Genomic DNA, 72,089 nt, shown 5'->3' on the forward strand with positions numbered 1-72,089 from the left:
TTTCATGTTCTGCATTATAATTACTTCTGTTTTATTACTTCTTCTGTTTTGAGGTTTTGCTTCTTTCTTTCTCTAGGACCTTGAGGTGTATCATTAACATTAGTTTGTTTAGTTAATGATTCTCCTACTTTATTTTTATCTTGCCTATCTTTTTAGTTGTTACTTGAGAATTTCATAATATATAACTTTTGTTTAATCAAATTCAATCCTCATTCCCCAATTTCTAAACACACTTCTATTCAACTTATAATACCCTTCCCATGAACCTCAAGTCCTATCTTTGTTTAGAGCTACTGAGTCTACTTAGAAGTTCGGTATGTGGATGAATGTGGAACCAGGTACTGGATCATCGGTAGATGTCCATGGCAACATGACTGAAGAATACTGACTCTCCTTCTCTAGCAGTTACTGGCCATTAATAGCTTGTTCCTTGGGGTGAAACTCCATGAGCCTATCCCCCATCTATGTGGTAATTTTGGATGGCTTGATTGTATACATCTTGTGCATGTGTCACAGCCAATTATCCATTCAATCGCTAATGGACTGTTATTCTGTTTCCATGTCCTAGTTATTGCAACCAGTGTAGCAATGAACACGGATAATCAAGTCTCTTTGTAGTAAGGATATAGTGTCCTTTGAGAATCTGCCCTGAAGTGGTATAGCTGGATCATAAGGTTGGTCTATTTTTACTTTTCTGAGTAACACCCACATAGTTCCCATAGTGGCGACACTAGTTTACACTACCAAGAGTGATTAAGAATCCCCCTGTCTCCACATCATCATCTGTCATTTTTCTCTTTGCCATTCTGACTGGAATAAAACTAAACCTTAAAATAGTTTTAATTTAAATAGCATCCTGAGTGAGGTAACCCAGTACAAAAGAGCACACATGGTACGCACTCACTGATAAGTGGATTATTAGCCCAAAAGCTTGGAACACCTAAGAAAAAATTACACAGATCATATGAAGCTCAAGAAGATGGAAGGCCAAAATGTGGATACTTCAGTCCTTCTTAGAACAGAGAGCAAAATACTCACAGGAGGAAATACAGGGACAAAGAGTGGAGTAGGGACTGAAGAAAAGGTCATCCAGAGACTGCCCCACCTGGGGATACATCCCATATGCAGCCACCAAACTAAGTCACTATTGCTGATGCCAAGAAGTATTTGCTGACAAGAGCCTGATATGGATGTCTCCTGAGAGACTCTGCCAGAGCCTTACTGAAACAGATGAGGATGCTTGCAGCTAACCACTGGACAGAGAATGGGGACCCCAGTGGAGGAGTTAGAGAAAATACTAAAGGAGCTGAAAGGGTTTGCAACCCCATAGGAAGAACAACAATATAAACCAACTAGACCCCACCAGAGCTCCCAGGGACTAAACCCCAATGAATGAGTTCACATAGAAAGACCCATGGCTCCAGCCACATATGTAGCAGAGAATGGCATTGTCCAGCATCAATAGGGGGAAAAGCCCTTGGTTCTGTGAAGTCTTGTTTCCCCAATTTAGGGGAATGCCAGGGTGTTGAGGTTGAAGTGGGTGGGTCAGAGTGGGAACATCCTCATAGAAGCAGGGGGAGGAGGAGGAAGTATGGGAGGGGGAGGGAAGGAGATAACATTTGAAATGTAAATACATAAAATATCCAAGAAAAAAAAACAAAAAAATTAGCTTTAATTTTCTTTTCCCTGGTGGGTAATGATTTTGATATATAAAAAAATTTATATTTGTATTTCTTCCTTTAAAAACTATCTTTATTTCAAATCCCATTTTTATTAGGTTGTTTCTGTCTTGCTATTTCGTACTTGTCTTCAGCAGTGTGCATCTGAGAAAGGTGTTTCCATTCCCTAGGCTGCCTCTTCACTCACATGATGGTCTTCTGTGCGGTATAGAAGGTTCCAGTTTCACAGAGTCCTGATCATTGATTGACAGTCTTGGTGCCTGTGCCACTGGAGCCCTGTTTAGAAAGTGCCTTTAAGTTGAAGCAAATTCCCTACTTTCCCTTCTAATAGTTCAGGATGTCAGGTCTTATGCTGAGGCTCTTGATACACTTGGAATTGAGCTTTGTTCAGAGTGACACATAAGGATCTAATTATAGTTTGTAGGAGAAAGCCTGTCTATCACGGTTGATGTGTTCTTTTTTGAAGAGTTCTTAAGTTTGATTTGAAAGTCCTTTATTGAGAGTTTTTGCTTGTATGTGCATTATGAAAATTTGTCAAATTTTTTTCTTTTTGTTAACTTTTTGTACTGGACTTGGTATCAGGGTAATACTGCATTCATTAAAAGAATTTAGAAATATCCCTTTCTTGTGGATTTATGGAATAATTTGAGGAATACAGTGTCAGTTCTCTGAAGGTCTAATAGAACTCTGTGCTGAATTCATCTGGCCTTTGTCTTTTTCTAGATGGAGAAAGGATTTTGTTTGTTTGGTTTAGTTTTTGTTGTGTTTTGTTTTGACAAAGTCTTTCTGTGTTGTAGCACTCACTGTCCTGGAACATGCTATGTAGACAAGGCTGGCTTGTAACTCAGAGTTATTCAACTGTCTCTGCCTTCCTACTGCTAGGATTAACAGCATGTGTCTTTTCCCTTCCTGGATAGGGGATTTTAATTACAGCTTTCATCTTGTAGATTGTAAAATGTCTTGTTCAATGTTTTTACTTCATTTTGATTTAACTTTGGTAAGTCTTAGGAAATTGATCTGTTCTCTTTAGATTTTCTAAAAAGACTTAAACATAAATGTTTGTAGTACATTCTTCTGATTTTATGAATTTCTTTTGTGTCTGTTATAGTGTATTCTTTTCATCTATAACTTTATTAATGTTGACTTTATCACTTTCTTTTGATTAATTTTGACTTTATCACTTTCTTTGGGTTAATTTGGGTAAAAGCATAATAGTCTTTTTAAAGACCAAGCCTGGGTTTAATAAATAAATTACATTTCTTGCTTTTAATTAAATTCATCCCTGATTTGATTATTTCTTTCTATTTATTATTTTAGGAGTGTCATTTCTAAGAACTTTCTAAGGCTTTTCAGTATATACTTAGCTACAAACTGGATATTTCTCAATTTGTTTTGATGTAGGTCCATCTCCTTTGCTGGGTGTGGTAAGCATGCCTTCAACCCCAGCACCCAGGAGGTAGTGGCAGGTGGATGTTTGTGACTTTGAGGCCAACCTGATGAGAACTCACAACTACATAGTGAATTCCAGGACAACCAGGATTAGAAATAGAGAGACTGTCTCAAAATAGAACAAATAAATAAACTTCCTTCTTATAAATGCCTCAGTGTGCCCCATAGATATTGTTATGTTGTGTTTTCATTTTCTTTGAATTCTAGGGGTTTAAAATTTCCCATCTTGGCTCCATTGCCAGTCACTAGTGTGGTATTTAGTCTCCATGGCTTGTGCTCTTGCTGCAGTTTCCACTGCTTTTATCAGCCATCTTTATTGCACTGCTATGAGATATAATACAAGATTTTATTACAATGTCCTACATTTGTTGAGACTTGCTTTCTGTCATAATACACGGTCAATCTGTAAACATTTTCATGGGACATTGAGATGTATGCATATTCTCCAGTGCTTGGGTTCAATATTCTATGTGATCTATTCTATTGGTAAGAATTTTCACCAAAGTCTCATTTCATTGATGGTTTAATTTTCTGCAACATTTCAGTTTGGTTTTCTTCAGCAATTGTATTATGTTGTTAAACTGTGTTTTCATGACTTGGATAACTCCCTTATTTCATTCATTTCTTTCATTTGTTTGCTTTGTTTTGGATTTGTTTTGTTTTGTTTTTACTGTATTTGTGTCTGTGTTCAGTTGTTTAAGCACACTTATAATCACTCTTTTGAATTCTTTGTCTGGAATTTCTTCCAGGCAATGTGTATGGGATTAGTGATGTGTGGAGTAGACCTATATCTTGGTTTTACACTTGTTTATGTATTGGAATTTCACATCTAGAGTACATTGTTGGTTATGGTTCTTCCTTCTTCTTTTCCTTCCTTTACTACTCCCCCATCCCATGATCCTGTTCAATCTGCCTTTCTTCTTAGTAGAGGCACGTTTAATGTACAGGAAAAGATTAAGTGTGAGTAATTTTCCTACATGGGTCTGGCATAGGATGTTCCAGAATAGTATGTGTTATCCTGAGCTGGAGCAGTCAGGTAGCCTACTTGTTACTGTGTGTGGCCTGGGCTCCTGGAACGAAGTTCCTCGACGTTTTAGATGGATCTAGTGCAGCAGGCTGGCCAGGGACTGGAGGATAATTTCTACGATGTGTACAGCTAAGCAGGGGAAACAAATCCTTTTCTGGAGGAAGCCCATGGATTGTGTTTCTTGTTTACTAAGTTTCTGGGTGAGGTAGGCACCTAAGCATAGGAATCCATGTTTCTTTCTTGTTGTAGGAAGCTGAGTATGATAAATTTCTGGAGCAAAATTTAAGGGATTCCTGGAAGCTGTTGGTGGGTCTGGTTCATGTGCCCATGGACAATCATGAAGCTTAGTTCCCAGGTGGTATAAGTGGGTCTCACCAGAAGAGGTTTTCTCTACTATTCTAATGAAAGGTTTATAATTATAAACCTTTCTTTTAAAACTTAAATCTTCTGTAAACCTTTTAACCTAAAAGTTATATTGAGAGAGAGAGAGAGGAAGAGAGAGAGAGAATGAACTTGGTGGTTAACATTTGATGGATAAAATATGCACATGTCTTTGGAAGGTAACTATGCTCACCATCACACCATCAGAGCCCCATTCATCTTTACATAGAACATGCTAACTAATAATGAGGAAAGAAATATCAGAATTAAAAGACAACATGGATCTAACAGACATCCACAGAACACTTCACCTAAAGCTGCAGAGTACACGTTCCTCCCAATAGCACATGGAACATTTTCTAAAACAGATCACACTACTGGCAATAATTTAATCCTTAACAAATACAAAAGAATTAAAACGAATGCTTGTTTCTCATAAGATTGTTGTGTAATAGTATCAAAAGTCAGTAGCAAGAAAAACTGAACAATTACATGGAGATGGGAAAAGAGTCAATGATTCATTGAAAACAAACAGGGAAAAACTTCAAAATTCTTAGAGTAAAATGAAAAATAAATCACAAAATATGGAAACATTTTAGGTACTTTAAAAGCAGTTATATAGACAGGAATATGGTTTACTGTGTAAACTGTCTGCCTTTCTCTTCCCTCCTCCTCCTCCTCCTCCTCCTCCTCCTCCTCCTCCTCTTCCTCCTCTTCCTCCTCCTCCTCCTCCTCCTTCTTCTCTCTCTCTCTCTCTCTCTCTGTCTCTTCTCTCTCTCTCTTTGTGTTTTCGAGGGTCAGTTGCTCAAAAGCATTGCATTCACTTTATGGGTGTCCATTTTCTGTGTACTTGTCTTGTTTGATTGCTATCAGTGTTAAAATCTTTTCACTGTGTAGGTTATCACTGGTTCCAGAAATTCCATATTTGTACATCTTGGGGTGGCTAGTGTCTGAACAGGCATTGTATCCTGGTTGGGCTGGCAGGAGAGCAGTGAGATCCATTAATGGAGTATCTGTCTCAATGTCTTCTAATTCTACTTAGCATTAACTATTCTGTATGATCATGAAGCTGTCAGGAATGTCTCAGAAATATTTATTCTAAGATCATAGAAATATATTAAACTGTGTGCTATAGGTAGATAACATTCAATCAGTTCTCAGCTCTGCATTCTATAACTATAAGACAAATTTTGAATAAAATCAAAAATTAAATGAAGAAAAGTAATATCATAAAGGGGACTGGAGCAGCTGGTGCAGCAGAAAGGAGCTATCCACAAGGGGGCAGAGCATCTCCGTGACTGCAAACTCACAAAGAGACTCTCTGCTTGCCTGTCCTAAGAGCAGCCTGCAATCAGCAGCCCTCTGCACAGACAGATGAAGAAGCCTCAATGCTTTGACACAGAGCTGATCACAGAAGCATCCTGTCTGACTGAAGGCCACAGTCCAGAGGGAGAGCAATGAAGACACTGACTGGATCTTTGTTCCTGTGCTTCTGGCTGCAGCTGAACTGTGAGTGAGAGCTTTGGGGGAAAAAGGTGTTTGTCAGTGTTCGTTATCAGTCTGTGGAGCAGACTGGCCTTTTCCAGATTTTCTGAAATCACTGGAGGAAGGAAAGCAATGTCTGGAGAATGACAGCCTCATGGTCTCCTGCTCTTTCCTTTTGCACAGGTGTGAGCAGAGGAGAGCAGGTGGAGCAGCGCCCGTCTCACCTGAGTGTCCGGGAGGGAGACAGTGCCGCTATCGTCTGCACCTACACAGACAGCTTTTCCTCTTATTTCTACTGGTACAAGCACGAGCCCGGAGCAGGTCTCCAGTTGCTTATGGAGATTTTCTCAAGTACAGAAGTAAAAGAAGGACAAGGATTCATTGTCCTACTGAACAAGAAAGACAAACAGCTCTCGCTGAACATCACAGCTGCACATCTTGGGGACTCTGCCACATACTTCTGTGCAGTCAGAGCACAGTGCTCCTCAGGCACGTCCTGTCTGTACATAAACCTGGGACCAGGTCCAGAGACAGATGCATTTTCCTCTGCTGAGACCAGGAGTTTCCTGTATTTTATGCTTAGGAAACAGATGTTCTAAAACATCTTAAAACCCTGTTTCTAAAACATACAATGAGTGCTAGAGCATCGTGAATGATGTCTTAGTGAGAATAACTAATTAGATGTCAAGACTCTAGAGTTGATTGACAGGTGTCATTTAGATTGCCCCCACTCTAAAGACATCTCAGTGCAACTGGTGGAGAATACTCATTATACAAAGGTTCTTATCTTTTAATAATGGTACTTAGTATGTTCACTAGGATATTAATGGACACTATAGAAAATCATTAAAATAGAAAGCAATTTTTTCAAGTATCAGAACTTGATATGTGTGTGATATGTATTTCATTTACATATAGCATATATTATTTTAGACAAACATTACATATGATGCCCTATGTTGGCTCCTTCTCCTCCTCCTCCTAGGTGTATCCTCTCCTACTGAGGCCAGACAAGACAGACAAGTTTTGGGAACAGGATCCACAGTAGGCATCAAATTCAGGGAGAGCTGCCACTCCAGTTGTTGACAGACCTGCATGATGATGCACTTCTGCTACCTATGTGCAGGGGGCCTAGGGCCAACCATGTGTGCCCTTTGATTGGTGCCTCAGTCTCTGAGAGCCCGCAAGGGTTCAGGTTAGTTGACTCTGTTTTTCTGTTGTTGTTTTGTTTTGTTTTGTTTTGTATTGTATTTTTTTTTGGAGAGACCTTGTGTTTTCTGGGTCTACCAGTCTGTCCCCTAACTTTTCCACATGACTCCATGAGTTCCATCTGATGTTTGGCTGTGGGTCTCTGTATTTGTTTGTGATAGTTGGAGCCTCTCAGAGGACAGTATACTAGGATCCTGTCAGCAGGCATAACAGAGCATCATTAGTAGTGTCAGAGATTGGTTCTTATCCATGGGATGGGTCTCAATTTGGGGGCAAGTCACTGTTTGGTTCCTCCCTTTGTCTCTATTCTATCTTTGTCCCTGAACATCTTGTAGGCAGGACAATTTTGGGTCAAAGTTTTTGTGGGTGGGTTACTGTCTTTATCCCCCATTAGTAGTCCTGCCTGGGCACAAGAAGTGGCCATTTTAGGATCCATACGCCCACTACTAGGAGTCTCAACTAGAGTTGCACATACAGACCCCTTGCTCCCCTCCCCCGTGCAGGTCTCTGGCACATCCTAGAAAAACCCCCTGACCACTCTCCACTCACCACCTCTGCCCAACACTGATTTCCGTTCTCTTTTTCCACACATGATTTCCCATTTCCTGCTCTTTTCCCTCCGTTCCTTCTTTTCATTCACCTTCAATATATATTTTATTTCCTCTTCTGAGAAAGACTCAATCAGCCTCCCTTGGATCCTCCTTGTTATTTGGACTCCTTGGGTCTGTGGATTATGATATGGTTTCCCTGAAATTTATGGCTACTCTCCATGTAAAATGAGTACATACCATGCATTTCCAAAAATGGTCTGCGTAACCTCACACAGCAAGATATTTTTTAGTTCCATCCATTTGCCTCCAAATTTTTTGATGTCCTTGGTTTTAATAGCTGAGTAGTATTCTACTGTTTAAACGAACCACATTTTCTTTATGTATTCCTCAGTTGAGGGAAATCTAGGTCGTTTCCAGCTTCTGGATATTACAAATAAATCTGCTTGAACATAGTTGAGCAAGTGTCCTTGTAGGATGGTAATGAATCTTTTGGGTTTATGCCCAGGAGTTGTACAGCTGGATCTTGAGATAGAACTATTTCCAGTTTTCTGAGAAACTGTTAAATTGATTTACAGAGTGGTGTGACAAGTTTCCACTCCCAGCAGCACTGGAGGAGTGTTCCCCTTGTTCCACATCCTCAGTGATCTTAGCCATTCTGATGGGTGAAGGTGGGATGTCAAGGTCACTTTGATTTGTAGGAGATTTCTCTGTTCTGTTTAGCTCTGTGCCTTATTTTTAAATTGGGTCATTTGTGTTGGGGTCTACCTTCTTGAGTTCCTTATATACTTTAGATATTAATCCTTTGTCAGATGCTGGGGAGGTGAAGATATTTTCCCAATATGTAGAGTGTCATTTTGTTCTATTGAAGAAGTCCTTTGACTTACTGAAGATTTTCAGATTTATGAGGTCCCAGTTTTTAGTTGTTGATCTTAGTGCCTGAGTTATTGGTGATGTGTTCAGGAAGTTGTCTCTTTACCAAAAAGTTTAAGGCTACTCTCTACTTTCTGTTCTATTAGATTTAGTTTATCTGGTTTTATGTTGTGGTCTTTGATCAACTGGGATTTGAGATTTGTGCAGGGTGATAAATAGGAATTATTTGCACTCTTCTACATGAGGACATCCAGTTAGATCAGCACTATTTGTTGAAGATGCTCTAGCTTTCCACTGCATGAATCTGGCTTCTTTTTCAAAAAATCAAGTGTTCATATGTGTGTGGGTATGTTTTTGCGTGTTCTATTTGACTCCACTGATCAGCCTGTCTGTTTACAAACCCAAACCAAGCAGTTTGTATTACTATTGCTGTGCAGTAGAGCTGGAAGCCAGGGATAGTGATATCTCCAGAAGTTTGTGCTTTTTTCATTTTGCAGGTAAGTTTAAGCTATCCTGTTTCTTTTTTCTACATGAGGTTGAGAATTGGGGAACAAATTTCGATGTTCCTGTGTGAAAAAGTATGATGACACCTCTATTTAAGTATGATGACACCTCTATTTTATTCAATACATAAAATCTAAGTCTGAATGGATCCTAGATTAAAAACAAAATAGCAAAGCTATAAACCATATGTTAACAAAAATGTTGTAGATTCTTGTGAATGGTCTAGGCAAGTCTTAAGTATTTTACTGGAATGGGAAGGAAAAATGAGAACAGATAAAATGATCTTTATGGTTCAAAGTACATTAATGATAACATGAAAATGGCCCCACAATGGGAACAAAGTACTTACAATTCCTTTGTCTGATAGCACACTTCAAACCACAATTCATAAGCCTCTCCTTACCTTAGTAATACACAGAGAAGTAACTTAGTTTTAAAAATGAGCAAAAAGATAAATAGATGGTCTACTAATTATTTTATGGAAATGCTTGATAAACACACAGAAGAACGTTGAACAATGCATTTTTAGAGAAGGACAAAATTACAAAGTATACTGTACAGGTGGTGGTTTGAATAGGTACACCCATCCACATAGATTCCTGTGTTTGAATATGGAGTGGCACTATTAGTAGGTATAGCTTTATATGAGGAAGTGTTGTCTTGTTAGTGGTAGTATGGCACTGTGGAGGTAGGGCTCTGAGGTCCTAAGTGCATCCAGCCTGTTTTCGTTGCCTGAGGATCAAGAGGCAGAACTTTCAGCTCCTTCACCACCATGACTGAGCATTACCAGGCTTCCCACCATGATGATAATGGGCTATACCTGTCTATTATCTGTAATGTCCATTAACTGTAAGCTAGCCCCAATTAAATGTTTTTATTGAAACAGTTGTCTTGTTCATACTGCCTTTTCACAGCAATAAAACCATAAGACAATACCACTCCCAGTAAAACTGAAAATATAAAATAGAGACAATATAACAAGTTTTGTCTAAAGTCTGGAGAATTTAAGTAAGCATGCATTGTTCATGGGAAGGAAAAATATTGAAGCTGCTTTGGAAAATAGTAATTAATTTCCTAGTAATGTACTAAAGAGAAGTGAGAGTGTGTATTACATAAGAAGTAGTATACAAGTGCTCATATCTGTGTACCCATAACTTCACAAAGTGGGAATAACCCAGTGGCTGCCAGTAGATGACTGGAAAATATGTAGCCAACCCATGGAAAGCAATGTCACACCGATGGGAAAAAATGACATATTGACCTCTGCTAAGAAATGAAGTGTGAAATACAAAAAAGCACATGATAGTAACCAACTGCAACAGACCACATATGTAATAGCTATTAACCTATTAACAAGATTTTATCAGTGGGAGAATTAGAGGGAAAAAGCCAGGAGTAACTATTCCTAGGTATAAAGTTGATTTTTGTGGTGAGGAACTTTGTTAAAATTTATTTGATGATGTTGAGATAGTTCTGTGTGTAAAACAATAATCATAGACTACACTTGAATGGCTGAATAATACAGTGTATGAATGCTCATTCAATAGAATATTCACAATACAAAGCTATAACAAACCGAAAAACATTAAGAGTAGACAGCTTGAAAGTGAAATCAAAGCTCTCCCCTCCAAGCCTCTTAAGACCCTGTTCATTTTGATCCTGTCATCTGGACTGGGACACTCACCACCTCCTGCCTGGGGCTCTCACAGCCTGCTCACTACACCAAAGCTTCTGTCCTTCTTGGAAGTCTGTCTTTAAACAGTGAGGTTTACATACTGTCCTAGTTTTCTTTCTATTGCTGAAATAAAATCCGACCAAAACCATATTGGAGAGTGAAGTGTTAATTTGGCTCACAGGTTACAGACCATCATCATCGGAAGCCAAGGCAGGAAGTCAAGGAAGAACCCACAGTCAGGAACTGAAATAGAACCATGGAGGGAAGCTGCTAACTGAGTTGATCCTCGTTGGTCCTCATGTTTCAGGAGAATTCTTATTTTGAAACAACACAGAACTACAAGAATGGGAGTCCCATTACCCACAGTGAGGTTGGTACTTTCACTTTGATCATTAACCAAGGAAATGCTCCATAGATTCGCTTACATGCCAGTGGAAATGCATTTTATCCAGTATCGGTTCCTTCTTTCTAGATGACTATTGCTTGTGTCGAGTTGACAAAAACTAGTACAAGTTTATCCCTTTACTTCTCACCACATAAACACCAGTAGTAAATCCATAACCTTCCATTTCTTGTTTGTTCCCAAAGATGTAATGCTAATACTGCAATTAAAATATAGTATAACTTTAAAAGTTCAACCTTATTTAAAATGTCTCTTTCAATATCCAATTTTCAATTGTGTGCTCCTATAAAAATTATATGTGTGTGTTTATATATATGTATACATTACATATTATAATTTAAACACATTATATTATGTATAACAATGTAGTAATATTATATAATGTTATTTTATATCATATATTATAATATTATAAGTAATGACATTATAATGTAAATATATCACATTATATAATAACATTATATATGTAATAAATGATAAAATTTTTATACAAGACAACAATTAAAAACTGCACTTTTGAATCAATCAACCAATCAGACACCACAGAGCTCACAGGGAATAAACCACCAACAAAAGTGTACGCATGGAGGTACCCATGGCTCCAGCTGCATATGTAGTAGAGGGTGGCCTTGTTGGGTATCAATGAGAGGAGAGGACCTTGTTCCTGTGACTACTGGATGCCCCAGTGTAGGGGAATACCAGGGCGGGGAGGAGGGAGAGAGTAGATAGGGAACACTGTCAAAGAAGCAGGGGGAGGGTGGATGGGGTAGGTGGTTGCCAGAGGATAACCTGGGAAAGGGAATAACATTTGATATGGAAATAAAAAGAATAATGAATAAAATAAATTAAATAACATAATATTAAAATACAAAAAACTGTACTTTTAAAGAGACACTGGATATTATAAATAGGCATCAAACTTTTAAAGTTAAAATGATATATAATGGGCTGGAGAGGTGGCTCAGAGGTTAAGAGCACTGTCTGCTCATCCAGAGGTCCTGAGTTCAATTCCCAGCAACCACATAGTGGCTCACAACCATCTATAATGAGATCTGGTGCCCTCTTCTGGCCTGCACGTGTACATGCAGGTGCAATGCTGTATACATAATAAATAAATCTTTAAAAAAATGATATATAATATATATTTATCACATAGATTGTTTCTGTGTGCTTGTGGCACTGTGTGTGTGGGTGTCTATGTTGTGTGTGATATGTATGTTAATATTTGTGTGTGCATGTGATGTGTTTCTGTCTATGTGATGTTTGTGATGAGTATGTATGTGTATGGCATATATTCAATAAGTGTCAGTACTGTGTATGGTGTGTGTGTAGTTGTGTGTGTGAGATGTTTGAGTGTAGTGTTTATGTATGCTCATCTCTGTAACTGAGGCATTCATGTGCCTTGGTGCATGTATGTTGGTCAGAGGACAACCCGAGGATATCATATATTACAATATTATAAATTTTAAAAAATGTAATATATTTACATATTTTCACATTCTACCTTGTTTGAGACAGGGTCTCGTCTTCAGCACTCTAGGTTACCTGCTCCCAAGTGCTTCCTGGGAGTATATTCTGTCTTTACCTCCCATCTTGCTTTGGATCAGTGGTTCTCAATTTTCCCAATGTTACCACACTTTAATACAGTTCCTATGTGTGATGACCCTCAACCATAAAATCATTTTCATTGTTACTGTATAACTGCAGTTTTGCTGCTGTTCTTAATTGTGACGTAAATATCTGAAACTTCTGATAATCTTAGGGGACTCCTGTGAAAGAGCCCTTTGATCCATCCACCTAATGGTCTTGACCCACAGATTTAGAAGTGCTGCTCTAGAAGAAACGGGTTTGTGGACATATGCTGCCATGCCCAGTCATACACGAGCTCTGGAAATCTGACCTCAGGGCTTCCTATTTGTGTGCTTTTAAGCACTGAGACATCTCCTAGCTGACGTATTAACATTCTTAAACAAGAATATGAGGTTAGTAATTCAAGTGATTTTTCTGATGTTCTTCAACTATGGGAGTTGAATTCTGTCAATGTAGACAAGTAAAGAATCCTGCTGTATTATATCACTGACAAGGAAGCCGGGTTGCTCTAGGCAATATGGCGTCCTTGGATTTTACACATGCTGGGCTCTGTAAATTGCCACAGTAAACTGAAAACCAGCATGAGTTGCTGGTCTCTTTGTGTTGTGTCTCTTTCTTTCTGACCAGACTTCTGGAAGTATTTGTCTATCTGACTTCCTAGATGATTGTCTTTGTTGTAACACTTGTGGATTTGAGTTTATTCTTTTTTCTACTGTTGCTCTTAAAGTTATGGGGAAATTTGAAAGAAACACACACACACACACACACACACACACACACACACACACACACACACACACACACACACAGAGCTTCCACAGCCTCATTCATAGGCTAAACATTCACACATTGCTGGCATGTTGCTGGCATAGGTAACTCTTCCCTGGGAGACAATCCCCACAGGGAGGAACAGATGAGAGCAGACCCTCTTCCTTCTTGTTCCTGGAAGGAAAGAGGCTGCTGTGACTCAGTCAATGTGCTCCACTGGCCCAGAAAAAGCTCAGGTTTTAATCACAAGTTTCTTTCCTGGGGACAGTCTTTCAACAGCCATGGAGGTCTCTAGGTTGTAATTCCGCTAACTCTAGCAAGAAAACCTTCTCATCTGGAGTCCCAGCTTGTCATAGAAAGCAGAGGCAATCTAACTTCGTAAAATACCTGTGCCATAATGCATTGTCACCATGGCTGTGGTCGTCATTCACACTCAGACTGAAAAAACTGCACACAAAATCTGAGGTACACTTCATAATCTGGTTTCATAGGGAATATTAACAACCCATTCATTTTCACCAAATACTAGAACTAATATCTTAAATTAGAAAAGACACAATGTACTTTGTGAGAGTTTTGCTTTGTCTATGAAATAGGAACATAGCAGGAGGCAGCAGGCTGTGGACTCTCAAGACACTTGGTTCCTCATGTGGCCGCCAGAGAGCGCTGCTGCACTCACTACTGTTCCTTCTTCCTTTGTAGATCTCCACCTGCTCACCTCATCCTTCTTGCAGCTGGCTGAGAATTTAGCAAAGGAAAGTGACAAGAATCGGGTATTCGAAACTTGTTTCAGGTTCCTGTTTGCAGCATCGGTTTTTATCTGTGTGGGAGACTTCTCCAGCAGACTCTTCCTGCTTTCAAGCTCTTGTTTCCTCTGGTACTTTCCAGTTGGTCTGTTTCAGAGTTCCTCCACAACAGAGCCGCAGCCTTCCCAAGGCTCAGCCATGCTCGTGGCGCTCCTCCCAGTGCTGGGGATAAACTTTCTCCTGAGTGAGTACAGCATCCTTGTGGTCTCTGTATCCCTGCATTCTGACTGTCCTCAATAAAGTCTGCACTGCACTTACTGACCTAATATTCCCTTCCAGGAGTTGCCCAAGCTCAGTCAGTGACTCAACCTGACGCTCATGTCACTGTCTCTGAAGAAGCCTCTCTGCAGCTGAGATGCAAGTATTCCACACCTGGGGCACCTTCCCTGTTCTGGTATGTCCAGTACCCACAGCAGGGGCTGCTGCTGCTCCTCAAGTACTATTCAGGAAACCCCATGGTTCAAGGATTGAATGACTTTAAGGCTGAATTCAACAAGAGTGACTCTTCCTTCCACCTGCGGAAAGCCTCTGTGCACTGGAGCGACTCGGCTGTGTACTTCTGTGCTCTGAGCACACAGTGTCTGAGTCTGTAGGGGGAGCTGAACACAAACACCCATGGCTGTGGGTGCTCAGACACAAGGTCTCTCCTTGTGCTCTCTGAAGCATCTTTTTGGACTTGGAGAGGAGAATAGGGGTGTCGCGCAGTCCCAGCTGCCTTTGCACGGCTCATTTCCAGTTAAAATATCCACTGTCTGACTTCGTCTAAGAAGCTCTTTGCATATTTTCAAAATTATATAATGCTCAATCATAATTCTTTAGAATGGAGGCTACTGTCATTTTTCCATGAGAACCATTTCCTGAGTGGCCATTGCTTGGACAATGACTGCGCTAAGCATCTGGTTGTGCTCGTGAGGAAAGACCGAAGCTTTCATTTGTCATTTTGTGTTTGTCTACACAGGAAGTGGAAGGTGTGGTCTTCAGCTTCTGTCCTGAAGGCTACCTTCACTCCTACCTTTTATGTCAATTTTCCTATAAATTCTTCTTTTGGTGCTATATACACCGATCAGAATTTGTCACGATATTTAAGTACTCCCATTTAGGAAAGAATTTGATGCATTTTAGTTGATATAGAAATTTATCAAAAACAGAAAGGCTTAGAGATCTGTCATTATTTTGTCAGTTCTAGCAACCATTAAAAATAAAACAGGAGAATAAGGAATTGGAGCTCATTGGTATTTTTTCAAAGAATTCTTCGCAGTTATAAATGTACTATTATAATGTACTATTCTATTTTTGTTGCCATCTTAAATTCTTCAAATCTAGTTTGAGAATTTGTAGTATGAGTCCTTCTGCATCTTTTGTTAGTATGCATTGTTTCCTCCCTACCTTCCATGATTTTACTACAGCAATACTAAACATAGATTATCTTATCCTAATATCGCCATGTCCTGCAAGACAACAGAGGCAAGAGTCATAGTGGACATTAGTGCTCACTGGCTCCAATATGAAATTTTAATTTCTTCTTCCTCTATTTGAAACAATGGTAGAAGATGACATTTTATTGCTGTGCATACAGGAGAGGAGGATGAACACTCAGGATAAAAGGAAAAGGAAGGGAGAATTTTCTAGCTGCTGCTGGCTCTGAAAAGGAAGTAGGTAGGCACCATGGAGTCATGAGCACTTGAGCATGATTTCTAGCATGCTCAAAAACGCAGGGCATGGTGGCTGTGCAGGGAGGTGAGGACAGACAGATAGATCTCTATAGCCTGCTATCCAGCCAGCCTAAGCTAACCATGAGCTCCAGGTATCAGTGAGAGGGCCTGTCTCCAATAAACAAGGCAGATAGCTTCATACTAAGGACATCAAAGATTGACTTCTGGCATCCACATATGTGCACATAAACACGCACACACACAGAGAGGGGGGAGAGAGAGAGAGAAAGAGAGAGAGAGAATCTCTTCAGAACATGAGGAAGAACATCCAAGGGTTTTCTCTAGTTTCTATGTATACCCATAGGCATGCACATGCATATACATGGGCTAGTACATGTCACCACGCACTTGTACCCACACACCATGAGCACATTCACATACACATGCACACATATATAATTTAGCATTGAACAGAAACATGCTCTCAGCTATATCTCCCAGGATTTCTCTACACCTGACCCCCTCACCCCCAGAAATCAGTGTGGGGGCATCTCTAGTGGGTGCCAGAGACATGATTTAAAGAAGGGTGCAGGGAGGCTATGAGATGACTCAAGCTGAGACTCCTAGTAGTGGGGAATATGGATCCTGAAGTGGCCACCTCCTGTAGCCATGCCATGTATCCCAGTGGAGAGATAAGGACACCAACACACTCAGAAATCTTTCAACCCCAAATTTGTCCTGCCTACAAGAAGTGCAGGGACAAAGATGGAGCAGAGACTGAGAGAGTGACCAACAAGTGGCCCAACTTGAGACCCATCCCATGGGCAGGAGCCAATCCCTGACACTGTGAATGACTCTGCTATGCTTGCAGGCATGACACCAGCATAACTGTCTTCTGAAAGGTTTTATACTGCAGCTGACCAAAACATGTGCAGAAACCCACAGCTAAATATTAGATAGAGCTCTGTAAATCTTGTATAAGAGTTGGGGGAAGGATTGAGGAACCTAGAGGGATAGATACTCCACAAGAAGACGAACAGAATCAATTAACCTGGACCTCAGAGACTGAACCACCAACCAGAGAGGATAAATGGGCTGGGCTGGACCTAGGTCCCCTGCATGTACATAGCAGATACATAGCTTGGTCTTCGTGCAACTCCTCCAAGAACTGGAGCTTGGGCTTACCCTGACTCTTGCCTGTCTGTGGATCCTGTTTTCTTAGCTGGGCTGCCATGTCTGTCCTCAATGGGAGAGAATATACCTAGTCCTACAGTGACTTGAGGTGCCAGGGTAGGTTGGTACCCAGGGAGGGGATCTCCCCCTTCTCAGAGAAGGGTTGGGGAGTGGGGGGCGCTGTGTGAGGAAAGGAATGGAAGGCAGGCTGCGATTGGAATGTAAAGTGAATAAATAATGAACAAAAAGCAAACAGAAGCACAATTTATCTGAAGATCTTATACCAAGTGACCTTATGTATTACTCTGGGTATCTCTTAGGTTTTTGTTTTTTTGTTTTTTGTTTTTTGTTTTTTGTTTTTTGTTTTAATGAAATGAGAAGACCATGGTATTTGTCCTATCTCTGATAATCTCTTAGTTTTGACTTTCTTTATAATGAATGAGAAGGCAGGGACAGTGTAAGCAATCATAAGACACAGAGCCTACACCAGGAATGCTCATGTCTGCCTTTCCAGTCCACTCACCTGCTGCAGGCCATAGGTTTCCCCATTCTTGCCACTGTGCAGTGGCTGAGAACTTCAGGCCTGGGGAGTTACATGACAGGGCTTTCTCTGTTTCTCATTCTGCTCACCCACATAGATAGATCCACATGTTCTTCTGTGCACTGGTGGCGGCAGCCGCCATCACCACCACCACCACCACCACCACCATCACCATCATCACCATCATCCATCACTGTCATTGCAGTACAGTACCTCATAGCCAAATGTACTGCACTCTGTTCCACTGTGTCTCACACTGGCTAGACAAGGAATTGTTAGGGATTAAATATTTGGTTGTTAGTGGGTCGAGGTACAGGAGATGAGATCAGTACCCGCTTTTTCAGAGATTTCTTTCTGTGGCCACAGATGGGTGCTGCCTTCCTTAAATCCTCACAGGGTCCTTCTCAGAGAATGTGCAGGTCCGTGGTCATCACCCACGAGGTATGCCATGTTTATTTGGAAAATTTATGTCTCTAATGTACTTTAGTCAAATCACAAAGAAGGGGATAGGGAGGCAAAGTTTAGAGCAGAGACTGAAGGAACAGCCATTCAGAGCCTGCCCCACACTTAGCCCATGTGTATATACAGCCACCAAAACTAAATAAGATGGATGAAGCTAAGAAGTGCATGCTGACAGGAACCGGATATAGATCTCTCCTGAGAGACACAGCCAGAACATGTCAAATACAGAGGTGAATGCTAGCAGCAAAACACTGAACTGAGGATGGGACCCCTGTTGGAGGAATTACAAGAAGGACTGAAAGAGCTGAAGGGACTTGCAACCCCATAAGAACAACAATGCCAACCAACCAGAGCTTCCAGGGACTAAACCACTACCCAAAGACTATACATGGACTGACCCTGGACTCCAACTCCATATGTAACAAAGGATGGCCTTGTTGGAGCACCAATGGAAGGAGAAGCCCTTGGTCCTGCCAAGGTTGGACCCTCAGTGTAGGAGAGTTTTGGGGGGCCATTATAGGGGATGAATGGAAAGGGAAAAACCTTATAGAAGGGGAGTAGGAAGGGTTAGGGGGCTGATGGACAGGAAACTGGGAACGGGAATAGCATTTGAAATGTAAATAAGAAATGCTCAATTTTTAAAAAATGGAAAAAATAAATAAATTAAAACAACAACAAATAACCAAAACTATCTATCCATGTGGGACAGTGGACCTTGACGGAAATCCCGGTAAAGGCTTAAATGGATTGGAAGCCCTGGAACCCAAAGGGACAGTAGGAGCTTCACCTGCCACATAGCCACAGTCCCCCATAGAGAGGACTGTGACCATCAGAGCCCCTAATTCTCTCGACATGCTTATGAGGCATCCCTAACATCTCAAAACAGGTCAATAGGAAACATATGCTGTCAGACCCCACCTCCCTCAAAACTGTATATAATCCTAACCAGACAGAATAAAGGTATGTGAGAATGATAATAATAAAAGAACCATCATTAAAAAAGATCTTTTAAAAATCATCTTTTTCTGTTTGGTCATACTATGTAATAAGCCAATGCTCTGCTAATGAAATGTGATGTATGCTATCCCGTGAGATGAGATGAGACTTTTGTAGTCACATTGTTGCAGTAGGATTTCAGTTTCCTCTGCTATGGTCTTCATGTAATATGGTAGCTGGCAACCCCCGGAGGGTACACTCCTACACATACATAGTTATACATGTGCACCATTTCTTTTGGTAGTTGATATGTGCACATGCTACTAAACAATGTTAGCAATGGTCCCTGCAAACTATCAAGGTCCACGCCATGCTACTTTGCCCTTTTCTATAGTTATCCTAAGCAAACTTAAGATATAGGGATGGATGCTTGGTTCAAGTGCTGAACCCAAAAACACTTAAAGCCTTTGCTAGGAAACTACAGTAGGATTTCATTCCTTTGTCACCAGCATTGGGTGCACTGTACAAAAGAGGCAGACTCCACTCTTCCCAGCACCTTGACAAAAGTAAGATCATCAGACCTTTAAGTATGATTCTCAAGAATGTTCTGTCAAGAATGGGTAACTTCATTGTAGGGGACAGCTGCTCTAAAAGAAAGGATGAAGGGAGAATGATTGAAGGTTGGGTATTTTCATCTCTACAGTTATGCCTTCCAATGGACTCATTTTCTCATTTCACAACACAGCACAAGGTGTGGCTGAGACAACACGAAGTTCTTTTCTTGAAGCCTTAGAGGTAGAAGTCCTGTATGGAGGTGTGATCTGGACCTACTTTTCCAGAGATCTCTTTCTGTGGCCACAGATGACTGCTGCCTTCCGTGAGTCCTCACAGGGTCCTTCTCAGAGCATGTGCAGGTCTATGGTCATCATTAATCTGATGGTCCAGGCCTCCTGTGCTATTTTATTTATTTTAGTTTGGTTACCATTTAATGTCCTATCTTCAAGTGTCACTGAAGTCCTTAGTGTGAGGGCTCCACCATAATTATTTTGGGAGAGACACAGTTCAGTCCTTAACAGCCTTATAAGATTATTCTTCACATATAAAGATTGTTGGGTTCTCCTTATTCTAATATTTATTAGTTTCTGCTGTGCATATGAACATGCACATGTGCACACATGCACATACGTACACACACACACACACACACACACACACACACACACACACACACACACCAGAAAGAATCTTACACTATATGGTGAAATTTCATTGTAGATTTTTCTAGAGTGGGTAGCAAGATTTAAGATGATTCAGCAAAACTGTTGCTTTTTATGTGATTTTATTAAATGTGAGTGTATAAATGTACATATGTGTTTAGTGTGTGTATGTGTGTGAGTGTGTATGTGTATGTGAGTGTGTATGCATTTAAGTATGAGTGAATGTGCGTGTGCATGTACAAAACTGAGTCCACTGGGAATCAGGTGAATTTTGATGACTGCCTTTTCTTACCATTGTCTGCATGTTTCCAGAAAGAATAAAAACAAACTTATAATTGATGAAGAAGCTAATTATGAAAGACTGTAAGTACAAGGACCTGTGGTAATAACTGAATCTGAAGGAATATTGGCTGAGTAGCAATCCAACCACCATTTCAGAATATGAAAACTTTAGATTTAGCTTCCTTCTTTTCTGCTTCATTTATTCTCGGTGTTTCCCTCAGCCTAATTCCCATCCCCCATTCTGTCTAAATATTAATTCAACCTTTACTTGAACCTCCTCCTGTTATCTGAGCTGATTCACATGACAGGCTGGCCACTCTCCTCACACACTCCCCCCTCTCTGGCCGCTGGCACAATGGACATGCTTTAGGGAAGGCTGTGCTGCTTACGAGGGGTTAGTGGGTTAGAGAGCAGATTTCAATCTGTTCAGCACTGTCAAGAGGACACAGCCTGCCCTACAGTGTCTCCTCAGCATTCTTGGTTTGGGTTACATTTTTCCAAAGAAGTATGTGCCAAGAATTAAAGTTCTGACTCACCCAGAAGATTGCCTTTTATAGACAATTTGCTAATTTCTATATCTGGGTAGTTTTAATATTTTCGTGTTTTTGGAAATCTTGATTTTTTTCCTCCTTCTGTTGTTTTGATTAAGCTTTCATTGTTCTCTATAACAACACGTACTGGAACATCAGCCTACGGAACTGTGTTTCAGTTCTCATGGTGAGTTCCACGATGCCTCAATGACATGGCTGCCTAGAGAAGACCTAAACAAGATGGCACTAATCGACAGCCACTACACATGTGAATGTTGAAGGGGAAAATCCCGCAGAGCCCCAACTGTACACAAACACTGTGGTCAGCTAAGAAATGCTGAGAACAGTCTTATCCAAGGAAGAACCTCCCAATTTATTATTGAATACCATGTGGTCTACCCTGAGATCATATACATACAAGTTACATTCTATACTCTGAGCAGGTGTTATCTCTATATCCCAGACTCTATATGTAACAACAATTAAAGAAATAGCAGCAAGACAACATGAATTGGGGGAGGGGCTATGTAGAAGAAGTTGAAGAGAGAAAGGGATATGTTTTTGTTCTTTGTTAGTATTTTTTTTGTTATTTTTTGTTCGTTGTTTCATTTTGTTTTTAGAGATCTATGGATTTTGGGAGCAGGATGGTCAGCCCAGACAAACACTTAATTTAAGCTAAGCTATGTTTATATATATTCATTTTTATTTTATGTACTATTTGGTACATAGACACTGATATGCTTCCTTATTGCATTTTCAGACAGAGTTACTCAATCCCACATTCCTCCATCTCTCTCCTTCTATGGTGACCTCCCCTCCCCTCCCTTCACCTTCCCTGTGTCTCCCATTACATTTTGCTTGCCTTGCTCTTCCCATCTCGAGTGGCTCTCCCCAGCCACATGTCCCTTGTACCTTTCTGGCCTCTGTGGTGACCCCAGGTCACACATTTCCGTCTGAAGATGTGGAGTTAGGAGCGTCTGCAGTTTCCACTGAGGTTAGGGCTTCAGGACTTCGGGGCAGAACACATGGCATTTTTTTTCTGGGTCTCAGTCAGCTCATTTACAAGAATCTTTTCTGGTTCCATCATCTAACTGCAACGTTTATGATGCCGTTTTCCTCTGCATTGAAGAACATTCCATACTATGTAGGCACCACAGTTTCATTGTCCATTCACCAGATGAAGGACATTTATGTTGTCTCCGTTTCCTCGTTACCATGAGGAGAGCAGCAGTGGACATAGGTAAGCATCTGTGGAGAGGGACAGAGACCAAGAAGTGGCATAGCTGGGTCCTGTGGTAGATTGAGTGTTCGTGGTTTAAAGATTCTCCACACTGGTTTCCAGAGGAGCTGCACCAATCGTTATTCCCCTGAGAATGCGTGCAGGTTCCTTTACCCTCTATGCACCTCCCCAGCATTGTTGTGAGGTGTTTTATAGATTTACATATTCTGACTGGTGTCAGATGAGATCTCAAAGTTGTTTTAATTTGCATTTTCCTAATTGCTAAGGTTGATGAACAATTTTAAGATTTTTAAAGCCATTTTTGTTTCTTCTATTGAGAACTCTCTCTAGATGCTCTTCTCTTCTGACCATTGGCGTTTCCTCCAACAGGAAGTGATGGGCTGGTTTAATGAGGCTTGTGAGGATGGCCTGAAATCACGTTTGTTGTTGGTGTCAGTCCACTAGGGGGCACTGCAGGGTTCCTAAGATTACTTTTTCTTCAGTCACCCTGAGGTTTGAAGCACTGAGAAGAGACATAAGGACAGAAGGCAATCCATTCCCAAAGCAAGAGGTACAGGTGATGGTGATGAGGTGTAGTTCACCTGGGTCTTTAACGCTCAAACATTCTGTAGACAGCCACAGATATCTAGAGCCTGTTTTCTGGATCCGTTGTTCTATAAATCTATTTTAAAAATAATTCTCTGAACGTATATAAACAAAATAGAATTACTAGGCGTTATGACAATGGACACTCAAGAGAAAACAATTCTACTTTTTTTTAAATTTCTTTTAGGTTTATGTTTAAAATTCGCCAAACTAAAAAAACTGGAATTATTCCAATACAATTCGTATCACACACATGTGAATGAACACACACACACACACACACACACACACACGTGATTAGTTTTTCCACCAGCATTCTGTATTTATGCATTCTCTTTCCTCAAACATTCTCACCCCCTCAAACTCCTTATATTACCTGTTACATTAGAAACACAGTGTCCTGGGCTCTACATCAATGTCCTCCACAGTCCTGGAGCAATGACAGTGCAGAGTCATGAGGTGGAGGTGGGTGGAGTTCCTTGTTCAGATGAATGAGGGAGCTCAGTGACTCAGAGAGAACCTGTAGTCTGTGAGCACAAGTTGTCTGGGCACAAGACTGACCCCCTTCAGACCTGGAGAGAAGACGTCCCAGCAAGTGGACAGGGGCCATGGAGAGGAACCTGGGAGCTGTGCTGGGGATTCTGTGGGTGCAGATTTGCTGTGAGTTGTGCTAAGCTAAGTTCCTATCTGGGATTCTCCAGAAATGTCGGTGGTGGAGGGGGAGAAAGTAGATGAAAATCTCCTGTGCGTTCTTCCTCATGGCGTCTCCTGGGTATTTGCCTGTTGGGGGTGGATACCTCTCTTTGATCCTGTTTTCCTTTTCTGTTTCCAACAGGGGTGAGAGGAGATAATGTGGAGCAGAGTCCTCCAGCCCTGAGTCTCCACGAGGGAACCAATCCTGCTCTGAGATGTAATTTTTCTACCTCCATGAGGAGTGTTCAGTGGTTCCGACAGGATCCCAGGGGCAGCCTCATCAATCTGTTCTACCTGGCTTCAGGAACGAAGGAGAACGGGAGGTTAAAGTCAACATTTAATGCTAAGGAGCGCTACAGCACCCTGCACATCAATGATGCCCAGCTGGAGGACTCAGGCACCTACTTCTGTGCTGCTGAGGCACAGTGCTCCCAGTGAGCCTGCAGCCTGGCCCCAAACTGCAGCTGGCTGTGCAGCTACAACCCCTGCCACAGAAGAACTCTGCAGGAGGCTTTGCACAGCTGTGGCTTCATCAGATCTCCACAAATCACAAAGATGTGAGGAAATATAAAAATACCACTGTAGTTCCCACTTACATTCTGACTGACATGACACTGACTTCTAGAATGCTAAATGCTCAGAAACATCAGCATGCATGACTAAAATATACCCCTTTATTTTTTCAGTTTTTGCTAATGTCATAGAATATAAACCTCTCTTACATATTGGAGAATCATTTGGGTCATTTGTTAAAATTCGAAACTGAAAGCAACTCTTTTCATCCTTTGTTTAAAGAGCACAAGACAACACTGAGCTAATCTGCTCAATATGATGTAGATAAATTAATTAATTCATCCAATAAATTAAGTGGTAGAAAGGCAAGAGAAATCTTATTAGATCAAGACATTATAGATATGTCTTGATATTTTAAATATATAATACATTTATTCTGCAGTGTAAAAAAATATTTCATGTATTAATTAGGAGCCAAAAGATAAAATAAAACTAGGAAGATGTATTTGCAATTTATGTCACAATAAAACTTGTAGCAACTGATTCTACCTTATATGCAAAACTTTTCTTTAAAACACTGCTTTCACTGGAATTGGAACAGGCAGTCATCCCCAGGGAAAGGAACAGGGAAAGACTAATTGTCTAACACCAAATGGTAAGTACTGAGACATAGTTAAAATGAACATTTTATGGAATCTACAGTGTATATTACAAATATATATATATATAATTAAAACAATTAATAAAACTATTAGTGAATAAAAAAGAATACTGCTTTCAAAAGAAGTGTTGAAACATTCTAAATATACAGTAGGGTACCGATTTATTATACAATAATTAAATGTGAACTAAATAACTCGTTTATTTTCTGAAGGTTGACTGATTATATTCCACAGTTGAAAACTCTGGCCTGTCCTTGTCTCTGTATGGAACTGGGAATCAGCCATGCCATTCATCCACGCATCATCTCTCCATTGTTTTCGCTCAGAAACAGCGACTGTGTGACTACAACAGCAACTGGATGGCCTTTCTTTTTCTCTCTAGAGCTTCACAGATTAACTGAAACCTTGTGATTCATTCGGCTTCATCCCCATTGTAACTCCACTTCCTTAAAATATATATTATCTGGGCTTCCCAGACAACAAATAATGTCTCAGGGTCAATAAGATTTTTGTGGGCATGGTTAGAAGTTATGTCAACATTCACATAAGGATCCAGTCGCCTCAGAGAGGTCACAGATAGCAGCCATCCTAACCCTTGCTTCTTGGTCGGGTACAGCCATGGAATCAGGTGAGATTGGTGTCTTTTTTTTTCTTTTTTTCGGAGCTGGGGACCGAACCCAGGGCCTTGAGCTTGCTAGGCAAGCGCTCTACCACTGAGCTAAATCCCCAACCCCTCAGGTGAGATTGGAATGTGGCAGTTAGCACAGGCAGGGGGTACTTGGAAAACACCTTCTAACTGATCTGGATAGATCTTTTTTCCAATCCCATTCCTGCTTAATGTTGACTTGAAAGTGTTTGTTTAATAAACAAATGAGCTTGAGGACTACATGTAGCAGTTTTAGAGATTTTTTTAGACAAGACAGACAATACCAAATTTTAAAAAAACGAATATAAATTATTGTCCGCTGCAAAGTCTTAAAAAATCAAATTTGAAATTAAATTAAAAAAAAAAAAAACAAAATGAGAAAACATCGTATCAATTGAGAAAAGCACCCCTTCTATTCTGCTGTGTTCGCCTGGACGGCCATCAAGCCTGGGTCCCTTTCATCCCTTGCTCTCAGAAGGTCTGTGAGTTCTTCTCACACATGAAGGTGATAACGCCATTCTCTTTTTAAATCTGGTTTACCGTAAATAGAATCTGTGTGATGCACACTTAACTTCGTCCTGTTATAGTCATCCGTCATCTGCTCCATTTCCTGAACTGACTCCTCTAGATCTTTTTCTCATTTCTTCATTTTGAACTCCAATTTTCTCACTACCCTTTACTAAGTCCTGGATTTCATCCACATGTCGAACAAGTTCACTGTACTCTTTAGACTTCTGATTAGTTGTCACTGTCTTCTCTACTTCCTGGTCAAAGTGATTACTTTCGTGAATCTATTAGTTTCTGGTCATCAATAATGTCCTGAGTAAGCTCTTCATTCTTCTTCATTTGTTTTCATTTTCTACATCCTCATTTCAAAGAGCCAGTTTTTCATTAACTTTCTTCTCTTCATCTGACTTGTTTTTGCACATTCTTTAATTCTCTAAATTTTTATTCCAATTGGTTTCAAGTTGGTGAACTCTAGCACACAACAACAGAGTATCATGTCCCCCTGCAGACTACTAAACCATCTTCAGGTTCATTGCTTAGTCTTAGTTGATTTTCAGATTTTGATTGTCCTTCTCCAGCCTTTTCAACTTCTCCAAACCAGGGCTGCTTCTCGAGCTGTCACCTTCATTAGTGACTGAATAATTCTGAATAGATGTGCCACATTTGCTCCATCGTCAGAGTTTCGTTCATTTATTTCCACCTTTGATGAAGAAAAGATAAATTAGCTGGCAACTTTCTTGAAGTGGCAGGTCATCTAAATCAACTGTGGTTAGTTATTTCTGGTTTAAATTAGGTGGAATCTTGAATTCTTCCACTGTCTTTCCTCTCCTAAACCAAGCCTTCCAACCAAGAACATTCACCTTCTACAGCAACTGTCACTCCTCAGGGTCCATCCCTGGCTCAACCTCTCTCCTGCTAGACCCTTCCTCACACACCTTTCCGACCAACTCTTCCTGCACAAGCCAGAGACTGTTGGCTGCTGGACAACACCACTCTCTGTATTGATATTTTTGTATAATTTACAACTACTTTTCAGTATGTAAACTAATTTTACCTCAGCACACACCCTGCTGTGTTTTAAAACAATGTAAGCCCCCTTCTCTGCATCTATAGAGAGAGAAATGATTTTCTGTTTTACATCGTCTCACAAACTTTATCACTATCCATGTTGAGAATTTGAGCCTCCATTTACCCCTGGAACAAGAACACTTAACTCTAGAAAGCCATATATTGTTAAACCATATGCCATTCTCAGGTTCTCCAAGTCACAGAGAATATGTGTTTCTTACAAGAAAAGTGTGTTAGATTTAATGATTAAACCAGATCCTCATGAAGGAGCATCCTGTTTATCTCTGCCCAACTCTCCAGTCTACAACCTTATCACACGACTTTATCACAATAGTTAGCAAGGTTTAATTTTATTTTATTTGGCTATACATTTCACCTCCCCATGACCCACTATCAATCCATTTATGTTCTGCATGCTATGGAAACCCAGATAGGATTTTATCTAATTTTTCAGGGATCCATCAAGGAAATGGCAGGCATGTCAGACGCCTGGGACTGAGAATCAGTTTAGGTTTCCATACTGTGAGTCAATTTGTCCCCAGTCCCAGGCCACTCTATGCCCCACACTTCTCTGTGTATTTTCTATGTCCACTAGCATAAAAGAATTTCAAGGCCAGAAGAATTCATAAAAGTCCCTTATCCAATTCTATTACTAGGCAGCAACTACATACAAAATGCCACAATAAAATGATCAATGAATGTGAATAGGAAGAAGTCTTGTTTCCAGATTTTCTACTTAGGAATGTCTAGGCCTTATTTCAGGAGGAACAAGCGCCTCATGGAAAATCTACTATTTTCAGTTCTGCATTTTAGGTCTGGAAAGAACATGGTCCAGTCTGTCTGACAAGAATCAAGAACTCCAATCTGTGCAAACATGGGCACTTTGAGCAAGTTAGACTCTGGCTGTACATTCCTCCTCCTCCTCCCCTTCCTTTGAAAATAGATTTTTTCATGTAATATATTCTGATCACATGTCCCCTTCCTCATCTCCTTCCAGATCCTCCAAACATCCCCACACATCGACCTCCACATCTTTTTCAATCTCTTTCTTTTTCTAGAAAATCAGCAAGCAAAAGCAAGCAAAAGCAAGCAAACAAACAAAAAACAGACAAACAAATGAACAGGGGGAAAAGTCTGAGAAACACATATACATGCAGCATCCAGAAACATACACACGCGCACACACACACACACACACACACACACACACACAATCTGTAAAACACAACATTTGAAACCATAATACATAAGAAAGCAACCAACGTCCAGATAAAGCATTGAGGGGCAAAAATCCCTCTAAACTACCACTCAGTTCAGTTGGATTGGGCTTCTACTGCTGAGGCCTGAGGCCTGCCTTTAAGTGTGGTTTGTATATCTAGTAAACCTCTGTAGGTGAAACTAAATTTCCCTGTGTGATTGGTTGTCAGTTGGATATAGTTTCTTGGTTAGGGATAGGGAATTACATGTGCTTCCCCTTTTAGTACTAGGGACACGTCTGTATTGGACCTATGCAGCACCCATGCATGCTGCCGCCATCTCTATGAGATTACATGTGAGCCATCTTTCTGAACGGCATTATTTCCTTAGTGTCTTCCATCTGCACTGACTCTCATAATCTTTCTGTTTCCACTTTTGCAAAATTCCCTGAGCCCTGAATGGGGAAGTGTCATGGAAACATTCTGTTTAGGACTGAGTGCTGAAGGTCTCTCATTCTCGGCACATTTCCAGTTGTGAAGTTGTGGGTCTCTGCGTTTGTTCCACCTACTCTAGATAGAAGCTTCTTGATGATGACTGAATAAGGCATCGGTCTATGGGTGTAGCAGAAAGCAATTCCAAGTCATTATATTGCTACTTATCTTTAGGAGAGCAATAATATTTGGTTTTCCTCTAGGTCTACAGCCTAACGAGTCAGGTTCTTGGCTGTTGGAGCAGTATAAGGCAGGGACTCTATCCAATGGAGTGAGTCCATTCAGAGTGTGGTTGGTTACTCTAATACCATTCGTGCCATTATCACACCAGTGTATCATGCAGGCGGGCCACCATTGCAGAACAAAGAATTGGTGTTTACCTTTCTTTTCAGGTAACATTCAGACTACCTTCCTGTATACCATGAACACCAGTCCAAAGAGATAGAAGCTCTAGTCAGTCACCAGCTCAACTTCTCCATGTTCAGTGAGATACGGAGGTGTTGTCTTCATCTGTTTGTGAAGAGCAACCAATAGTCTTGGCAATAGCTTGAGTTGTTCAAGCATTTCCATGGTGCCCCTTTGTTCAACATCTCAGTTAGATGGCATCACTTCTTAGCCATTCTGCAGGGTATAAGATGAAATCTCATAGTGGTTTTAATTGCAATTTCCTAATGACTAAGGATGTTGATCATTTCTTTCAGCATTTCTTAGCCATTTGTGTCTCATGCTCACTGTTAGATCTACACCTATTTTTTGTGTTATTTCTTTTCTCGATGTTTACAGTCTTTTAAGTTCTTTATATATTTTAGATATTAGCCCGGTACCAGATGCATAATTGGTAACAATACGTTCCATTGCCAAAACAAGCACTGGTTCAAATGATGGTGTCTTTTGCCCATACATAAACGTTTCAATATTTTGAAGATCCATTTATCAATTTTTTTTTTACTGATTGTGCTGTTGGTTGGTGTCCTGCTCACAAAGACTTTTCCTGTGAGCAATTTTAATCATTTTTCTTGTACTTGATTCAGAATATTTTGACATATGTTGAGATCCTTGATCCATTTGGACTTGAGCTTTGTACAGGGTGATAAAAATTATTCTATCCACATTCTTTTACATGTTGCCATTCAATTTGACCAGCATCATTTGTTGAAGATGCTGTCTTCTTTCTGGTATGTGTTTCTGGGTTCTTTATCAAATGAGAGGTTCATAGGTATGTGGATTTTTGTCTGGGTATTCAATGCCATTCCACTGATTAGCGTGTCTGATTTACATACATATCTGATGTTGGGCTTATTATTATTATTATTATTATTATTATTATTATTATTATTATTATTAAATCTTTTTTTTACAGGCCAGACTTTATTCCCCTCCCAGTCCACCCTCCGATTGTTCCATATCCCATACCTCTCCCTCTCCATCTCTATAAGGATATCCCTACCCAACGCCCACCCCACTCCCTACTCCCTGGGGCCTCAAGTTTCTCAAGGGTTAGGTGCATCTTCTCTGATTTAGTCCAGACCCAGAAGTGCTCTGCTTTACATGTGTTGGGGTCCTCATTGCAGCTGGTGTATGCTGCCTGGTTGGTGGCTCAGTGTCTGAGAGTTCCTGAGAGTCCAGGTTAGTTCAGACACTGATTTCCTATGGAGTCACCCTCCTCCTCAGCTTCTTCCAGCTTTTCCCTCATTCAACCACAGGGGTCAGCAGCTTCTCTCCATTGGTTGGGTAGAAATATCTGCACCTGACTCTTTCAGCTGCTTGATGGGCCTTTCGATGGGCAATCATTACAAACCCTTGTTTGTAAACACACCTTAGCATCAGTATTAGGGTTAGGCCTTGGGGCCTCTCCTGAGCTAGATCTCAGTTTGGGCCTGTCACTGGGACCTCCTTTTCCTCAGGATCTTCTCCATTTTTCTTCCTGCAGTTCTTCCAGACAGAAACAATTCTGGGTCAGAGTCTTTGATTGTGGGATGGAAAGCCCATACCTCTATTTGATGCCCTGTTTGTTTGTTTGTTTGTTTGTTTGTTTGTTTTTACTGGAGGTGAACTCTACAACTTCCCTCTCCCCACTGTGTGGCATTTCATCTAAGGTGTCTCTTTTTGAGTCCTGAGAGTCTCTCACCTTCCAGGTCTCTGGAGCATTCTAGAGGTTCCCCCCACCCCCTACTTCCCAAATGGAGTTTAGAACTAAACAGAAAATTCACAACAGAGGAATCTCGAATGGCTGAGAAACACTTAAAGAGATGTTCAAATCAAAACAACCCCGAGATCCCACCTTATGCCAATCAGAATGGCTAAGATCAAAAACTCAGGTGACAGAACATGTTGGCGAGGATATGAAGAAAGAGGAACACTCCTTCACTGTTGGTGGGATTGCAAACTGGTACAACCACTCTGGAAATCGGTCTGTGGGTCCTCAGAAAACTGGAAATAGACCTACCTGAAGACCCAGCTATACCAGTCTTGGGCATATACACAAAAGATGCCCCACCATGCCACAGGGGCACGAGTTCCATTATATTCATAGTGTGATAACCAGAAGCTGGAAACAACCCAGATGTCCCATAACAAAAGATGCCTCAATCCCACTTGGGAGGATCAAGAAAGCAATCACAAGAAGGGTGGAGGGAGGGAGGGATCTGGGTGGGAAAGGGAAGAGGGGAAGATGATCAGGTATTGGGGGAGAACAGGAACAGGAAAAAACCCCTGAGGTCCAGCAGAAAGATGTTGTTTTTTTTTTTTTTTAAACTATAACTTGAAGTCTGGGATGATAATGATGCCTCAAGTTCTTGTATTATTAATGGTTGACTTAGCTATCCTGTGCTTTTGTGATTCCATATGAATCAGAACTGGTTTGTGTTTTGTTTTGTTTTAATTGTTGTGAAAATTAATTTGGAATTTTTATAGTTTGAATTGAGTCTTTCAATTGCTTTGGGTAGGATGACTACTTTCATTATATTAATTCTACCAAACCATGAGCATGAGAGGACTTTTCATAGACTGATATCTTCTATTTCTTTCTTTCATGTTTTAAAACTTTTACTATACAAAATTTTTACTTGCATCGTTAGGGTTTTTCAAAGACATTTTTATTTTGGAGGTATTATAATCGGCTCTATTTCCATGATTTCTTTCTTAGTGTGTTTACCATTATAATACAGAAAATCTACTAAATGTTGCAAGTTACTTTTTATCCTGCTACTTTGCTGAGAGTGTTTTTAGGTCTAGGAGTTTCCAGTGGAGTCTTTAATATATAAAGTCATATCATCTTCAAAGAAACATACTTTGACTTCTTCCTTCCCTATTTGTGTCACCATACTTCATCATGGTGGATAATTTTGTATGATGTGTCTTGTATTCAGTTTGCAGTATTTTGTTAAGAATGTTTGCATCTATCTTGATAACAGACACCAGAGTGTAATTTTCTTTCTTTGTTGCACCTTTGTGCAGTTTAGATATCGGGACAATTGTGTCCTCATAAAAAGAATAGACAATGGTCCATCTGTTTCTGTTTTGTGAAATGATTTGAAGTTAGGGACAGTAATTATTCATTCACTGTCCATGAAATTTTATACTTTCTGTTTCTGATATTCATATATTGAATTTTTAATCTAATCTCTTAGTCTCATGTCTTTTTATTGGAAAATTGAGACCATCAGTACTGAAAATTATCAATGAGCAGTGTTCATTTACTCGTGTTATTTTGTAGCTGTGGTCTGTGCTTCCCCCACTCCTAATTTGCTAACTGGGATTATTTATTCCTTGTGCTTTCTTAGGCGTGGTTTACCTTGTCAGGTTCTCCTCTATCATCTTCTACAGACATGGATTGGTAGACGGTTATTGCTTAAGCTTGTTCTTATCGTGGAATGGTTTTGTTTCTTCATTACTTGATAGTTGTTCACATGGAATGGCATCTTTCTCTCAGTGTCTGTGTGTCATCTTTCCAGGCTCTTCTGGCTTTTGTAGTGTCCATTGAGGTGTCGGTTATTATTATGTCTGTTTATTGGAGTAGGGTTCCTGGGTTCTTGTGGCAACAGATTGTCTTGGGTATTAATGTTCGTATTTTTGTACTGGTCTCTGGGCCTGGGGTGACTTTGTTTCCAAGTGTTGATATATAGTATTGTCTCTGTAAAGTGGATGAATTCCTTGGTTTCTGTTGAATTCTTCAAATCTTGTTGAAGTGATTTTCTGTGAAAAAGTACTTCCATGGGCCAATGTGTAGCAGAAAGGAATAGAGGTGGGCTAGGAGAAAAGGCTGATAGATGCTTCAGTGACATGCTAAAGGGATCCTGTTCATACGTAGAGGTGGGAAACATAAGGGGTTGAGAGCATAGTGCAAAGAAAGGATCCTGTAAGTAGGCAAAGACTTATGTAAAGAGATGGGGGATTACAGGGCTAGGAACCCTGTGTCTGAATTAAGAGTTGAAGTGTCCGGTGAATGAAGTACAAAAAGGGGAGTTCTAAGCGGGTTTTTACCAGGCTAAAGATAAGAATGGGGATATTGCAGGGAAGGAAGCATTTTTATGCTTTGGAGGGTGTCAAGAAGGAAAGGGGATGAACTAGAGTCATTGCTTAAAAGGTTCACAGTAAATGGGGAGCTGCGTCATCTTCAAGGTTTGTTGGAGTCCCTGGGAATTGGAAATAGAAAGAAGAACGGAATCCTATGAGTGGTCTGCTACAGGGCTAGGGGTAAAACTGAAAATTCCAGTGTAGAACATGAACATGAGTTAAGATGGACTACCTGTTTTCTAGACAGGTGTGGCCACCAGGTTCACAGGTGGAATGTCTCTATTGGCCTTTGAAACAAAGGAACAGGGATGAGGAGAGGAAATGCAACAAGGTTCAGCTGAGTCCCAGTGGATGCAGGAAGAGTGAGAGAACAGCCCCTGTAGGTCATAGGGTTGAGAATGGTACCACGCGAAATGATAGAGAGGGCAGTGAGGATGGCCCACCTGCTTCCCAAGCCCATGTGAACATTGAGTTTCCAGATAGACAGTGTTTGTAGGTATTCATAGTTGACACATAGGAAAGTAAATGGGCTAGAATGGAGGCCCTTTGGGAGAGTCCACAGGAAGGAGAAAACCTGGGCTTTTTGCAAGATTTTGTGCATTCTCTGTGGCATTCACACTGCTATTTTATCAGCAATTCAGCCTCTCAACACTGGATGCTTTTGGAGTGAGCGAAATGAACAGTGCCATCCTCAAGGTCAAATGACTGCTCAGAACTTCCCTAAGAGTAGCTATTGGTATTTGTGATTCCAGGACAGATTCTCTAGAAGGTAAGATTCAAGTATTAAAAACATCACATCTGTAATGTCAGCTAGAATTCCCTGAAATAGGAGGAACAGTGTCCGGGAGGCCTTCCAGGAGGGCCTTGGAGAAATAGAGAAGAGAGATGAAGGATCCTTCCAAAAGAAGAGATAAGGAGTCAGCCAGAAGAGGAAGTGAGTCAGGCTTGATGGTCAGGGGAGATTCACAGCTGACTCGCTAAGCCTCTAATAAAAAGAGACATTAATTCTATAACCTATTCTGTCCAGTCAGAGTTTGTCAATTGTCTCTATTTGCCCAGCACCAATTATACTATTTGAGATAGTTCAGGGCAGATACCCCAAGAAGATTCCTAGAGTAATCTCATCTATGTGTTATATAATGTGCTCTCTATATAATGATCTCCAGGGAATATGGAATATTTCCAAATAGTGACCAGATAAAGTTAATTTTAGGATTTTTTAGGATTTTCCTAAAACAACTAAGGTATATGTCTTCTCAGGAAAAGACATAAAATGAATCATAATGCAGAAAGTGTCCAATAATGGAACATGCAGAGACCAAAATGCAAAGTTAGAGACGGAGGGACAGCAACTGCAGCCATTCCCTCAGCTCTGCTGAAACTGTGTAAAGCAGGGGTGCTGCTTCCATGACTCTCGCTATTTCTAGTGGATATGGCTGTGCTGGATTTGATTAGCAAATACAGTTCTAGACAGAAGAAATGTTTTACACACACACACACACACACACACACACACACACACACACACACATGAACATACAGCATATATACATTTATATATGAAAACATCACTTATGTACCCTGACATATGAAACATAATGTATATGATGTGTTATACACATATATATATCTTGATCTCTCAACACTAAAACTCACTTGAGATGACTTATTATTGTTTGATGTGTCTGAGTCCCTCATATGTTCGAAGAGAACTTAGACTGAAGCCTCAGTGGTTAGGAATGCAACCACAAGGTGTCAGTAGATCTTAACTGCTGGGGAGTATGCAGACAATGCACTTCCTTGTATGTTGATTATAAAGGCTTTGTGACAGAAGCAAAACATTTTTCTCAGTTGCTGAGCAGATGACTCCAGAGGTACAATTGTAACTGAGAAAGAACAACATCCTGATAATTATAGCTGACCTCCTGTGCATAACAATCTGTACTGGATTTTAATTTAGTTGGGAAGAGCAATGAAAACTTATGTTCCTGCATTATTCATTTTTCTATGGCTGCAGCTGGATGGTGAGTTAATATTTGAAGGCCACAGAACAATCAGGGGACATTTCTGAGACATCTATGGGGAACTCTATTTTATTCAGGTTTATTCTAGTTACTGTAGAAAAAGAGAATCCTGGAAGTGGATGACGTCACACCTTTCTCCTCTCTTTCCATCTCTACATAGGGATGAGCCAAGGTGAGCAAGTGAAGCAGTTTCCTTCCATCCTGAGAGTCCAGGGGGGATCCAATGCCATCCTCAACTGCACTTATGTAGACAGTGCCTCCCTCTACTTCCCTTGGTATAAGCAAGAGCCTGGAATGCATCCTCAGCTCCTCATTGACATTCGTTCAAATATGGAAAGAAAGCAGACCCAACGACTCATCTTATTACTGAATGAGAAAGCCAAACACTTCTCCCTGCACATCACAGACACCCAGCCTGGAGACTCAGCCATGTACTTCTGTGCTGCAAGTGCACACTGCTCCACGGGCACCTGCAGCCCAGACCCAAACCTGCCTGGAGCCCCATCTACATCCTGTGTCACAGGCCTCCCAGGGCAGCGTTTGCCAGTTGTCAGCTTGCAGTTCCTAACTAATATAGACATTAAAATACAAAATAAGAAAGTCACTTCAAGTCACTCAAAACAATTTAGGACATTTTCCTACAGTTTTTAAATTTTATTTTAAAATTTGAAATATAATTTCATTAATTGGCCTTCTTCTTTCATCCCTCCATCCCCTTATACATTTCCTTCATTCCCTCACAAACCCATAGTCTCTCCTTTTTAACTATTACTATTACATATATGTATAAAGACAATCAGTTGTATATCATTAACATTGGTCGTATTATATAATTTTAGATCCAAACATGTTGTGGTTTGCCTTGGAGTTCTCTCTGAATTTGTAAAATAAAGGCAAGAGCTCGAGATTTGGGCAGAGGGAGGAGTCGGGAGCGAGAGGGGAGGAGTCAGGAGAGGGGAGGTGTCAGGAGGGGGGAGGAGTCAGGGGAGGAAAAAGGAGAGAAGCGAGGAGAGAGTCGTCATTGGAGAAGGAGAAGCTGAAGACCTGGCAAGTAAAAGGTGCAAGGGATGAGGGATTTGGGAGCTAGGAATAGGACAGTGTAGGGTGGATCTGCCCAATCTAGACGCTAGATTGTTTTCATATTAATTGAGTTGCGTTTTCTTTGTACGGGCCAATTCGGGTTGGAGAGGATACTGCAACACAAACACTTACGATTGGATAGCTAATTAGGGAGATTATCCTCCGAGATGAATAATTTCCCCTCTCTCCCTTAATTGTTTGTAGTTATTTGTCTAGAAAGTAGACCACTATGAGATTTGAGCAACAAGATAAGACATGGATATCAAAAGGGTACGAACATGAAAAAAATAAATGAAGTTATCAGATGCTGTGGTATTATACATAAGAGATCTCCCAGACCCTACCAGAAAACTTCTAGAAATTTTCAGCGAGTACAGCAACATGGTAGGGTACAAAATCTACTTACAAACATCAGTAGCCTTTCTGCATCCCAACAACAAACATGCTGAGATTAAGATCATGCGCACATTCCCACTCACTGTAGTTTCAAAAAAATAAAATGTCTGTGAATAAACCTAAGGAAGTCAAATTCTTCTTCAAGAAAAATTATAAATCTCTGAAGAATCAGAGAAAGATACTAGAAAGTGGAAAATCCTCTTAATGCTCACTGATTAGTAGGGCTAATATTGTAAAAATTACCATTGCACTAAAAGTAATTAAAGATTCAGTGCAGTCCCAATCAAAACCTCACAGCAGTCTTCACAGACATAGAAAATAAAACACCTAATGATTTATACAGCAGCGCACAGAACACTGAATAGACAAAACCAAAAATGGTAATGTCCCATGTCATATCACAGTGAAAATACTAAGTATATCTAGAGAAGAAATTGTTATTGAAAACTGAAGGAGAAAACACACAGGTCCAAAATAAAGGAAAGCTTATTATAATGAGAGTTTATTTCAAAATGAAAATTGGAAAGCCAGAAGACCCTGGAGCAATGCATTCCAAATCCTAAAAGAGTGTAACAGCCATTCTAAAATAGTAATATGCAGCAAACCTATCTGTCATGATTGATTGGGGGAGCAAGAAAGATTGTATATCTAATAAAGCAAACCTAAAGAAAATATGAGAAGCATTATTTGGAGCTGAAGAGAGAAATGCGGATACGAGAGAGCCTTTGGACAGAAATACAAAGCCATAAATATGAAAACATACCATACCTCTGAGAACACAGACAACCCCCAACATCAACAACATGACGACCACATCTAACACACACATTTCACTAATAACTTTACATATCAAAAGGCTCAGTTATTCACTCAAAACCCACTGTGTGACTAAATGGATGAAGAGACAAGATCCATCTATCTGCTGCCAGCAAGAGAGGTGACTTAGTTTTAAAGTTAGGCACCACCTTAGAGTAAAAGGATGGGCAAAAGTATTACAGTCACATGGGTATGGAAGCAAGCAGCCATTTCCACCTTAAAAATCTGACAAATCTCCTGAGAGACACAGCCAGAATACAGCAAATACAGAGGTTAATGCCAGCAGCAAACCACTGAACTGAGAACAGGACCCACGTTGAAGGAATCAAGAGAAAGAACTGGAAGAGCTTGAAGGGGCTCGAGACCCCATATGAACAACAATGCCAACCAACCAGAGCTTCCAGGGACTAAGCCACTACCCAAAGACTATACATGGACTGACCCTGGGCTCCAGCCTCATAGGTAAGAATGAATATCCTAGTAAGAGCACCAGTGGAAGGGGAAGCCCTGGGTCCTGCTAAGACTGAACCCCCAGTGAACGTGATTGCTGGGGGAAGGGCGGCAATGGGGGGAGGATGGGGAGGGGAACACCCATAAAGAAGGGGAGGGGGGGTTAGGGGGATGTTGGCCCGGAAACCGGGAAAGGCAATAACACTTGAAATGTAAATAAGAAATACTCAAGTTAATAAAAAAAAAAAAGAAGTCATACAAGTTATTTGTATTTGTAGTGTTCCTTATTTGTCAAAACATAAAGAATGACAACCAACACCAGAGATATAACCAAACTAAATAAAACAATCTTGTTTAATAACTAAAAAAAAAATCTGACAAAATAAAAACTTCTTTAGCAATACACAGACTCATGGAGATTAAACAATTCATTACTAAATGATGAAGGAATCAAAGATGAAATATGAAAGTATTCCTGGAATTAAATGAAAATGAAAGCATAATACAACAAAACCCTTTGGCACACATTGAAAACAACTGTGAGTTTTATGGCTCTGAGTACCTACCTTAAAAGAATTAAAGCACAAATAAATGACTGAGTGATGCAACTGAAAAATTTGGCAAGAACAAGCAAAAGCAAGCATACAAAAAAATCAATGAATCTAATGGATGTTTTTGTTTGTTTGTTTATTTGTTTATTTTAAGAAGAGTAACAAGATTGGCAGATCTTTGGCCCAACTAAATAACAGAAAGAGGTGACTCAAATTATCAGACTCAGAAGTGAACAGGAAAACAATGCAAGAGACACCAAAGAAATCCAGAACAATTTAAGGGAAATGCATACTCTGTTGAGCTGGAAAACATAAAAGAAATGCATGAATTTCTAGATTCAGCCAAGTCATCAAAATTAACCAAGAAGAAACCAACAACCTAAACAGACCCATAGCAAATGAGAAATTTGAGTAGAAATAAAAAGGCTCCAACCTAAAAAACAATTCCTGGACCAGATATATTGATAGCAGAATTCCACCAGATATTCAAAGAAAATCTACAGACAGTCTTGTTTAAACAATTAAAGAAAATAGAAAGAGGGGCATTCCCAAAGTCCTCTGAAGCCACTGTCATTATTCCCCAACCAGGCAAATACAACAACAATAAATAAAACTACCAGACAATATCCCTGGTGAACATAGACTCTAAAATACACAATAAAATACTTGTGAGGAGAATACAGACATACATCAAAAAGATTATATACCACAACCACAACTGCTTTATCCCTGAAATGCAGAATTGGTTCAAAATGCACAAGACAATTAATGTAATAAAGCACATAAATGGACTTAAAAACAAAAGTCACATCATCATCACAGAAGATTCCGAAAAGACCTTTAACAAAATCAAAAATGCCTTTTTGATAAAGTCCTAGAGAATATAGGGCTAGGAGAAACATACCCCAACATAAAAGCTACACAGGAGAAGCCCAGAGCTTCATCCTAAATCTCAACTTAGGGAGTGCTGACCCTTTGGAATCAAATGACCTTTCCACAGGAGTCACCTAAAATCATCAGAAAATACAGATATTTACATTATGATACATGACAGTAGCAAAATTATACTTATGAGTAGCAATGAAATAATTTTATGATTTAATGATTGGTGGGTTGTCACAATATGAGAATCTGTATTAATGAGTTGACACAGTAGGAAGGTTGAGAACCACTGTGCTAAATAAAGAAAAGCTTGAACCAATCCTGCCAAAGTCAGAAATGAAATAGGGATGTTCACTAGCCCTGTTCCTTGTCAGCAGTGTGCTTGAAGCACTAGTTGACGCAATAAACCAAGAGAAGGAAATTAAGGATGCAAATAGAAAAGGAAGAAGTCAAACTATCCCTATTTGCAAATGATAGGATACTATAGAGATCCTATAGATCCTATAGAGTTTTTTATCAGAAAACTTGTAGAAGTTATTTAAAAATTCAACAGCTATTAAAAACAATGACTTCATGAAATTCATAGGCAAATGGATGGAACTAGAAAATATCATTCTGAGTGAAGTAACCCAGTCACAACAGAACACACATGGTAGGCACTCACTGATAAGTGGATATTAGCCCAAAAGCTTAGAATATCCATGATACAACTCAAAGATCATATGAAGTTTAAGAAGAAAGAAGACCAAAGTGTGGATGCTTCAATCCTACTTAGAAAGGGGAAAAAATAATCGTAGGAGTTAGAGGGAGGAAAGGGCCTGGGAGAGAGAGAGGTGGGGGAGGAGCAGGATCAGCTGTGGGAGGAGACAGGAGAACAGTACAAAGGTCAGGAAACAGAACAGAAATATGTAGCAATTGGGGATGGGGAGCTGGAACTAGAAAGTCCCAGACTCCAGGGAAGCGAGAGGTTCCCAGGACTCAACAGGGATGACTTTAGCCAAAATACCCAACAAAGGGGAGATAGAACCTGTAGAGACCACCTCCAGTAGACAGGCACAGCCCCCAGTTGAGGGATGGGACCACCCACCCATCTCAAAAATTTTAAGCCACAATTGTTCCTATCTAAAGGAAATACAGGGACAAATAAAATGGAGCATAGACCGAAGGAAAGGCCATCCAAAGACTGCCCCACCTAGGGATCCATCCCACCTGCAGACACCAAACCCATACCTTATGGCTGATGCCAAGAAGTGCTTGCTGAAAGGAGTCTGGAATAGTCATCCCCTGAGAAGCTCTGCCAGCACCTGGTCAATACAAATGCAAATACTCACAGCCAACCATCTGACTGAGTGAGCTCTGGAACCCCAATTAGGGAGTTAAGGGAAGGACTGAAGGAGCTGAAGGGGTTTGGAAGAACAACAAAATCAATTAACCAGACGACCCCTCCCCCGCCAGAGCTCCCACAGACTAAACCACCAACCAAAGAGTACACATGGAGGGGACACATGGCTCCAACTACATATGTAGAAGGGATTGCCTTATCTGCCATCAATGTCAGGGGAGGCCCTTAGTCCTGTGGAGGCTTGATACCTCAGTGTAAGAGGATGCTAGAGCAGTGAGGAGGGAATGGGTGAGCATGTGGAGTAGCACTCTCACAATCTGCCTCCAGGGTTTTGTCCTGCTTGAGCTACTGTCCTGACTTCCTTTGATGAAGAACAGTGACATGTAAATGTACGCCAAATAAACCCTTTCCTCTTCAAAAACATAATTCAACAATATGGCAGTATTCAAAATCAATTTGTGAAAATCAGATTTCTATACCCCACTGAGAAACATACAGAGAAGGAGTTCATGGACACATTTTCATTCTCAGTAACTTCAAAGAAATAATGTATCTATGAATAAACTTAACTGTGGAAGTGAAGGAACTCCACAAAGGAAACTTTAAGCCTCTGAAAAGAAAATAGAAAAAAATCATTAGAAAGTCGAAATACCACACACTCATGGATTGGTAAAATTAACATTGTAATAGCGACTATTATACCAAAAACTATTTAGAGATTCCGGACAATTCCAATCATTATTCCCACCTTATTCTTCACAGAAAAGTAAAAATCTACCCTCAGATTCATATAAAAATCACAAAACAATTGGTTATATAAAGCAATCATGAGCAAAAAGAACAATGCTGGTAAAAAATTGTAATTTCAAATCAAGTTATGTTACAGAGCCATAGTAATAAACACAATATGGTACTGTCATAAAAACAGATTAGAGTAGACTAATGGAACAAAATTGAAGGCCTACATGGGAATATGTATGTAACTTTAACCACTTAACATTTGATAAAGATGCCACAAAACATTTGCTGGAGGGAAAAAAGCATATTCAACAAATAGTGCAGGTAAAACTGGACGTTCATATACAGAAGGATGAAAATAGACCTATTATCTATCACCTGGCACAAAAAATAGTTACAAATGTAAAACCAAAGGTCTGAATGTAAAACACAAAACATTGAAACTGCTAGATGAAAACATAGGCAGTGCCCAACATGATGTAGGGGAAAGGACCTTCTGCTAAGACTCCATGGGTCCAAGAACTAAAGCCAACAATTGAAAGTGGGAGTTTATGGGGTTGGGGATTTAGCTCAGTGGTAGAGCGCTTGCCTAGGAAGCGCAAGGTCCTGGGTTCAATCCCCAGCCCCAAAAAAAAGAAAAGAAAAGAAAAAAAAAAGAAAAAAGAAAGTGGGAGTTTATGAAACAAAACAAAACAAAAAAGACACATTCAAAACTCGACCTGGGAAGGGAATAGGGAAGTCTCAAAACAAACAAACCAAAAAAGACTAAAATATCCACACACAAAAATGTGAATCGTTCCTAGAAATTAGAGAAATGAAAACAGAGCAACTTTGAGATTTCCACAAATATCCATGAAATAATTGAAAACAAACGCTGGAGAGGGTACAGAAAAAACGCAAACCTTGTTCACTATGGATACGATTGCAAATTGATGTAGCCATCATTAAAAGTAGTGTGGATACTTATCAAACGCTAAAAATTAACACCTCATTTGACCCAGCCAGCCATACTACACCTCAGCATATGCCCATAGGACTGGACACACTACTTCACAGACACTTGCTCTGTCGCGCTCACTGTAACTTGATTCACCATAGGTAGAGAGAGAAAACAATGTAAACATGGTATGGCTGATGAACGGAGGATGACCATGTGCTGCAGAAATACTATGGGGTGCTTTTCCTCTGTAAAGAAAAATGAAGTCAGAAACTCTGCAGGTAAACAGATTGATCTAGAAAAGACCATAGTGGGTGAGGTAATCTAGACCCAGAGAGGCAGACATCACATCCTCTCTTATTTTATGCTCCATCTCCAAATCTTCAGTGCTGAGTCCATGGGGTAACTACAGAAACCAGGGAAGTAAATAGGACCATTTCCAAGTTACGAGGTAACAGAACAACAGCGGGAGACAAATTATGTGATCGAAGAAATGGGAAAAACAAGGGCTCTTTAGGGAGGGGGAGGGATGTGAGCACAGAAGAAAATGAAGGAGGGTAGAGGGGACTATCAGGATACAAGTAATCTGATTACATGAGGTGGCCACATCAGGGTCTATATCCTCTGCTGCTGGGAGTCTCAGCTAAGGTCACCCCCATAGACTCCCAGGAGCCTCTCCATCCCACTGTTCATCTCTGACTCATCCCAGAAATAGCCTCTCCCATTACACTGATTTCCCTTCTCCTCCCAGCCCTCTCACTCCATCTCCCCAACACATCTCCCACCCAGTCCCCTCTATCCATCCACTGCCCCACCTCTATTGTATTTCCCTTCTGTGTGAGATTCTGGCATCCACCTTGGACTCTCCTTGTTATTTAGCTGCTTTGGGTGTGTGGGCTATCTTGGGTATCCTGTAATTTATGGCTAATATCTATAGAAGTGAGTACTACCATGAGTGTTTTCTGGGTTTTGGTTATCTCACTCAGGATGATATTTTCTAGAACCATCCATTTGCCTGTAAATTGTACAATGCCTTTGTTTTTAATAGCTGAGTAATAATCCACGGTGAAAATGTAACATAATTTCTTTATCCATTCTTTGGATGAGGGAAATCTAAATGGTTTCCAATTTCTGGCTGTTATCAATAAAACTGTTATGAACATAGTTGAGCAAATGTCCTTGGCTATGGTGGAGCATCTTCTGGGTAGATGACCAAGGATGGTATAGCTGGGTCTTCAGGTAAAGCTATCCTCAATTTTCTGAGAAACTATCAAATTTATTTCTGAAGTGGTTTACTAGTTTGCACTCCCACCAGCAATGGAGGAGTTTCCTCTTTCTCAGGATTCTCCCAGCAGGCCAGCGTGTGCTATCACTTGAGTTTTTGATTCTGACAGGTGTAAGACACATTCTCAGAGTCATTTTGATTTGCATTTCCCTGATAACTAAGTATGTTAAAATTTCCTTAAGTCCTTAACCCCTATCAAGGAAACGTCTTTTTGCAATAAAGACCACTGAAGAATACCACTGCCAATCAAAATGAAGAGCTGTGGAGCCCAGTTCCAGTGGATACATCTACAGAATACCCAGGAACATTGCAGAAGAGGAGGCAGAATGATTGTAAAATCCAGAGGTTGAGGAGTTTGCTGAAGCATCATGTCTCCTCTAATATCAGAATATATAATATATATATATATATTGCCCAAAAACACGATGTCTACAATAGGTAACTGAGAAAAACTGGGGATTAGAGGACCTGGGTTTTACACAGGGAGCAGCTCACTACTTGGTTGTCCAGAGCCACCCTAAAAACATTCATACACATTTAGGAATGTGTGTTCCATATATATATACATATATACATATATACATATATACATATATACATATATACATATATACATATATACATATATACATATATACATATATACATATATACATATATACATATATACATATATACATATATACATATATACATATATACATATATACATATATACATATATACATATATACATATATACATATATACATATATACATATATACATATATACATATATACATATATACATATATACATATATACATATATACATATATACATATGTATATGTATATTGTGTGTGTACGTGTGTGTTTATATATGTATGTATGTATGTATGTATGTATATATCCTCATATGCATGCAGCAACAAATAGTAGAAAATGAGATCATGGATTTGAAGGATAGTTTGGAAGGGGTGCATGGGAGAGTTTTGAAGAATGAAAGGGAAGATATTGTGATTAAATAATAATCTCAAAAATAGTAATAAAACAACAAAATAAAATCTGAACTAGAAAGATCAGGATGGTACCTCAAACTGCATCTTTTATTTCCTTTTCCCCCACATGGCTGTGTACTCTTATCCTAGAGAGGAAAGTCCATTACAGATGCTCCGTTTCTCCTACAGCTGATAATGCCATGGGATAGAAGCATGGCTTGCTTCTCAAGTGTTTTTCTCTATTGAAACAGAGAGGTTGTAATTATCTTAAGCTACTGGCATATCTCAGGATGTAGGTTTTTCTTATAGAAGAAAAAATGTAAACGGTGCATAAAAAAAGTGGCTGTAGATTTTGTTATTTGGTTCTGTTTTAGGACACAAAATGACCCATAAAAGAATTAAAACAATGACCACACATGGCGTCTAAACAATTTTATGCAAATAGTTATGAACACGGTAACAGGAAACTAGAAGAATGTCTATTGTTATTACATTTCATCTCAGAATTATCTTAGTAGAAGCAAGGAAAGAGATTTATATTTTAAATATATATTAGGAACTTAATGTAAACACCGAGAGAAGCCCAGTGCAGATGAAGGCAGAAAGTCAAGTCTGTTCTGCAGACATAGCTCACGTAAACCGGCTTGTTCATGTTAGGAGGAAATGTTTCAAGGGAGAGGGGAACCTTTTCCAAAAATTCAGGCCACTCCGTGGGATTCAATAACTTGTGCTTCTTCCATTTTCCTGAAATTTAGAAATATTGAGTATTTTTTATGGAGTGTGGTTTCTCTCCTGGATAACTTAAATTAAAAATTCCGTAAAATTGCCATTCTCTTAGAAGAGAGAAAACATGACCTTTGAAGTACAGGAGATCTCTCAACTCTCAAAGAGTTCTTTGTGTCTTTTAGCAAATATTGCTCCATTTAACTTGCTTTACTCTCTGGCCACCAGAGGGCAGAGCATCCCAACACTACAGCATTTCCTGTATGAATTTAAGTTTAGACTAATCGCTTCTCTCTGTGTTTTCAACATCTAAGGACCATGAACATTGTCGAGGTGTCTCTAAAGATGGACTCTTCTCAGGGCCTCCTGGCTGTGATGCTCCTCATCCTCAGTAAGTAACGTGACTTGAAACCGTCACCTTTTTATATCAGAAAAATCTCGAGCCCTAACTTCATCCCAGAGCTTTGTCTTTAATGACATTCATAGCTGATTTCCATTTTCTTCCCTAGCAAGGGCCCATGGAGACTCAGTAACTCAGACGCAAGGTCAAGTCGTCCTCTCAGAAAAGGACATTCTTACTATACACTGCAACTATTCAGCCGCAGGGGACCCGGCTCTGTTCTGGTATGTGCAGTATCCCGGAGAAGGTCTACAGCTCCTCTTTAGAGTCTTAAGGGCCAACGAGAAGGGAAGCAACAGAGGTTTCGAAGCTACGTATGATAAAGAAACCACGTCCTTCCACTTGCAGAAAGCCTCAGTGCAAGCGTCGGACTCGGCCGTGTACTACTGTGCTCTGAATGACACAGTGGCAGAAACCACAGAGGGAGCTGAGCACAAACTCTGAGAAGCAGAGGCCTAACCGCTGAGCCTCTGGGATTGATCTGGTTCCTCTTTGTGCTGTGTGCCTCTCGGTTTCTCTGGTTGGCACAAAAATTACACGAATCGCCTCAAGAGAAAGAACAAGAAGTAGACACTTTCACCCTGGTCTTGACTGGGACTAAACCAAAATCCGATGCAAAAATACCTCGTGCAGAGGGAAAGGAGCCTCACAGTAAAGCTCTGTGAATAAGGAAGTGGTCTCTCTGCTCTTCACAGTAGATGAAGTCTGTCCTCCAAATTTTCTTTCCACAGCTCTGGTAAAACTAGTTGTATTTTGTATTTGCAGGCAACAGGGTTTGCCAGGAAAGGGGGCTTCTGCGTATTGTCTTTGGAAAGTATGGCGGCAGAAGTCCCAGGATGAAGTGAAGGCTTCATCTCAACAAGGCCTTAGATTCTTCTGAAGGACTGAGCACCTCAGGGGCAGCTGAGCCAAGTCATTCATTTTCTTTTTTTAAAGTAAATATAATGACACCACTCCTGCTTCCTCTCGGTCCCCCAACCCCTCCCATGAGCGTCCCCTTGCTCCCTCAAAACTGTGGTCTCATGTATATGTTATCATTGCGCGTGCGCACACACACACACCCCCACACCACCCTCCCCACACACCCCTGTTTTAATAAAAACTGGAAGAGTAGAATTAGTCACTCCCAGGGATGAGACTTTTATTGATTAACTGATTGAGCAGTCAGTCATTCCTCAAGCCATACGAAAAGCAAAATGGACTCAGTAGGTTTTATTTGTGTATATTTGTGCGCATATACACACACACTCACACACACACATATACACACACTCACACACACATACACACACACGCACACACTACATGCTTGTAACAATAATAATGAGAGAAAGTGCTATCAATTTGAGAGTTGAGGACAGGAGGGTTCGAGAGATGGTAACTCTGAGAAGCTTAGAAGATGTGAAGGAGGGTGAAGTGGGTAATTTTATTTCAATTACAAATATATTTTTTAAAAAGCTGAACTGAAGCTAGAGGTGAAAAACTAAATAAACTGAATAAAAATTCAGAGGATGTATTCATAGGTAAGATTTAAAATGTTTAATTATTTTAATATTTTAATACAAAAGTCAATTATCAGCAAAAGCTCAAAATCTTATCAAGCCTTTAAAGAAAATGGAGACACTTTTTTTTTCTTCCAAGAAAAAAAATTAGTGGAAAGCCCCACCAGCATAGTGGATCACACAGAAGAGAGACTATCAAGGCTGAAAGACAAAGGAGACGTCATTCAATCAAGGAAAACGATGAATGTAAAATCCTTTGAACAGCTATTCACCAACTTTGGGACACTGAAATGATCAAATCTGTGAATTATGAGCACAGAAGTAAAAGAACTCAAGTTCAAGGGTCTAGAACCTAACTTAAGGGAATCACAGAGCAAAGTGTTACAAAGTCAAGGAAAGAAATGCCCATCTGGGTCTAAGAGGTACAAAGAACACCAAATGGATAACACTGGAAAAGAAACTTCCCATGTATTACAGGGAACAAAACGAAATATAGAAAACAAAAGTGGTTCTTGAAATCTGCAAGAGAGAAGCCACAAATCACAAACAAAAGGAAAGACATGATAATAGCAGCTGACTCCTGGGAAAAGTTAAAGGACAGAAGAGATTAAAGCAATGAATCACGTCCTAAAACGCGATGAATGCAAACCCATACTCTCTGGGATACATGGAAAGAGTCCTGAGGGAGAAAGTTATAGCACAAAATGTTTGCTCTTATCTGTACATGTTAGCTTTGAATTTAGATATGTGTGTTCCATTTGGAATATCCATAAAGGACCTAAAATTACAAAGGGGCCGTGGTGGGCTGGCAGGGGGGAAGGAGTGGTTTCAAGGAAAGGTTGAGAGAAGCATCAACATAAGATGTTTAAAAAGGAACTATAAAACAGAATGGATTAATGATTAAATGGGGAAAGAGGGAGATTGGATAGAGAAGTGGTTGCTGGGAGGGAAATTAACACCAAAGACTGAAAAAGTTCCATGGAAACCTACCACTGTAGAAGCTTCCCAAAGGATACATGGACCTGAAGAAAGGGATATCTGATATTTTTCATTGATTTTTGAGTTTATACTAAAACTAATTTAAATAAAATGGTTAATTAATTCTTTGAGAGTTTCATACAACTTTATCCATAGCTTAATCATATTCATTCTTCCCCAACTCCTTCCAAATCCACTTCACTTCCCTACCTGCCCAACTCCTCTCTCTGTCTCTCTGTCTCTCTGTCTCTCTGTCTTTCTCTGTCTCTCTCTGTCTCTCACTCTGTCTCTCTCTGTCTCTGTATGTGTTTGTCTGTCTCTCTGTCTATGTCTCTCTGTCTCTCTCTCTGTCCCTGTCTCTCTCTGTATCTCTGTCTCTGTCTCTCTCTGTGTCTCTCTCAGTGTCTCTCTGTCTCTGTCTGTGTTTGTCTCTGTCTCTCTGTGTCTGTCTCTGTCTCTCTGTCTCTGTCTCTCTCTCTGTCTCTCTCTCTGTGTCTCTCTGTCTCTAGCTCTCTCTCTGTGTCTCTCTGTCGCTCTCACTCTCTGTGTGTCTCTGTCTCTCTGTCTCTCTGTCTCTCTGTGTCTGTCTCTCTGTGTCTGTCTCTCTCTGTGTCTCTGTCTCTGTCTCTGTCTCTGTCTCTCTCTGTCTCTCTCTCTCTCTCTCTCATATGTTGGGAACTACTATTAATTGTAGAATCTGCCCTGCTGTGTGGCCCATATACCAGGAACCACACCTTTATAAAGAAACTAACTCCCCTCCTCCCAGCAGCTATCAAATGCTAGTTTCTGGTAAGAATCGCGATTTTTGCTCCCTCCCATCTTCCGTACAAGAATTTTGTCAGCGCTGAGCTTGGCACAGGTCATATGCATGCTGTCACATCTGCTGCGAGTTCACATGCACCTGGTTTGTTTTGTTTCCGTGAAGTCGTCCATTACCTCTGGCTCTTACAGCTCTTCCATTCCTTTTCCTGTGAGGAATCTTGAGTCCTTATGGGAGCGGTAGGGTATAGATGTCCTACTTAGGACTGAGCACTCCGAAGCCTTTTCTTCTCTGCACATTGACCAGTGGGGGGTCTCTATATTAATTGCCCCCTACTGTAAGAAGAAGCTTCTCTAGAGAGGGTTCTGTGGCGTACTGGTTTGTGGATATCACAACATGCCATTAAGCGGCTTTCTAAGGCTAAGTCCACTTAATAATAATACTAGGTTCTCTCTAAGTCCTATAGCCTATCTAGTTACATGTTCTTTGTTTTTTTTTTTCAATGTTCTGTTTCCTTTAATGACCCCCATCTCCCTTGAAGGGTAGGTGCAGGCAGCTAGGCGACTGGCAACACATGTTCACTTGAAGATCTCGCCTTGATTGACCACTTTGCCCACATGCTGGAAGGCCCCCTCCCAGGAAAAGTACTCTTGAACCAGGGACTGAGTCTCCTCGCTACCAGGATCCAGTTGCCGCCATGTATATGACTCATAATCCACCTGCCAATCTGGACTCAGGGGAAAGGCAAGCTCTTGGCCTCAGAAGACCCAAATGCCAGAAATGGAGCTGCTGTCGTTGGTTCCAAACAGGATAATACTAGCAAAGGCATTCTTCCTCAGTTTGTCCAATCACTGGAACATTCCAGTGATGAGGGTGCAACTCATGAAGGTCTGAATGAGCTCTTCAGGGAAGCAGTACTCAGCTCACCACAGGGAGCAGCCATCTTTATCAAAGTGCTCCCAAAAATATGGTAGAGAGGGTGTCCTCATTGGAGTACTTATGCTTAAACTCATCCACCACAAAGGTACTCTTGGGCAGGTGAGCAAAAGGGGCCTTGGCCTTGGGCTCAGCAGCCAATGCCTGCTCACCCTCACCCATCTCTTCCTCAGGAGCTGGGACAGCTGCCTATTTTCTTCTTTCTCCTCAGTCTGGGGCTTCTGTTTCTCTTCTTGTGAGCCCCTTTCTTTCTTTGGGGTATCCTTTTTTGGCTGGCTCTCTAGTTACATGTTCTTTAAAAATTGATAATTAGGAGATAATGTAGGAGTGTATGAGCTGTCACCAAGAATAAAGAACATCAACTATTATTTAATTGTAAAAACTTTAGAAATGTTATGGAAAACTGACTAGGGAGACACTTTTTAACTGAGAAAGTAAGCTGTCATTTGGTGAAAAACGTATGCATAAGCACACACATAGATAAACATGAGTGAACGTCTTCTCACCTGACTAAGTCACCACCTATTTTAATATTTCACATTAGAAGAATCTGGGCTTAAGTATTTATCTGACACTAAGGTGAACCTACAGGAGGGCAGTATCTTCACAAAGACCCAGAGGTACTGTCTCATATGGTCCTGTGTGTGTGTGTGTGTGTGTGTGTGTGTGTGTGTGTGTGTGTGTGTGTTAGAGGGTGGCTTAGAGAGAGGAGGAAGGCTTTTGATGTAGCAGTGAAAACTAGAATCTACTTTCTGATTGGATGAACAGTTTGGGGTTTTTCTTTTTTGTGCATCTCCAAGCAGAAGAACTTGAACTGCCCAAATGCCACCCCGTGTGCTGTGCTTAAAGTGCGAATCTTCAGTGAAAACAGTAATGCCTCCTCTATGAGTTTCACTAGTGGTCCTCTGGCTTCAACTGAGTGGTGAGTTTGGCCGTTTCTATGGGAAGATAAAAATACAGTATATCATATTGCCCATTTTAGCCTGGAGGGTAAAAATACTGTTTTTCTCATGCTGCAACTAAAGCAGGTGGGAGGCCTATTTAAAATTATTCTAGAGTATTAACGTCCATATGTATCCAGTTCAGTTTGTCTGACCTTTGTTTTTCCTCACAGGGGTGAGCAGCCAGCAGAAGGTGCAGCAGAGACCAGAATCACTCAGTGTCTCAGAGGGAGCCATAGCCTCTCTCAACTGCACTTTTAGCGACAGTGCTTCCCAGTCCTTCTGGTGGTACCAGCAGCATCCTGGGAAAGGCCCCAAAATGCTGATATCCATATTCTCCAATGGCAACAAGAAAGAAGGCAGATTCACAGCTCACCTCAATAGAGCCAGCCTGCGTGCTTCCCTGCACATCACAGACTCTCAGCCCAGTGACTCTGCAGTTTACCTCTGTGCAGCGAGCGCACAGTGATCCCCTGGCACCTGCAGCCTGCATCTAAATTTACTGGGCTTCCACATGGTCTGAGCTAGAGTTCAGAATGTAAAGGGGAGAGATTCTGCTTATTCTCTTTGTCCTCCATATGCAATGGGAATTGGGAGGCACATAAGGGTTTGGCTTATAGGGATACTATTTTATTATTCTGACGATGCATAGCACAATATTGGTATGGCTGAAATATTTTTCAGTTTAATTGAAAAAATATATACACTATATTCTTATTCTGATCATGATTTGAACTCCTCCTATTCTTCTGTATTCTCTCCACCTCCCCATACAACAAATATTATACCTACGTTCTCTATATATCTTTAGAAGACAATCAATCACATAAAAATTTAAAAGAAAGAAAACGCAGAAGATACACACATATGAGCCACTTGGGACTAGGAGGTGACATTCCTATCCTAATTCCCTGCCTGGCTCCAGTCCTCCCAGCAAACCCAGCAGTAGAAAGAGCACGTTCTGACTTCTCCTTTCTGTAATTCATTCCCTGAGTCACAGCTCTGACTCCCTGGAGGCCTGCTGTCATCTGGGACAACCAGGTGAAACTCCCATGATCCAATCACCTCCCTGCTGGTCCCCTGTTGTAAACCCAGCAGCCTTGAGGTCTGCTCCATCCCCTATATGCTTCAACTTCTTGTTCACATCTCTACACACATTCCTGGAGGTCTGCAGCTATTGGGGACCACCATCTCTGCCTGCATCCCTGGAGGTGATGTGGCTACCCAGGTCAACCAGAGGCCTGAAGCTATCAGGGACTACCAACTCTGCCTGCATCACTGGAAGCTTACTGCCCCCCAGACACCTGCTCTATCTGTAACCTCAAAGACATTAGGGACTTTAAGTTCTACGTGCAGTCCCAGAGACCTGTTACTATCAGGGACTACAAGGCCTGCCAAAACCAGGGACAACCAGATGGCTAAAGGCCAGCATAAGGACACAATCAATAAAAGCCTGGGAAATATTGCACATCCAGAACACAGCTATCCTACTACAGAGGCCCTGGATACCTAACACACCTAAAACACAAGAAAATGGCCTTAAACCTAATCTTATGAAGAAGATGATAGAAGCCTTTAAAGAGGAAACAAATAAATTCCTTAAAGAAATACAGGGAAATAAAATCAAGCAGGTGAAGGAAATGAATTAAACTGTTCATGTCCTTTGGAAATAGAAGCGATAGAGAAAACACAAATGGAGGGAGTCCTGGAGATGGAAACCTAGGGAAGAAAAGGAAACCCAGATGCAAGCATCACCAGCATAATACTAGAAATGGACAAGAGAATCTCAGTCACAGGAGATACAATAGAAGAAATTGACACATTGGTCAAAGAAAATGCTAAATCTAAAAAGCTTCTAGCACAAAACATCCAGGAAATCTAGGACACTATGAAAAGGTCACACCTAAGACTAATAGGATTAAAAGAAAGAGAAGATTCCTAGCTCAAAGGCCCAGAAAATATCTTCAACAACCTAACCTAAAGAGATTCCCATAAACATACAAGAAGCTTACAAAACACCAAATTAGTGTGCCTACAAACAGACTGATAGGCAGCCCACCCCCTAATGGAGCTGCCTTTGAGATCCTACACACTCAGTGTAGTCTAAGGTGCCACATGCCATTTACTAGCTTGTCACAAGGCATAATAACAGGTGTCAATTATGATTCTTAAAGAAAAAAGATACGATCTATTTTTATTAATGATTTTTGTTTGATCATCAAGGACCTTTAATTTTTTATTTTGTTTTAATCATGTGTGTGTGTAGGGGGCTGGGGGGTGACCACAACAGTGGTGGTTGGAGCACAGCTTTCCAGGGTCATTTCTTTCCTTCCCTAGTGAAAACTCAGGGTGATCTGAGTGTCAGACTTGCATAGGGAGGACTATCCAGTCCTTCTCTAAGCAAACACATTTTCCTTCTGCAAGTATTTAGTAGCTGTCTGTACGAGGAACAGGAAAAGTGTTCCAGGGTCAGATCACTGATATCGGCTGGGCTAACATGCCAGCAGTTCCATTTGTAGCACCATCACGTAAATGAGCACACACAGACTTCCTGTAACATCTGGCTGTCACCTTGCAAATGCCTGAGCCCAGCCCCAGAAACCACAGACACTCACTGTGGCAAGTGCTGTTCTAGTAATGTCTGTGTCAATGGGAATCACAAGCTACGAAGTGGTTAATTTTTATTTTCTTCATCTACATGTTTGTATATGACCTTGACAACAATTTGAATAAATAAGCAATTGATATTGGGCTACTTGTTAATTGTCATTTGAGTGAAATAGACAATAATCTGCATTGCTCATCTGTGAATGCTTAGCATCACAGTACTAGAGGCCTGAGGACCATCAACCCTCCTCTTTCCTTCTTTCCTTTCAGTAACTAACTTGATTCCTTCCTTCTCCACAGTGAGTCATGGTAAACATTGAATTAAAGAAACTTAAACGTTGGGCAGAGCAGTCTTCATGTCTCTGGAACTGTGCAGCTCAGTGCTGAGGGTGTGGCAGGAGTTATCAAGCTATGAGCAGAAGTCAGAAAGAAGAGTGGGCCATCTGTCTTCATAAATGGAGCTTTAGTGGTCAGCAGCTGAGCCCACTCACGTAGACACTGAGCACCCGACTTCATGCCAGAATGGTGAGCTGAGTACTTACATCAGAACTCAGAAACCAAACTACTCAGAGTCTGTACAGACTGGGCTTTCTGTGGAGAAGTTTTCAAAAACTGGTGTTTTTGAGATGTTGAGTTTTTCTTTTAGACAAAGGAATAACATTTTTTTTTGCTTTTAATGTTTATTTCATTACCACATTTGTTTTACATAATGTTCAATGAGATGATTCCATAAATGTGTACAGTATGCACTGATCATACATCATCTCCCTTACACATACCCCATACAATACTTCTCAGTCTTCAGCAACAATTAGGATGTTTTCACAGGGACCTTTTTTTTAACATCTAGGCAGAAGAATATGGGACATTTGTTTATTTTGGGCAACCTGTCTCATTTCACTTCTATTTTTTTTTGCTGAAAGTAATTAAGTTTTGGTCATCTTTTTGGCTGAAAATAATCTTCTTGACTCTACATGTGATCTACTCTGGAGAGAGCTACATACATGTGCATGTGCATGTGTAACCGTGTTATACCATAAACGTGTGTGTGTGTGTGTGTGTGTGTGTGTGTAAAACTATGTTTTCTGAGTGGGCTTCCAGACATGGGATAAACAGTAGTTATGATTTTGATTTTCTGAAGCATTTCACATGACTTTCCACAGTGGCTCTATTTATTTATATTCCCTTCACTATTCCTGAATCCGTTCACCATACTCCCTCCTCAGCCTGGTCTTTAATGGGATGAGTGACCTGGCGCCTAACCCTGGTTTTGTTTTCCATTCCTCCACCGGCTATCGACACTGTGCACTCCACATCCTTGGCTGTTTGACTCTTCTCCTCTCTATTCGCATCTTCTGTCTGTTATTAATTGTGTAACTTCTTTTGTTATTGTTTTCAATTTAACCCTGTGACAGAGAACAGTTGGAAAATAATTTCTCCTATTATGATTCTTAACTTTACAGATTGTTTGACTCCGTTGCAGACCTTTTTAATCTGATATAACACATTCCCTCATTTTTGAATAACTATTTCAAATTACCTAGATGACTAACTTACAATAGAACATCTTCCTTGATTTGAAGCTTTCATTTTATAATTTTCAGCAAACTGAGGACTAAGTGGGATAAAATATTCTGCAAATCCTTGTATCATAGATGTTTCTGTTAGTAAAGTTTTCAGAATAGCATGAGTATGACTTAAGCTATTGTATACAGAAGGACAAACTCAAATGAATCTGCATTAACACTGTCACTATTTTCTTTCTTTGCAACAGGGATATGAACTGGGTGGTGGTGGTGCACGTCTTTAATCCCAGCACTTAGGAGGCAGAGGCAAATGGATCTCTTGGGTTCTAGGCCAATCTGGTCTACAGAGTGAGTTCAAGGACAGCCAGGGCTACACAAAGAAGCCCTGTCTCAAAAATAAAAATAAAAAATGAAAAAGGTATGGGATATAGTGCTCATGCCCATTGTTTTCATGCAAAGCATGAAATCAAATGGACACAAATGCCAATAAATTCACAATATATACTTTCCAGAGAGGGCTCCTTGTAGTTTCTTTAAACAATAATATTATACAGTGAATGTTTATTAACAAATTCCCAAAGTAATTGACAAAATGAAAAGAACCTATATACTATTACTTATAACACAGAAATAGAAAACCAAGGGAAAAAAACTTAGTCAATTACACCGTTATCAGTCTGTTGTGTTATAACTGTGAGCAAACCCGTTTGTCCCATTATCCTTTTCAATAATACTCCAAGTTGAATTTTGTAGAATCTTTGTAGTCCTTTTTCGTTTGGTAATTGTGTAAAATCTGGGACATAAACAATTTGGAGCTAATTTTGCCTGCTCTGTGTAATTTTAGGGACCTAGAGAAGTGGCTCCTTACAGAAGAATCTTTATTTTTCTTAATTCTGAGAGGCACTGATACATCCGGGTTCTTGGAAGAAACTGGTCATGCTATGCTCTGAAACATATTTCTACAAGCTGAACCTCACACCTTACGGATTTGGCCACCAGTCATACTCACTGATATTTATATATTACATATTTACTCATTTTCAGACATTCTGGCATATTTTATGAGCTAAGGGCATATACATTTTAGAAACTGGACTACTGATGCTGATAATATCAAGCTTCTTAATTCAGTATTAAAATACCTAATACTAAGTATTTGGACTCAAGAATGCCAAGTACTGATTGGAGAAATGGGAAGCACAGGACACTGCTCTGACGTTTGAAGAAGAGGAATGGATGTTATATAAGTGTGGAGGGAGAAAAGATGCACAAGGACTCTTTCTAAAGGGATGACTGGTGCTCTCCTCAGGAGATCAGGAGGTGGAAACATATCAGTTCTTAAAGAATGAATGGACTAATCCCGGCAAGATGAGAGAGATGGGAAGGCATTAGAAGGCTCATGTCCAGGTATGTGTACCACATGGGACCCTGAAAGTGTACCTGCACCCGTCTGAACTCTCCTCAGAGCTCTGGCAGTGCTTCTGCAGCACAGAATATGTAGCCAAGTCTGACCCCTTCACAAATCGGTTTTCAAACTGAAGAAGCTGTGATCCACAGGGAAAATAGGGAGGACAGCTCTGCTTCCTGACTCCTCAACTAATGAATTCCTGAGGGGAAGCTTCAGGAGCTTGCACTGCAGCTATCAGTGAAAGAAAGTAAGGTGCCGGACTGGTACATGAGGTTCAGGCCTGGAACTGCTCATGAGGTAGGGCAAGTGGCCTCCTGTAGACCACAGAGACACCAGAGTTCCTGCTAAGAAAATAACGGCTTTTTGTGCTTGTGATGTAAGAAACTATCTTCAAGTTTGAGGGGCTGTCATCCTGAAACCAAGGAACAGAACATCTTGGGCAGTTGAGTAAATGTTACTCTTTGTATTTCAACAAGCCCAATGCCCTGAGTAGGAATTGCTGGCTGAGATACAGTGGACCTTTGCTTTCTTTTTCCTCCACATTGTTTGCTTACACCAACGCCGAGAGAGTTCTTTGACTAATTACTTGGTACCTTGTGGGATTTTTAAAAAAGAAAATCTGGCTCTTATATTAGCAAGACTAATACTTTCCTGACTGTTCGGGGCCAGAGGTAGAATCTGGGAAGAGCTGCTTAGAAGCCTTGAGTGAATTTGTATAAATCAAAGACATGAAGGACACTTCTCCCTGACAGTTCATCGCTGTTTGGCGCATGCTCTTCCTTTTGAATGTAGTGATTTTGCCTTACGTTGTAGACAACCAGGAAGGGAAGCAGATGTCTGTGGCCTGAGGGGGGCTGCAAGAAGAGTGCACCCCAACATCAGGTGTGTTCCTGAATCCTGACCTAAAGTCAGATTCCCTGCCTTGAGCTTGCTTCTTTTGTCCTGGCCAAATTCCTGCTAAGTATCTAGAAGCAAGTAGCACCAAAAGGCTCTCCACATCTCCCCCTTATTTATTTCATAAACAAGACTGAGCCTGTCTTAGGTCTTTCTGACAAGAATGCCTTCATTACCTATCCTGGAATATGCATTATAAGAAGCAATGCTATTGTGTTTTAGGTTGGTAAGTCTCTGTGCAGAATCTTATCCGTCCTTGGCTTGCCAGCCCGTTAAATTAATAACTCTGTATGGGGATCCACTTTTAGTTTCAAGCCATGTATTTTGGCAGACAACATATTGATGTTGTTAAAAGCAAGTTTTGTCACAATGGGCAGGAATAATATTATTCACAGGACAAAAAGGGCTAGCATGATCAAGTTATATATGCCATCCTTGAAGCTTGACCAAGATAGGAATACTGAACTCAGGCCACGAATAATTTTATCAGCAATATCTGTGGCATCAAAGCTCAGCAGAGCAGCATTCTTTAAATTTAATTTATAATCTTGGTTTGCAAAGTTAAAACTTCCAGAGGTTTTAGAATTATGCCAAATACTCTACAAGTGTCTTTCAACCTTTTCCCAATTATAGTGACTATCACTGTAAATTTTAGAACTAACACAAACTTATTGATATTTATCATGACACTCAAAATTGCCTCTTATTCTTAAACTCTGATCCTCATCTCCAATAATGTGAATGGTATCTTAAAGAACATCAATCTATTGTTCCAAAGGCCTATCTAAATGTTCCTAAATCCTCTTGAATACTTGTAACATTAGTAAAAAATTTTGCTAAATGATTAACAAAAATAGCTGTCTTAATTTCTTGTATCAAAGCAACTACAGAAACAGGGGTGCCAGCTATTAATGTAATTAAAGCTGCTATACCAGCCATAATCAAGCCCACTACCCACTTGCTTCTGCTTAAAGCCTGATTCACTTCTAGTATTTGCAAGCTTTGTTCAGAATAGCAAGGCCCTGTACTACAGGCAATAAAACAAAAGCCAGTTGATAGTCAATTATAACCGACATGCCAATTTCAATACATTAACAAAATTAGAAAGTGTACAATCAATACAACTTACATTAAATACTGTGGAAGAAACAAAAGTAATTTTAACATGAACAATCAATAAGAGATTGGGAGCCATAACACACTCACTAACACGTGTTTGTCATCCAGATCCTGTCCCATTCAATCCACTATAAATGTAACTTCATACAAGGCAACTTTCAATTCTCAAATGTCTCTGAGAATGTCCAGAATCAGCCTGCCAATTGGATTGATTTCTAGTCCAGTCTATGACTGAGTCAGAATAAATGGTCATATTACAGGAAGGAGAAGAGTCGTCATAACTTCTCTTATTTGATTAATATTTTGAAGGCAGTTTCCACAGTCTCCATGTTCTCTGTCCCACAAGGTCTGAAAGCTTAAGGCAAGGCAGCTTGTCCAATCTGGGATACAGACAAGAAAAGGTGAGTCAGGAATATATACCCAATACAGCTTCCCAGTCACCATTGTCAGGGCACTCAGCAAGCTCACAGGCCAACATCATACTCTGTCCCAGCATCAGCCTGTCTCACCAGTCACTCTGGCAACTAGCACACTCCTGCAGTATCCTGCAGAAAAAACACAAACATGCCATATGCAGGGTGCCATAGACACTCAGAGAGTTCCTTGGCAACCAAATTTTAAATTTTAAAACAAAAAGAGCATGATTTAAATAATTGTGTGGTGTACAGGGATATAACTCCCCCTTTTTATTTTATGAAGATATTGATTTAAAGTCCACAATACCTGTTTCACAATACTTTGTCCTTGAGGATTATAAGGAATCCCATAATATGAGAAATATTAAACTGTCAATAAAACATCTCAAATGCTTGACTACAATAACCATTTTCATTATCTGTTTTAATCTGATTTGGAAAACCAAACATAGAAAAACAACGGAGGCAATGACTAATTACATTTTTAGTTGCTTCTCCAGTTACAGCAGTTGCAACTAGAAAGCCTGAAAAGTGTCAATAGTCACATGTACATATTTTAATTTTCTAAAATCAGAAATATGAACAACATCCATTTGCCATAATTGATTAGGTACAAATCCTGGATTAACTCTTAAATATCCTATAATGTTAGAAACAGTACAGTCTCTTAAATTGAGTTGTATTTGCATAAATAATTGCCAAATTTGAGAATTAGCAGTATCTAAAAAAAGGAAACATGTCAAACAATTGCAAACCATTAGCTATGTTTTGGCTATCAGTATATAAATTAAACTTGATTTTTCAACATATCAAAAACAGTGGCTATAGCACATAATCCAATTTTTTGTTCTGAAGTGGAGGGGGAATGAACATGTGATCCAATTACATATGCTGCCTTCTCATTAGATGAGCCATCTATAAATACAATAAGTGCATTTTCTATGGGCTGCATGTGTAAATTTACAGGAAGTACAAAAGCATGCATAAAGGCCGACTGAAACAACTTGCCTTTTGGATGATTATTAATTTTGCCCAAAAAGTTTGCACATGCAATAGGCCAAATATCAGTCTCCTACAATAACCAATTTAATTGCTGTTTGGAATAAGAAATACATATTTATCAGGTTCTTAAGACATTCATTCCAAATACTTTCATGATTCTATCTTATAATTCTGTATTAACAGAGCAACAGCTTCATAATAGGGTGTTAAAACTATGTGGAGAAGAAGAAAGATAAATCTACATTAATGGTCCCTTTTATCAAAGAACTGCTGTGGGTACAAACAACCAACAATTGATCATAGGCTGTTTAATGTATCTGTTGTTGGCCAATAGCTTCCTCTACTTTCTGCAAAGCTATTCACCTCTCATCAGTTAATTGTTGATGGAGATTAGGATTTGCATCCCCCCTGAGAATATCAAATAGAAACTTAAGTCCTGTGGTAAGCTTAAAGTGAGATCTTAGCCAATTAATATCTCCTAACAGCTTTTGAAAATAATTTAAAGTAAGTAAACTATTTTTTACTTGAATTTTCTGTGCCACAATTTGTTTAGGAAATAACTGATGTCCCAAATATTGAAAAAGATAATGACTTTGAATCTTTTCTAGAGCAACAACTACTCCAAAAAGTTTAAAGCTTTTGTTTAAGAGCAGTAGTAATACTCTTTCAGAGGGATCAGCTAATAAAACACCATCCATATAATGAAAAACATACCCTGAAAGATTTAAAGTCCTAAATTCTTGTATTGAAGTAGCGACAAATTTTGTTACATAATGTAGGACTATTAGCCATTCTTTTCCAAAACTTTCCAATAATATCACTTACTGGGCTCTCCAAAATTATAAGCAAGCTCACTCAATGCAAACCTCCCACTGCTCCCAAAGGAGCAGTGTCAAAACAATCCCCCAAATTCTTAACAATTCTGTATGCATTTCCTGAAATGGCAGTTGGAGGAAGGGAACAGGTTGTGATGCTCTCACAAGTTCCATAGATATGTTCACTAGTGAAATCATGATCCAAATGTTATGGGAGTAATTACATGGCTTCTGATTGTATTTAAGCCATACACAAGATGGAATCCCTGCCTAGTAACACTAACTGGGACAAAACTCCATGTCTTGGTAAGTCACAGGCCCGAGGAGAGAGCTTAGTACTATCATTCCTCTAAATAAACTTAGCAATAAACTGTCACTTCACTAATAGTAAGCTGGTGAAAATTCCAATGAAATTAGGAGAAAAAGTAGTGGTGACTAGGGCAGGAATATAAAGGGCGGGTATGGGGTGCATTATATCCAATCACATTTATATGAAGGTGAGAATTTCAAATAAAATATTTAATAAAAATAATGTCATACAATAATAAATGAAATATAGCAATTTAATAAAAAATTCCTTTGGGAACGTTTAGGGTAAACAATCCAGAATATGTCCTTGTGCTTGGAGAAAGATTAATCAGACCCCTTTGCACAAACAAGTCGTATTGCAATAAAATTAAAAAAGGGTGCATGCTCTTCATGACTGATTTTGCACGCACCACTTCTCACCCTCTCTCCTGACCTCCTTCTGATCCAGGCAGTCTGAGAGCCATGGTAGTGTGGCACCCTGTCACGCTGCCCCACCTGCACTCACAGCTCCCTTAGGAGGGTGCCACCATACCAGGCACGCAAATCCCAATTCCATGGTCGGCCCAGTGTGTCCCGCCACCACATATTCTCTTGAACTCAATTAAGTCACCACATGAAAGAACACACCATACAATACTCTGACCCAATTGATAAGATATAATTTGCCCATCTAGATAACACAAAATCTTATATACACCCATCCCTTAAAAATAGTCATGACAACCTGTAACTATGCATAGAGAAGAATCTTAACCTCTGTCGCCATGTTCTCTCAGCTTCTTCTCATTCAAGCTTCTTCTCTTATCCTCTCCGACCCTTCTAAAAACTCTGTTCCTGCCTTCCCTCCTTCACATCCAGTGACAGGCCTCGTTTTGTCTTGTCTGCCCTCACCTGCATAGTGACATCAACCTATAAGTTCCAAGGACTGAGAAGAGCATGGGGGTATGTCCAAATGGTCTAAAGTTGCATATTGTTCTCTAAAGGTAAAGCATTTTGGAGGAGTCTCCCTTTCACATTCCTCTCAACTATAACTTTTCATTGCCAGGTGATGATAAAGTGGCCTTAAATATGTTTCAGATATGGATAAGGTGAATGGTTAGGTTGGACTGACTGATGTGATCGATCCACAGTCTCTATGTTGTATGCTTAGGGGTCACCACCAAATTTCGAAACCTTAAGCTACTATTTTACATTCTGACTGACTTCCTGGCTGGTTTCTTAACTCAAAGTCATGACTTATTTGCAAGCAGTTTCCAGTTGGAGTGTGTCCTCCCTTCCTGCTTCCAGTATTTTTTCTCTGCTCTCACTCATCGCGGCTACCTCACTCTGATCTGTCTGAAGAGGATTCTGTCCTTTGTGTTCTTCCTTTGGCACAAATTTGCCCCACTGAATGAAATGGCACCTGTTAAGGCTTAGAATGAGTTCTTTTTTTCTCCATTAATCTATTTATTCACTTTACACCCCATCCTGGCACATCAAGTCTGGGCACAATGTCTCCACTGAGGCCAGACAAGGAACTTGCTCCACTATGTTCACAGCAGCTTTATATGCAAAAGCCAGAGATTGGAAACAGCTCAGATGTCCCTCAACCAAAGAATGAATAAAGAAAATGTGGTACATCTACACAATGGAATACTATTCAGCTATTAAAACAAGGATATAGTGAAGTTTGCAGGCAAATGGATGGAATTAGAAAATATCGTCCTGAGCAAGGTAACCCAGACCCAAAAGGACATGCATGGTATGTATGTACTGACTCATAAGTGGATATCAGCCATAAGATACAGGACACCCATGTAGGATGATGTCATTATGCAATAAGGCAGATCCAGGATAAGGCAAAGCTTATCACTGGATGAGAAGGAAGGGTAGGTGGGGAAAAGTCGAGGAAGGACGATCGAGAGGAGGAGGATTTCGATCCAGGTGGTCTAGGTCAATTTTGTCTTGTCTAGGTGGGCAGTCTATATATATATATATATATATATATATATATATATATATATATATATATATATATACATATATTAATTGGCAGTGAATTTATTCTGTGAATGTATTGTACATTGAAAATTTAATATATAAATATAACTTTTAAACTACACGTTTCTAGAGCTTTGACCTTACTGGGCTATAGGGGATGTGAGCAAAGTTCCTAGTGGGCAGAGAGACAAACTGCCTCAGTTCTGGGAGCCATGCTAGGTTATAGAATGCCTGGGGCTTGCCTGACATGGTGCCATGTTAGAACAGACTGCAGCATGAGGTGTAGGGGTGTGTGTGTGTGTGTGTGTGTGTGTGTGTGTGTGTGTGTGTGTGTGTTTAGTGGTAACTATCACCTAGGGGGCCCAGAGGAGAGGGCAGCTAAAAGGGAGACAGCTGGGAGTGGGTGGCTTGCAGACTGCAGAGTAGCAGCCAGATTGAGCAGATCTGGCTCACAGGAACTGATAGCAAACGATCCTTTTTTAATTTTTACCACAACATACCCATGCTACAATCTACAGACCCAAAGAAACTAAATAACAAGGAGAGTCCAAGGGAGCATGCTAGAATCTCACACAGAAGGGGTAATAAAATAGTTATCTGAGTTAAATGGAGGGAGAGAGCTGAATGGGAGAGGGACTAGTAAAGGGAAGTTGTGACTTCTTGGAATTGAAAGGTGATGCTTACAATGTTTGCCTCCTGGTGTGCAAGCATAGTGTAGTCTCCTACTGTAGGAAGGACCTAGAATATGACAGAGTTCACCCTGGAATTGGATTACATTTCATAAGAAAGGCAGCAAGATTTTTGCATCGGCAGCTAAGCCTCTAACACATGATGAGTTTGTCTTTGAGTTTATCAAAATAAAGTTATCTGTATCAGGCTGTCTAACACATGTTGATTTTGGCCCAGTACTTCCTAGCTGGTTCTTCTTGTGACAACACATTTGTCGTGTTTCCTGTGGAAAGAAAAAGGAAATGCAGCCTTTATTGCTAGCAGTATTAATCTAATTGTTTACTCTCTATGCACCTTGGCTATGTCATTTAGATTTTAGCAGTAAAATAGCATTGATTTTCTGAGTACTTAGGGCTTTTCTGACATTTTCCTTTGAAATATATAAAGGTGGGTGTTGTGATTGTCTCAAACTAAAACAGTTTGTGTCCATTTTCAGTGTATAACTTTATACTCTTGTCTTTGTAAAGGTCACAAATTTCGTGCTGTAGAAAGCACAGATCTTATTCTGTTTATGATCATGAAGCTTTGAAATTCAGTCCTAGAAAGGTTGTAAGACACACACAGAAATCATACAATTTTATTTCTCGGTTCAGCCCCTAGGGAGTACTGCTCTCTAACTGGGAAAGGGCTTTTTAATGCAGATTGAATCACAGATACCAAAACCTAATTTCTCTACAATTTAAATCATTGTTTTGACTGAACGTGTATTAGATAGTGCAAACACCAGAGACAGGCTGATTGCCAAGACTTACACTCCCTAATAGTTTGATCAATGTTGCTGTGGAAAAGGTATCAAAATCCCTCTGTCTACCTCTCCCATTGTTTTGTCTTTATTTCCTCCCTACGTATCTCCCAAGGAGTGAGCTGCTTCTTGCTCACTTTGGTGACCTTGTTGTGTATCCTGAGGGTCGGAGTAGCCCTACTGTTCAGTGTTACTCATCCTTAGTCCATCTTCACAGAAAGAACACGGTGTGGCTTCACTCTGAACAGAGACCCCCCCCCCCCTGTGACTGAGTTCCCCATACAACACTGATGCTGCAGGAGGACTCAGAGCCCAGGGGTGCCCCAGCTTGATGGCTGCACCTGTGCATGTGCAGCAGCTGCTCTGCAGCTGAGGGGCAGCTGCTCATCCCTTGTCCCTCAGGGTCCTTTCCTGCAAACCCTCACCTCCATCTGCAGCCCCTCCTGAAGCTCACACAGGAAGGTGTCTGTCTCAGGCAAGGGGGTAGGGTAGTGTTCAGGGTCAATGCAGGAAGAATGACCATCTCTCCATCTGAGGATCCCCTGAGTGAGGGAGCTGAGTTCTCCTCTCGCCTGAGTCACAAGTGCAGAGTTGGACACAACCTGAGACTTGCAGAGTAGGAGACCAGGGTCCCAGCCTCAGGCACTTTCAGTGATATAACATGATCACTGAAGGCAGCAGTCAGAGAAAGTGGAATCTTGGGAAGTGCTTCATTCTTCTGGGATAGAAAGTTGGCATTGTTTCTCATTTTGCAAAGGAAGGGTCTGATTCCAGAAGGACAACATTTTAACCCAACTCAAGATTCGACTCCAATTATCCTTCAGGAGCCTCCTCAGTGATGGGCTGAGGTGAATAAGGTCGCCTGTGAGCTAATTTTCAGCAAATTCTTGTGTTGCTTTACATTGCTAGTCTCATTTCTCAATCAATTATATCTATAATAAAACTTTAAAGCACACTTCTCTGCTGTTAGGAATGCACAATACATTATTTCCAGTGGTCACCAAGCGCCAACTGCGCACTACCACAGTCCCCTGTCACTTTGATATGCAGCACCCTGCATTAGTTTGCCCCATTCCGCTTTCTTCTTATGGGTGGAGAGGGGCATTTAACAGTCAAATGTAACACAAACCCTTATTATAATTAAAATATCTATTAAAATAAACATTGTGAGTGTCTGAACACATTCATAATAGCCTCAGTGTACCCAAAATATTTCAATGTTGCTCTTTGAAAAAGAAATTAAAAAGCACTCTTTGGTATAATTTAAGAGAAAGCCTGGTTGTGAATTCTTTGCTCCTCCTTCCCTGTGATTTCTGTTATTCCAGGTCTCTGTCTGTCTGTTGTGTGAGTTATACCTGTGTCTCCTAAGCATGTTGTCTCATTTGTTCCTGTGTCTATGAAGGTCTATCTCCCACAAAGGACTTCTGTTCTATATTGAACAGCACAGAAAGCATCACATGGGGAAAGAATGAGGGATACTTTACATAATTTTTAAAAGAATTTTACAAACATCATTGACTCCAACCTATACCAAGTGGTCCAGATAACAAACAAGCAAACACTATTACATGATGTCTATGTGTTGTCTTTAATAGTCGTGGCAGATATTATTTTATGATTGATTTCAATGTATGTTTGCTATTTTAGGCACTTATCATCACAGCATACATACACACATGCCTTACTCTGGGTCAGGGGCATTGAAGTATACATGGTTTAATATCACAGCTGTGCATTAGCATACATTGTAAAACTTGACCAAGAGGGGAAACCAGAGCAAATAAGTTGGTTCTTAAACTGTTCTTTTGATGGCAGGTTAAAAAAACAGGTTGAGTCTACTCTAGGGTAGCAGCCCTCAGCGAAAGGTCCAGTCTCTTAGACTGTAAGGTATTTTTATAACAACGCATTTGCCACAAGATATATTTCATCCATTCCAAGAATAGGAAATCATTAAAAACAGTTAGATGTGTTTTACTTTCCATGATTGAAATGCTTCTCACGTTATTTAATTCATAGGTCAGTAAAGATTCTTCAGTTTCAGATACATCTGTTTCCTGGCATAAATATTTAAGTTGTTTCTTTTTTTTTTTCTTAGTGTTCTTTAGTCTCCTGTTATAGAGCTGAGACAATTTTCCTCAAAGATCATCCACAGAGCTAAAATACCACGGTCATCTCAAAAGGTCCCTCTCCACTCCACTGTGCTCCATCCAGACTCTCAGCCAGTCTGGGTTTGGGAGGAGCTTCAGGCTCTGAAGTCAGGGAGGGAACTCAGCAGGGTGTGGTCTGGCAGGGTTCCTGGGTGGAGCTGACTGGTTGCAGAAGGAGGACAGAATAGTTCAACAGCCACACTGACAGGGGTTGGTTACTTGCTTCTGTCTCCAGCAGCCACACCAGCACCATGAAGAGGCTGCTGTGTTCTCTACTGTGTCTTCTGTGCGCCCAGGTTTGCTGTGAGTCTGGCTGTCAGCATTCAGGGCACCTGAGAGGATCTGGCTCAGCACATGGAGGGGCGGGGGTGCACCTTAGGAGTCCTGCAGAGCTCCCACCTTCTCAGAGGACATGGGTGTACTCAGGGCTCTGTGGACACTACAATGACAGTCATCTGTGTCTCTTTCTCTGTTTCTAATCAGGGGTGAAAGGACAGCAAGTGCAGCAGAGTCCTGTGTCCTTGGTTCTGCAGCAGGGAGAGACAGCAGAGCTGCAGTGCAGCTTTTCTACAGGTTTGAACAGTATGCAGTGGTTTTACCAGAGTCCTGGGGAAAGCCTCGTCAGCCTGTTTTACAATCCTTCTGGGACAAAGAAGAGTGGAAGACTGACATCCACAACAGTCACAAAAGAACGTCGAAGCTCTTTGCACATCTCCTCCTCCCAGACCACAGACTCAGGCACTTATTTCTGTGCTATGGATGCACAGTGCTCCCCACACACCTGCAGCCTGTACACAAACCCTCAGCTGGGTGGGTGTGGCCCTTTGCAGTCACAAGAGATCAGGAAGCTGCCACAGAACATCTATCTAGTTCAATGTCTCTTTCCAGAGTTGGCAGTATTTCTCCCTCAGTCAAGCTTTTGGCCTTGTTGGGTTCAGGAGTTTGGTGTTAATACTCATTTCTCAATATATGTTCCCTCCTGAAACACAAATGTTCATCTTGAAATGAACAGAGAATCTGATGGGAGGAATGAGTCAACATGAAATTTGGATACATCAACAAAGCTTGTGTGTGTGTGTGTGTGTGTGTGTGTGTGTGTGTGTGTGTGTGTGCAGCTAAGTCTCAGGTAACAATATAGAGAGGGGGCAGAAAGATCACAAGAGCAAAAAGATTAGGAAGATCGCTGTGAGATTGTGCCTCCTTCTAACATCTGTTAACATCAGAAAGATAAATCTCACCAAAATGACTGCTCAAACACGAGATGAACAAGAATGACATCAATACACATTCTAAACTGAACTGGGGAAAGCCCGCAGCATTTAAGCCACATGTCCTGAACTCCTAAAAGTTATGGAGCAAAAGGATGATTGCAAAAGCTGTTATCTGACATTGATGTCTCAAGCACCATCACTCCTGGCCCTAGTGGCCCACAGCACGGGAAGACACATGTGTCCGACCTACTGATGGAGCAGGAAAACATCCTCAGATGTTTCTATGCTGTTAAGTAGACTCGAGGGGCACTTAGGGTTATTTTCCCTCCCTTGGGGTCTTGTTCATATCCGTGGAGTGTCTCTGGATTAGCACCTGTGTACAGCACTCTTCTTAGAAACAAGCATGTTCATAAGAATGATAATTTCCTAATACCCCTTCCCTAACACACTCAGGGGAGAATGCCATGCTTTGATGCTACAACCCTTGCCACAGCCCTGTGTGACTAGATAGACAGCCCATTTCCCAACACCTATATGGCAGCTAATGTCATCTGTACCTCTAGGTTCAGAGAACCCAACAGCCATGGGCTCCATGGACACTGAATACATGTGGGGCATAGATATACATGGAGGCAAAAACACTCATTCATATACAAATAAAAATAAATGCATGTTTATAAAACAAAGCACATGGCTGGCCATCCACCTTTTACCACAGGCCCTTGAGTGAAACACACCATTCTTATTTTACTACATTTTGCCCTCAGACTGTGATCTAAATGTGTGAGTTTATGTCCACAGTCTTGTATTCGCAGTGGGCAGCAGTCAACGAAGACATCAAACTGGTCAAAGTACTGAGAATGAAACACTGAGTGTGCAACCCTAATGAACGCCTTTACCAAGCCCACGAAGGTGCAAGGGGCATTGAGGAAGAAAGGGCAGAAAGAATGTGTGTGACAAAATGCACAGGGAGTGCTGTGAAATGCTGTCTTCTGCGCATGAGGGTCTGTCATACTAGTGAACTCACAGTAGCTATGGTTACATGCAAAACCTATACAAGACCAAGCCAACCAAAATTTGTACATAAATGGGAAAAAGGCCCAGTCCTTACTGAGGACCTATTGGGTGTTGATGTTTGCTGAGGGAGGAGATTCTTCTTTAAGGAAGTGGTTACTGGTAGATGTGCAGTGCTACAGTGGATTGCTCCACACCCATCCAAATGTGGACAGAAAGAATTGGACTTAGTGGGATATAGAAAGAGAAAAAGAAACAATAAAGTGGAGAGAGAGAGAGAGAGAGAGAGAGAGAGAGAGAGAGAGATATGTTTGGTATAGAGAAGGAAATAAAAGGGTTTATGAAATGCTCAAGGAGTAACAATAATTCTTAAAAAATACAAGCTTTTAAAATATAAAGAAAAACCCTGATAAATGTGTAGTTTAAGAAGGAAATCAGAACCAGAAGATAGGTGCACTGAAGCTGCAGGTCCCCTGAGCCCCAGACACTGCCGGAACCTGAAGGGACCGGATCAACAGTTCTCTGTACCCAAATCCCATGGGAGGGAGAGCTAAACCTTCAGAGAGGCAGACACGCCTAGCAAGTCAGAAGAGACTACACTCTGCCCACATTTCTGACTCCAGAGGGAAACAGCAAACACCATCTGGGACCCTGGTGCACTGGGGCTCCCGGAAAAGGCAGCGCAGGTCCTCCTGGTTGCTGCCCTCACGGAGAGCTCATAAGCAACACCCCACGAGAAAACTTGAACCTCGGGACCACAGCTAAGACCAACTTTTCTGTTCCAAGTGACCTGTCTGTTGAACTCAGAAAACAGGCCTACAGGAACAGCTGAAGAACTGTAGACAGGAAAAACTACAAGCCCAAAAGCAAAACACTCTGTTCCCATAACTGGCTGACAGAAAACAGGAAAACAGGTCTACATTACTCCTGACACACAGGCCTATAGGACAGTCTAGCCAGTGTCAGAAATAGCAGAACAAAGTAACACCAGAGATAATCTGATGTCGAGAGGCAAGTGCAGGAACCCAAGCAACAGAAACCAAGACTACATGGGATCATTGGAGCCCAATTCGCCCACCAAAGCAAACATTGAATATCCAAACACACCAGAAAAGCAAGATCTAGATTTAAAATCAAATTTGATCATGATGCTGGAGGACTTCAAGAAAGACTTGAAGAACTCCCTTACAGAAACGCAGGAAAACATAAATACATAAGTAGAAACCTATAAAGAGGAGTTACAAAAATTCCTGAAAGAATTCCAGGAAAACACAATGATACAGTTGAAGGAAATAAAAATGGAAATAGAAGCAATGAAGAAAGAACACAGGGAAACAACCCTGGATATAGAAAACCAAAGGAAAAGACAAGGAGCTGTAGATACACGCATCACCAACAGAATACAAGGGATAGAAGAGAGAATCTCAGGAGCAGAAGATTCCATAGAAATCATTGACATAACTGTCAGAGATAATGTAAAATGGAAAAAGCTACTGGTCGAAAACATACAAGAAATCCAGGACTCAGTGAGAAGATCAAACCTAAGGATAATAGGTATAGAAGAGAGTGAAGACTCCCAGCTCAAAGGACCAGTAAATATCTTCAACAAAATCATAGAAGAAAATTTCCCTAACCTAAAGAAAGAGATGCACAGAAGCATACAAGAAGCCTACAGAACTCCAAATAGATTGGACCAGAAAAGAAACTCCTCCTGTCACATAATAGTCAAAACACCAAATGCACAAAATAAAGAAAGAATATTAAAAGCAGTAAGGGAAAAAAGTCAAGTAACATATAAAGGCAGACATAACAGAATCACACCAGACTTCTCGCCAGAGATTATGAAAGCCAGAAGATCCTGGACAGATGTCATACAGACTCTAAGAGAACACAAATTCCAGCTCAGGCTACTGTATCCTGCAAAACTCTCTATTAACATAGATGGAGAAACCAAGATATTCCATGACAAAACCAAATTTACACAATATCTTTCTACAAATCCAGCACTACAAAGGATAATAAATGGTAAAGCCCAACATAAGGAGGCAAGCTACACCCTAGAAAAAGCAAGAAACTAATCGTATTGGCAACAAAACAAAGGGAAGAAAAGCACGCAAACATAACCTCACATCCAAATATGAATATAACAGGAAGAAATAATCACTATTCCTTAATATCTCTCAACATCAATGGTTTCAACTCCCCAATAAAAAGACATAGATTAACAAACTGGATACGCAATGAGGACCCTGCATTCTGCTGCCTACAGGAAACAGACCTCAGAGAAAAAGACAGACACTACCTCAGAGTGAAAGACTGGAAAACAACTTTCCAAGCAAATGGTCTGAAGAAGCAAGCTGGAGTAGCCATTCTAATATCAAATAAAATCAATTCTCAACTAAAAGTCATCAAAAAGGATAAGGAAGGACACTTCATATTCATCAAAGGAAAAATCCACTAAGATAACTCTCAATCCTAAATATCTATGCTCCAAATTCAAGGGCACCTACATACATAAAAGAAACCTTACCAAAGCTCAAAACACACATTGTACCTCACACAATAATAGTAGGAGATTTCAACACCCCACTCTCATCAATGGAAAGGTCATGGAAACAGAAATTAAACAGTGATGTCGACAGACTAAGAGAAGTCATGAACCAAGTGGACTTAACAGGTATTTATAGAACATTCTATCCTAAAGCAAAAGGATATACCTTCTTCTCAGCACCTCATGGTACTTTCTCCAAAATTGACCATATAATTGGTCAAAAAACAGGCCTCAAAAGATACAGAAAGATAGAAATAATCCCATGCATCCTATCAGACCACCATGGGCTAAAGCTGGTCTTCAATAACAATAAGGGAAGAATGCCCACATATATATGAAGTTGAACAATGCTCTACTCAACGATACCCTAGTCAAGGAAGAAACAAAGAAAGAAATTAAAGACTTCTTAGAATTTAATGAAAATGAAGGTACAACATACCCAAACTTATGGGACACAATGAAAGCTGTGCTAAGAGGAAAACTCATAGCTCTGAGTGCCTGCAGAAAGAAACAGGAGAGAGCATATGTCACCAGCTTGACAGCACACCTAAAAGCTCTAGAACAAAAAGAAGCAAATACACCCAGAAGGA

The 72,089-nt window shown here is 40.4% G+C and overlaps 1 long non-coding RNA gene and 4 gene segments (V, D, J or C); all 5 read left to right on the top strand.

Annotated features, from left to right (window-relative positions):
• Positions 1 to 316: 316 nt before the first annotated feature.
• Positions 317 to 6,620, top strand: LOC120096967 (T cell receptor alpha variable 5-like). The segment is given in 2 exon segments: positions 317 to 338; positions 6,205 to 6,620. Coding segments are annotated over 2 exon segments (438 nt in total).
• Positions 6,621 to 6,622: 2 nt separating this feature from the next.
• Positions 6,623 to 14,624, top strand: LOC134481963 (uncharacterized). The gene is made up of 3 exons (XR_010057913.1): positions 6,623 to 7,216; positions 11,012 to 11,200; positions 14,294 to 14,624. It is a non-coding gene; the product is annotated as an uncharacterized LOC134481963 (long non-coding RNA).
• Positions 14,625 to 23,481: 8,857 nt separating this feature from the next.
• LOC134478812 (T cell receptor alpha variable 22-like) lies at positions 23,482 to 25,004 on the top strand. The segment is given in 2 exon segments: positions 23,482 to 23,675; positions 23,851 to 25,004. Coding segments are annotated over 2 exon segments (348 nt in total).
• A 10,275-nt stretch (positions 25,005 to 35,279) lies between these two features.
• Positions 35,280 to 35,982, top strand: Trav13-1l (T cell receptor alpha variable 13-1 like). The segment is given in 2 exon segments: positions 35,280 to 35,331; positions 35,492 to 35,982. Coding segments are annotated over 2 exon segments (543 nt in total).
• A 9,786-nt stretch (positions 35,983 to 45,768) lies between these two features.
• LOC134482191 (T cell receptor alpha variable 9-2-like) lies at positions 45,769 to 46,585 on the top strand. The segment is given in 2 exon segments: positions 45,769 to 45,903; positions 46,022 to 46,585. Coding segments are annotated over 2 exon segments (408 nt in total).
• The last annotated feature ends 25,504 nt before the right edge of the window (positions 46,586 to 72,089 follow it).

This window comes from Rattus norvegicus, chromosome 15 (genome assembly GCF_036323735.1).
Source record: "Rattus norvegicus strain BN/NHsdMcwi chromosome 15, GRCr8, whole genome shotgun sequence".
Taxonomy (NCBI): Eukaryota; Metazoa; Chordata; class Mammalia; order Rodentia; family Muridae; genus Rattus; species Rattus norvegicus.